We start from the raw sequence: 71,914 nt of genomic DNA on the forward strand, positions 1-71,914 counted from the left end.
TCTTGAAAAGATGGTCTTAATGGAACCACCACTAGGAAAAACCACCACCACCTTATGCACATTTGATTTTTTTTTAACCTCATGTTAAGAAACAATGAGTCCAGGTGAATAACAATAGTCAATTGCAAACAAAGAACAATGAACTGTGAAGAGTTACAAAGGGATCTCGCAAAACTGGGTAACAAAATGGCAGATGAAATTCAGTGTTGATAAATGCAGAGTAATGCACATTGGAAAGCATAATCCCAGGTACACATGCAAAATGATGGGGTCTAAATTAGCTGTTACCACTGGAAAGAGATTGTGGAGCCATTGTGGATAGTTCTCTGAAAACATCCACTCAGTGAGCAGCCGCAGTCAAAAAATCTAACAAGGTTAGGAACGAATAGGAAAGGGATAGATAATAAGACAATAAATATCATAATGCCATTATATAAATCCATACTATGCCCACACCTTGAATACCGCATGCAGTTCTGGTTACTCCATCTCAAAAAAGGTATATTAGAAATGGAAAAGGTACAGAGAAGGGTGGCAAAAATGATTAGGGGTATGGAACAGCTTCCATATGAGGAGAGATTAAAAAGACTCGGACTGTTCAGCTTGGAAAAGAGACAACTAAGGGGGGCTATGATAGAGGTCTATAAAATAATGAATGATGTGAAGAAAGTGAGTAAGGAAGTCTCATTTACCCCTTCACATAACTCAAGAGCCAGAAGTCACCTAATGAAATGAACAGGCAGCAGGTTTAAGACAAACAAAGAAGTACTTCTTCACACCATACACAGTCACCCGTGCAACTCATTTCCAGGGTATGTGTGAGAGCCAAAAGTAGAACTGGGTTCAAAAAAGAATTAGCTAAGTTCATGGAGGACAGGTCCATCAGTGGCTATTAGCCAAGGTGGTCAGGGATGCAACCCCATGCTCTGGGTGTTCCTAAACCTCTAACTGTCAGAAGCTGGGATTGTATTACAGGGATGGATCACTCAATAATTGCCCTGTTCTGTTTATTCTTTGAAGCATGTGGCATTGGCCACTGTCAGAAGACAGGATAATCGGCTAGATGGTTCACTGGTCTGACCCAGTATGGCATTCTGGATATTCTTATCCTGGCCTTATTTAATGTTTGCTTTGATTACATCAGAAAAAAACCACCCATGAATGGATTTATTGAAGACACTGAACTCTCTTTAAAATTTTGCCTTGACTTGCATTTCACGATAACGTTACAGCCATTAATCTTACAACATCAAAGCGGTGAGATAATAGATGTGCTGGATTTTGTCTAATCTGTCTTCAAAGGAATAAAGTATAATGGCATTGACAGGGAAATTCTCTGGAAAACTTGCACAGCAGTCTCATCTATGAACTGGTCAAAACACTGATACTCAAGACTGCATTAGTTACTGATTACAAACTGCCTTGTGCACAGTGGGCCCAATTCTGCTCTGGTTGAAGTTGATGGGAGTTTTACTATTGACTCCACTGTGAACAGGATTAGGCAAAGAAGTATTGGAGTAATTTCCTGCGTAATCTGCACTGTCAAAACATTGAGGAAATGCAATTAGTCAGAGTCCATCATGAATGAATCTCTCTTTATGATGAGAGTGAACCAGTGTATGGAGCTCAGGAGTTGTTGGACAGGGCAGTCTCTCTGGTGCCCATCACCCTCGTATCTGACCTTTTTCTTTACCAGGAGATTCCACAACACTGAGATCTGACTCATGCTAACAACTTCTACATGTTCTGTTTGTTAAAACCAGATCTTCATGGCTCTGATTTAAGGCAAGTGAGGCTCTAGGGAGACACATTACCTCAGAGGTATTGAGGTTGTGAATAAGATTTAATAGAACTGATCTGGAGGCTCTTGGAGGGTCATTTGGAAGCAACAAGGGAAAGCTTTGATGAATAAAAGACAAAATTGGTAATAGATCTACCCCGGCCTCCACCATGGTAGGCTTTTAAATCGCTCGGGTGGGCTGCAGGTCTCCTAGGTGCCCATGGAGTGGTACCGGGGGCGGCAAAGGCAGCTAGGTGGGCATGTGAAAGCCCTGGCCATGCCGGAAGAGCGCCCATTGACTGTTCTGCCCTGGGGCCCGGAATTGCTGTCGGCAGGCCTGTGTTTGACAGCCAAAGGAGTGCAAAAAGGGAAAGGTCCCTTCAGTGACTGAGTGTATTGGAGGGAGTACGTTATGCCTCTGCAAAACATAATGCCTTCTAAGAAGAGCCAACTGAACAGTGGCACTGTTGGACCTTTGGAAAGGCACAGTCAGTGTTCCCTCAGTGCATCCCTGCAGGAGCTTAGAAGTGTGCAGCAGTGGGGCTGGGTTCTCTGGAGTGCTGCAGTCAGCCCTGGCTAATCTGCCCTTGTGCTTGTGCCCTCATGTGCTATGTAGCCAGACGGTGGCAGCTTTCTGCCTGGGTGCACAGGGGAGATGGGTCTCCGGTCTGGCTACCCAGACCCAGGGGTAGCAGTGGGGAGGGGAGAGCTGCCTTGGTGGGGCTGCTATGTTTCTTAGCCACATGGACATAGAGCAGGGAATGGGTAGAGTCTTGTGTAGTGATAATAGGATTTTAAATATGGGGTCAGGATCTATTCAATGTATGTACCTTGACCTGTAGTAGGTTGTTTTCCAACACTGACGTTTTGAGCAAGGAACCAGTCTAATTGCTTTTATGGTTTTATTAAAAGAATAAGCAATCAAATAAAACTAATTTACTTCCAGTTTCCTTAAACTAACCAAATATAACCTGAGGGGCAGAGATGCCGCCTCTGGATACACTCTGGTGCTTTTTTGATTTCCCTTGGCAGTGGAGTTCTCCCTACAGTCTGGGCATGTAGACTGTTACCTCTCTGTGTTGCTGTTCTGCTCGATTTTGAGTGGTCCTGTTACCAATAAAGCGTTCCCCACACTCTATGTATGCAGGTAGGCTGTCTCCTCTTTGGATTCCCAAAAATTTTTAAATAAATTTTTCCTCACATTCATTGTGAAAATCACCTCTGTGTACAAGGCCCATACAAGCCTATGCATCATGTGAGTCCTACCTAAATTGTGGGACTTAAGTGATTACGGATCCCCTGCCTAGGGGATGGCATCCCTTTGCATGGATTCTTTGTTGTATTGAACTTCATTCATAGTAAAGCTTGCCTCACATTCAGGGCATGTCAATGGTTTGCTCCTGGGTGTGGATTCTTGGCTGTGCTTTGAGATATTCCCTATGCACAAAGCTCTCCCCACATCCCATGCAGGTAAATGGTTTCACCCTGATATAGAGTCTCTGTATTTTGACATATATCTTGGATTAACAGCTTTTCCTACAGTCATGGCATACAAATGGTGGCTTTCCTATACGATCTATATTGCGTTCTTCAGTGGCAGTGAAACTTTCCACCTACTGGGTTTCCTGCTGCATGGGGGTCTCTGGTACATCCAGTGAGTTCCTTTGGCAATAAAGCTCTTCCCACATGGACTGCATCTGAATGGGTTCTTTCCTGGACAGAGTCTCAGGCTGGGTCTACACTACCCGCCTGAATCGGTGGGTAGAAATCGACCTCTCGGGGAATCGACGCTCTTACTCCACCAGCGGAGGTGGGAGTAAGCGCCGTCAACAGGAAGCCGCAGAGGTCAATTTTGCTGCCGTCCCTACAGCGGGGTAAGTCGGCTGCGATACATCGAATTCAGCTACGCTATTCACGTAGCTGAATTTGCGTATCTTAAATCGACCCCCCCCCCCCCATAGTGTAGATGTAGCCTCAGATGTGTTTGGAAATTTCCCTTCTGAATGAAACTTTTCTCATACTTGTTCTTTGGGCCAGATCCTGAGCTGGTAGGAAATGGCCTAACACTACTGCAGTCAGTGGAGCCACGCTGATTTACAGCTGCTGAGGATATCTGGCCGTATTTCTCTTGTGAATTCTGGGTTAATGCATGGAGTCCAGGGGAGACATTGCTGAGAGTGCTGTCTATCATTTTCCATTGGGAAAGAGATTGCATCCTTTTCTTTCAGACTCAGACCTCACCATGATTATCGGTGTGTGCTGCCTCAATGATGAATTATTTCAATATGCTATAAATAGGGCTACACCTTAAAACCATTTGCAAATTACAGGTAGTGCAGCAGGTGGCTTGCCAGCTTATTCAATAGTGGTTCCCTCTGGGGCTGCACATGATGTTCAAGGCCCTGTGTTCGTCAAAGGAAGAAGGAGCTAAATTCTCCATAGGTGTTGTCCTTTCATTATATTTTCAGTTTCACTTGGATTCCAAGCTCCTACGAGCAGGGATCTTGGGTGCCATTGTGTTCTTAGTTACACTAGTCTTACTCCCATTGACAACACCTGAGTTACACTGATGTGGATGTGGAGTAACTAAGATCAGAATCTGACCCCTGGTGTGTTCAATAATGGTAGTGAATCTCCTCAGAATGATTGTATTAGACATTCTGTGTCAGGATCCCTCCCCCGAATATTCAATCTCCTGTTATCTGTATCGGGCCAGGCATTTCTTGTCTATTAATATATCTAGATTGAGACATCCATACAAATCAGTTATAATCCTTCTAGTATGATGGGGATTTTGTCTTTGGCTTCTTCATTTCTCTGCCTGAGCACAAGTCTAGGTTAATACCTTGTAAAGGTTGGCCCATTTTCTGTGAGTGCAGTCATGTGCACTGCATACCACGATAGATGCTAGCCGTATAGCCTTACGGCAACAAAAAGATTGAAAAGATTCCAAGTAATTTCAACTTTTAAGTGAGAGTGAAATATAGTTTGAGTACAGGATGTGGAGACGGAAAAGTCTACTTTGCCCTAGTCACTAGTACCAAGAGTTTTGATCTTGGGTGCTTAAAATTAAGCACATACGTCCATATTTAGGACACTTTTGTGTAGGTGCCTGGATTTTAGAAGCTTAGAGCACCTGGATCAGGACTATAACCCCTTTACACAGGGACTGTCTCTCACAATGTGCTGGTACAGCATCTAGCATATACAACAGGCACTGATCTCAGTCAGGACCTCTGGACACAAATGTAATAATAAAGATAAGTAATAACATATGTTCTAATAAGTAATATTAAACACAATGATTCAATCTCACTGATAAAGGCAAAGTCATTTTTCCCTGGAGCAACTTCACAAACTTGGTTTGCATAAGGTAGGGATTTGGCCCAGCTGTTTAATATTGTTTGCTGCAACTTAATAGAAATAACCATTATAGTATCTCCTTCACTAAGGGTACATCTTCGCTACCTGCCATATCGGCGGGTAGCAATCGATTTATCCGGGATCGATATATCGCGTCTCATTAAGACGCGATATATCGATCCCCAAACGCGCTCACCGTCGACTCCGGAACTCCACCAGAGCGAGCGGGGGTAGCGCAGTCGACAGGGGAGCCGCGGCCGTCGATCCTGCGCCGTCTGGACCCAGGTAATTCGCGTAGCTGAAGTTGCGTATCTTGGATCGATCTCCCCCCCCAGTGTAGACCAGCCCTCAGAAATGTGGACCTCTTTATTTAATGTCCTTTTCGTTAGTACACACCACATTATCTGAATGCTTGGCAGTTATAAGAGCTGAATTGGCCTATGTTTTTCTCAAAGGTCTGTTCGCTCATGCTAAGCTACATGCTACAATACCTGGCAATAGTACAACTTGGCATTTGGCATGAGCAGATAGGAAACGTGTCAAAATCAAGATACATTTGTTCTATGTCACGGTACAAGCTGGGGAGATATCTTCACAGACCAGTACCTGGAATGCTAGTAGATAAGGAAAGGTACAGAACAATAAATTAAGGTACTGGGATGAACTGATGGTTTGGATTTTAGCGGTGCGTAAAAAGTTTTATAATGTGTACAATCATCCTATAAGTACTCTTAGCTGCAATGTGTAACTCTGAGAGCACATCTTCTGTGTAAGGTGAATTTTTAACAATGCTGCATGAGATAGTTTCCCACAATACCAGTTTGTGGGAAACTATTGACCCTTTCTTCCTCTACTCTACTAGTGTTGACTTTTAGCAATAAACCTGACTGATATTGGCTATTTTGGACTCTTAAATATATTTCATACTGAGCCAAAGTGTGGTCAAGCAATTGACTGTACAACTTAACAATTTCAAGGAGGGAAAAAATCATGACAAAGAGAAAGATGCAGCATCTCACTGTCTGTTCTATATGCCTTTGGTTAAAAGATGCAGGGCTTTTTCTGTACATTGAAGAGTAAGTCCTGTCAAAAACCACTGCCCATGCTGTACAAGCTCCATCCTGGCACCTCTCACCAGCACTAAATTCACTCAAAAAGTGGTGAGGGATCTCAACTGGACCTAGTATTTTCCCTGCATTGCCCATTTACATGCAACGTCTTTTCTAAAAAGTGCAGGGGGTGATTAACTTAAAGGAGAAGATACGCTTCCCAGACATTACAGAGGAAAAATGCAAGATGAACAAGAGGTTTCTGGCACTGGAGGGTCTCCTGTGATTTTTTTCACAGGAAACCTGTTTGAGGGATTGTGAATTGGAAAGAGAATCTCTGGAAATCGCGATAAAACTGACCCGTGGGAGTGTACAGTATGTTTGAGATGTTTCACAGCTATTTTTTTCTAAAAGACCTAGTAATGAAATAGGTCTTGCAGGATCAGAGAATTTTTTCCCCTTTGCCACACCAAATGGTCTTGTCTGGGAGTAGTAGCATGAAGAAGGAGATAAGCAGAGATTGTGCTAAGACTAGTAGAGAGGTGCTGTCAAATGCAGTCATTTAGGTAGAACAATATTGTTTTTCTTCTTCTGGCACAGCGGGCTGGGGAGCGTTGCTTTCTCTAGTGCATTACTTTGCTGACTGTGTTGTTGGAAACAATGCTACCCCACCTGTTCTATGTTGGGCTTAACTGGCACCAGGAGCAGCAACATCTCCCATCAGTGCCTGACATGATGGATGTACTGCATCCAGAGGAACTGACAATGAAAAGTGTGAGATTAGCACAACTGGGGGAGGTGTGACAATGGGAGAGGATTCAAATGTCTGAGGTGACAAATCTGTGGCCATGTAGCTTTTTTCTATGCGAGGGCTTTTAAACTTTACTTTAAATATGCTCCAAGTTTGGATACGTTGAGGAGATTTCTAGACCCAGGAGTTTGGGTGAAGTCAAGTATATTTTGGAAAAGCTTTTGAACCTTCAAAAAATATTTTTTAAGTTTTTAGTTGCTTTGAGAAGAAGTTGGTGCTTTGGTTTTTGACGCTAAAGAAATGTATACCAGAAATTTGTTTTTTATTGTTCCTAATTCGATGTGAAACAGTTCCACAGTTATTGCATCACACATGAACTTAATCTTGATTTCTAATCCAAATTCACCTAAATCCCAGAATCATTCGTAAATTTTCTGTTTTGCCTCCTTACTGATTCATTGTTACACTTTTCAAGTGTGAGTTCTCAGATCCACTGCAGTTCACCTACACTCTGCCTTGCTGCTTTGTTGTTAACTTCAGTTTCATGCCTGGCCCATGGGCAGCCTCGTAGTGAAAGGAGAAATGTCTGTTGAATTGACTGATAGAACACCTGCTGCAAATCCTTCTAAACTCAAATTTAAATTAATCCATTTTAGTATCAGTGGATGAAGTCTTCTACTGGAAAAGTTAAAATTATAAGTTATCACTTTACATTTTTAGGGTATTCCTGGTCCTGCTTTCAGGCTAGGGCAGGGGTGGGCAAACTTTTTGGCCTGAGGGCCACATCTGGGTGGGGAAATTGTATGCAGGGCCATGAATCTAGGGCTGGGGCAGGAGCTTGGGGTGCAGGTGGGAGTGCGGGGTGTGGAAGGGGGTGCAGTGTGCAGGAAGGGATCAGGGCAAGGGGTTAGGGTGCAGGAGGGGGCTTAGGTCTGGGGGTTGGGATGCAGGAGGAGTGTGGGGTGAGGCAGGGGTTGGGGTGCAGGAGGGGGTGTGGAGTGCAGGAGGGGGGCTCAGGGCAGGGGACTGAGGTGCAGGCTCCAGCCCAGCGCCACTTACTGCAAGCGGCTCCAGGGTAGCAGCGGTGTGCAGCGGGGCTAAGGCAGGCTCCCTGCCTGCCCTGGCCCCGCGCTTCTCCTGGAAGTAGCCGGCATATCTAGCAGTGGTTCCTGGGGTGGGGCAGGTGGCTCCACTGCATGCTGCCCTCGCCTGTGGGTACCACCCTGAAGCTCCCATTGGTCACGATTCCCCGTTCCCAGCCAATAGGAGCTGCAGGGGGCAGGGCCTGCAGGCGAGGGCAGCTCACAGAGCCCTCTGCCCCTCCCCCCAGGGCTGCAGGGACATGGTGCTAGCCGCTTCACTTCCAGGAGCGGTGCAGGCAGGGACCCTGCCTTAGCCCCGCTGCGCCACACGGGGGAGGGGCAGAGGGCTCTGTGAGCTGCGCCACAGGGCTGGCAATCCCATGGGATAGATTGAAAGCCCTGACAGGCCAGATCTGGCCCGTGGGCCATAGTTTGCCCTCCCCTGGGCTAGGGGCTCTGTAAGAAAGCATGCAATGTCCGTAAAGAGCCAACCTAGAGTAAGGTAGGGTGAGTTATGCCTCTTTGCATTAGGGAGTTGACAGCTTTCTCTCTGTTTGTGTTTTTGGGTTCTTGTGTGTTTAATGTTCTGGACTTCAAAAAATAAAGAAAGTAGTGTTATGTTGCAACCTTTCAGAGAGATGAAATTTTCTCACTTCTCTGTTTGCATGCTGTGAACATAAAACAAGGAAAGGAAAAATGGTAGAAGCAGGACAAAGCAGGGACACAGGCCTCCTGTGTTTAAATGCATCCTAATCCTCTCCCAATAAGCTTCAAGGCCTGCAGTCTCCAAAATAAATCTTGGTGTCTCTTGAACCCATTTATCTTGATTTACTGCAGTCACCTTCTTAAATAGCCCAAGGTCATAGAACAGAGAGTGTGTTATTTTGAAAACCTTCTCCAGGTGCCAATACGGTGCCTAACTGAAGTGGCCTTTTACTTAAAAAAAAAAAAAAATTAGCTCCTAATTGTGGTGATGTTGAGCATTTTTGAAAATCTGGTCATATACATTTATCACCCTTCTCATGAAGCAGTTCTGTGTGAGTTCTCTATTTACTCTTACTGAGGTATGATTTCCCCCTAATTTTTTGAAAACCTCCTCAGAGTAAAAAGAGTGGGCCTGATCCTCTACTGCAGTCATTTACATGCATGCAACCTGGGTGTAAAACATTACTCTTGCATGCTCAATTTGCACAGGAGTAATGATACACATAATATATTCCACTGTCTCCCAGGGGCCCCCGATCAGGATCAGGGCCCCATTGTGCTAGGCACTTTACAAACATATAGGCAGACAGCTCTAAAATACAACCGCACTAGTAACAAGGCTAAGGGGAATCTGGTGCTATATCTATATCGACTTCACCAATCCCATTCATATTTTTGAAAATGCAAGGTAGGTCAGCTTGAAGTCTGTGCTGTCTTATTTTATTCCTCTCAGCTTCAGAATACAGCAGGTTCACAGTTTCACCCTAGATAAGTCTTAGGCAAACTTAACCAAATCTCTGCTTTTGGACTCAGACTGGATATTTTGTCAGAATAGAGCTGTCCAAATAAGATTTCCATTAGGCTGCAGTTTCACCCGGAAAAGAGACAAGACAGCTTAATTTATTGGTATTTTGCTAGTTTTGCTTCTGGAACTGGACATAAACAAGAGGAACAGATGTCCAATGATGAAATAAACAACCAAGAAAAAGGGTTTTTTTGGTTTTGAGAAAAAGAAAATCTAAGATGGGTTTGGTTCTTAGTTTATTTCAGCTGGTGTGTCTTATCCTGCCAGTTAAAGAAGTCAGAGGTTACAAAAGACTGCTCTCCAGGCCTTCTGTTTTGTTTGATCAGTAGGGTAGGAGGAGATCCATATTTTTCACAGCTGTGCTTCCTTATCCTGCAACATCCATTGCTTTACCATGACCACTTAGGGGAGCAAGAGAGCAAGCTCTGTCTAGTGCTGGAATCATTAGTAAGGCATCAAAATGCAATGCAGACAAAGTCAGAGATTTCTATATATTACCTAGTGTTTACCATACCATCTCTCCACTTAACTCCATTTCTTACAGGGCTAACCAGTCTACCCCGGCAAACCAGCAATGTATATTTTTAAAGAGTCTGAAACGAGGCCGATTTCAGACGTGCTGCAATTTTACACAGGTACATTTCTACTTTCCTGCCAATAGACCATGCAGAATGTTAAAGCTGGCTGGGCTCACTTTGGAAGTGTGTGTGGATTAAATGCTTCCTTCTGTAAGAAAGCCCAATAACTTGGGATTCTGGGAATGGGATTCAACCTCTCCCTCAACCCCATTTTACAACATAGCAGTGCCAGCTACTCCAGTCCATAGGCTGGTATTGCAATCTGTCATTCCACACCCCCTACAAATGTTAAGTATGAAGATCCACTGGCCCTGTTTTCCCAGCTCTCACCTACCCCTAACCCTCTCTCCAGTTTGGGCCCAGCACAACATCCCTTTCTGCAGTGCCTTGGAGAATGCCTGAAAAGCCCTATGCATAGCCCAGCCTCATGGCTTAATAGGGCAGGGAGAGAAGAGAGCTTTGAGATGAAGTTAGCTATTGCAACTCAAACAATCCCCTGCTATATGCTTTTGTAACCTTTGGGTGGGCTAGAGTTTTTCATTTCCTGTCTCCAGTGCCTTAAGAAAAACCCCAACTCCCCTAGAAACTAGCTGGAGACCCAGAGTTCAGTCTCTAAGTATTTTCAGCAAGGATTACAAGCTTCCCCCCATTCAAGTCCCAAAAGGAACTAAAGAAAAGATTTTATAAAGTTATTTAAATTCATATGATAAACAAATTTAATTTTTATAGCATGACATAGCTATTTTATAATCCACAGACATTACCTTCACATTGATTTGGGCATAAGCTTTTTGTGGGCTAAAACCCACTTCATCAGATGCATGGAGTGAAAAATACAGTCAGCAGTGTGTGATATATCTATCAGCACATGAAAAAGATGTGAGTTGTCTTACTAAGTAGAGGGTCAGTGCTAATGAGGCCAATGCAATCAAGGTGGACATTGCCCATTCTCAATAGTTGACAAGAAGGGGTGAGTATCAGCACAGGGAAAATTACTTTTTGTAGCAACCCTCCACTCCCAGTCTTTATTCAGGCCTAATTTGATGGTGTCTAGTTTGCAAGTCAATTCCAGTTCTGTAATTTCTTGTTGATGTTTGTTTTTGAAGTTTTTTGGTTGAAGAATTGCCACTTTTAAGTCTGTTATTGAGTGTCCAGGGAAACTAAAGTGTTCTGCTGGTTTTTGAAGGTTACAATTCTTGAGGTCTGATTTGTGTCCATTTATTCTTTTGCATAGAGACGATCCGGTTTGGCCAATGTACCTGGCAGAGGTGCATTTGCTGGCACATATCACATTGGTAGATGTGCAGGTGAACGAACCCCTGATGGTGTGGCTAGGTCCTATGATGGTGACCCTTGAATAGATATGCAGATAGAGTTGGCAACAGGGTTTGTTGCAGGGATTGGTTCCTGGGTTGGTGTTTTTGTTGTGTGTAGGTGCTGTCGAGTATGTGCTTCAGGTTGGGGGCTGTCTGTAAGAAGGTAAGCATCAAGGTTAAGAATAAAACTAGAGGGAAATAAGGGTCAAACTTACACAAGAGTAATAGGTGTATCACATCACAGGGCAGCTAACTGCTGTGCAAGTAATGGAGTTTTGGTTTGTGGCAATTATGAAAAAAATAAAGTTGTTTGGGGTTAAATTGACAGCTTAAAAAAAAACTACTCCCACATGAAATATTTCATTCTCATTATTTAAATTTAATAGATGGGAAGGAAATGTCAAAAATGAAAAGCCATTTCACAATGTCTTAAAGTATCAAAATGAAATGTTTTGACTTTCAGAATTACATGCACAATTCATCAAAACAGAAAATTTTAGTGCTGTGGAATTTCCATTTTTTGGAAGAAAAAAGTTGAATTGCATCCAGCTCTACTTGCTCCCTCCAGATCAGCTCTCCTTTCTTTAGGTAGCTAGATGTGAAAACTTTGTCCAAGGGGCATTAGGTGACAGGGTAGGGCAAAGGGAAGTAGATTTAGCTTAAGAGCTAACTTGGACAATTTGACTATTAATTAGGGCACAGGTGCTAAGCTACAAGAATTGTTCTCCCCATCAGTTAAACATTACCCTCCTAAAACAGCAGCATTAATACATCTGTGCTGTAACAAGACACCTTCTTTGAATCACTAACTGATAGTGGAACATAATATAGTCCAGTATGGATGGATGTTGGGGAGAAGAGATGCTCTTGGCACAGATATACTAAGTTGGTATACAAACTTATGAAGTAGTTATACAAAGGCAAATGGACATTATATATGTACAACTCCCCGCCACCCCAAGCCTTATGGCTTTGCAGAGATGCCAGAAGCATTCAAACTAATGCATCACACCACTACCTAACCTGTTTTGCAAGCCATTTCATAAGCTAAGGTGAAAGGGTGCTGTGCAGTGATCATGTATGGAGATTCATCTGCAGGAGGAAGGCAATATAGCGTGAAAGAAGGGAAAATATTCTTGGTACCCAAGCTATAATGTCACTGAAAAATGAGTTCAAGGGAAACTGACAGTAGCAGCCTTTACATTCTGTGGATGTTCTGAGTGGTCAGACTGCCACATCTGAAATGACATGCATTTCCTATTAAACAGGAAACAGCTGATACCATTCTAGGTACAGAATATAAGTAACTAACTAGTGTTTAGTTACTAAAGCATTTGTAAGTTAGCATAGTAGTAGTGGCAACTGCTGTATGTTGAGGATACAGGGATAGATTCAGGAAGTCAATCTGTAAAGTACATGCTGAAGTGATCTTTCTTAACTGGCCTCCAACTAAAAGGATGTTAAGAGGATAGAGACTTAAGTAATGATTGAACTTGAAAGAATTGCACCTGTATAGAAAAATTCAATGGCAATAGTAATATATTTGCTAACCTTTCCACTGAAGAGAATCCTTATGCATGAGGTGTTCTGACAATTGTAGATTTTTTTTAACATTACATCTAACTTTTTGGAGCACAGTTTTACAAAGCCACCAAAAAAAAAAAAAAAAAAAAAAAAAAAAAGAGTGAGGAATTCAAGTGTAACCTCTCTGCCAGGTGCAGGCAGCAGCAACCAGGGCTAGGTTCAATATCTAGGCGCTCCTCTCCAGCAATACAACGCAGAACTGACTCAAGGCCCCACCCAGTAACCTGGGAAAATTACATACCACTCCTGGGTGCCTCTAGAGGCAATGCTTCCCCACTTGCAAGCACAGTGTCTGAGTATAGAAAACAAACATTTTAATAAAAAGGAGGGAAGTAACTGTTAATTTGAAAACACTGCAAACAGGGTTCATAAACAAACCATGACCAAAAGTCCCTTTCCCTCTTCTCCCCCCCCCCCCCGGGAAGTTGGGCAGTGTCCTTTTCCCCTCAGGTTCTTAAGTCCAGCAACCAAAAGTCCCTTTCACATGCCTGACCCCTTACTGCACCCCACTCAGTTGTTGTCCTTGGTCAGTGCAGGCCCAGAGGTGGGTGGGGGTGAGAGAGATAAGGAGGCTCCTTACATGCTCTGCTACTTGAGTGCTTGGTTGCTGCCCCTGTGTACGGTTCTGCTCTGGTCCTCTACCAGCTGCCCCCCTAGCTGCTCATCACACATCTCTGCAAGCCACCCTGCTGGCCACTTGCTCACCAGCCAGCTATCAGTCACCTGACTCTCTCTGCTGTGACCTCTGCACATCAGTTTTAGTAATTTCCAGTTAGTTAAGAGGCTGGGAAGTAACACAGCCCCACCTCAAGTGATTTCACCTCTGATTTTTAGTTCTAAGCAGGCAAGGCAAAAAACAGTCCTACCACAACTGGTTTCAGTTGCCGATTAAGCAATTAGAGCAGATATTCCTAATGAAGCCTATTTAGCTCTATTCTTTGAATAGTTATGAGGAACAGGGTAAACCAGTCTGAACCTTCACCAAGAGTCTTCCATAAGCTCCTAGCTGGGCTCTGTCCCCACCCCTCTTACTTTCACCAGGCTTGGTCATTCAGGCCCCTCTTAATGAGGTTCTTTCAACTGAGGGTGACCCTTTATTTGGGACAGGTTAAGCAGTCATGCTTTCCTGTATTTCTACAACAATTAGAACTTTAACTATTGCACTATCCTGCATTTAGTATCAAGGCGATTTGTAACTCAACACCAGCTAGAGTTGATCACTGACAACAGTCTGTTTGCTCCTGCTCTGCTATTTACAAACACACCCAAAGTCTCTCCTCCCAGCTAGCTATAAGTATTCATTCAGACCCTGGTTTCCTTATACCAGATATAGATTAGACTTTAAATATGCCAACACTACCTTTTGCTTGATGTGAACTCGTTTTGAAATGCACTAAAACCTGCGGAAAGTCTTATTCAGAAGGAGGACCTGCTCCCAGAGGTAACATAAGCTCACTGTTTTTCACATCAATAGTTTTATGCCTGGTCTCTCCTCCTTGCTGTAGTTTCAATGTATAATTGTGCCACATTAGAAAGTAGCTTTTTCACATCCTTTCCACAGGAAGACCTGCTCTACAACAGTAGCTAGGAAGGTTACATAGTTATCCTCAGTTTGGAGGAGGTAGTAGTGAGAAAGGGAACATTGATCAGAAAGGTTCTAGTAAGGGAAACTGAATGGGACATTTTCAGCTGAGAACATCTGCTCATATCCAGCTCTGAAGTGCTCAGTGAGTGGTCTTCAAAGAGGTTGTTCAGTGCCTAGTAAAGCTTGCCAACTACATCTTGTTTATGTGAGGTTTCACCTCTTGCCAACATTTAGGAATAGCACTAAGCAATGAAGCCCTCGCTAGGCCTTCTGGACCAGGATTATGCTATGTTTGAAGGGATCAAGGAATGAAATTGTACATTGCTATCCAAACCAAATTCTCTAAAAGAAGTTTCATAACACTAGAGAGTGATCATTAAATCAAGAGACTCATTTGAGAATGCAGGTAGTATTTATTTTATACAATATTGTTTGACTCATAGCAGTGGCATGTTAAGCAGAATTTATCACTTCCCTTTAAGAAAGTAAGGCAGCAAGACAGTTGTTACAGAGAGAGATCAAGTCTAAATACAAAATAGGATTAGAGTCTAGTAGATTGACAGCCATTGTTAACTTGTTTTGTAAGGGCAGGCAGAGTGCAAGCAAGGTCTTTTGCACTAAGTCTCTACATGTAGAGGGTTTCTTTCCAATATAAGATGGCAACTTGAATTGGCTCTTTTACCAGAGATATTACTGCAGTTTCTGGGAGAAATCAGCTTCTGACCAACAGACTGACTTTTGGGCATTAGGGTTACAAGTTGGAGTTTGCTTTGAGCCTCATAGGCAGCCAAACGATCATACACTAGACCTGATCGTAGACTGTTTGCACATGCAGGAGTATAAGCGCCAACAATTGATTTGAGATTGCAAACATGGAAAAAAGTCTCAGATTTCAGAACAAAGGGGTTCCAGGCCCATTGAATTGGTCAAGAGAAAGTGTATGGATGTCAGTTTCCTGCAAGGTAAAGGCAACAGGTTTATATTATTCTCTGAAGGATGTCAAATGTAGGCTGAAGACTAAGACCTATAGGTCTGTCATGTCCTTTACAAGGAGAGTTCAGAGCTTCTGTGGTCTTCCTTTGTCTAGAGGCAGTGAGGACGGTCTAGTCCTTCTCCACTTTGTCATCCACTGCAGAGTCTCCAGATGAAGCAAAGGGTCCCACAATCCATGTGAGGGGAATGTTGTGCACCACATACTCCAGAAGCTCATTCAGAGACTCCTGTGCTTTGGTCACCTTCTCTCTGCTCTGGGAGAGGACACTGCTGGAGAGATCCTGGAAGGAAGCAGCAGTAGAGAAGGAAGCATGGAGGTCTTCTAGGCCGCTTAGGATCTGTTGGACCCGGTCCTGCATATTGGCTGGGAGGCCCTGGATGCTGGATACTAGGGTGAGACAGATGGCCTGCAAGTGATGGATGATGCTACGTGAAACAGCCAGTGTCTGAGACTCAATCAGCTGTGAAGAAGCAAGTTAGCAATTAATGGGAAATAACCATGTATAAAAACATTCATACATTATAATTAGAGTGCAGGGTTGAATGCATGACATCTGAATACTACCTCTAAATTTAACTACGAATAGTCCTGTGATTTAAACACTAGAGTTAACCTAAAGTAATGCTAGACTGTTTTTCCAGTAAGGGTGATACCTCTGGCTTTGCAGAGTCTTTGTCCTCATTTGCTCCTATCTCCCTCCTGCTCCACTCCTGCCACATTTGATTCAGCTTCTCTTGGCCATCATGAAGCTTCAGACCCACGGCCTCTTTAGCATAGTCAATCTGGAGAGATTAAAAGAAAAACAAAAACGACGAGATGCTTGAAGTCTGACTTCAGTGAGAAACAGCAATGTCTCTAGAGCGCTGTGGATTCCTGTCAAAATTCTGTCACTGAATACAAAAAGGTTGGGATGCTTCTGCTGCCTTGGGGCGATGGCTCCTCTGGTTATTGGTAGATCACCCAGCCGGGGGCAGGGGGGGGTGACTAAGGAAAAAAAAAAGTCCTCTCTGGAATATGCCAAGTGGTGGATATTTTAAAATAAAAAGACTGACAGGAGACATCTGAGCTCTCCCCATCCCATGTCATAAGTTGTCCTGTATACTATCAGCATACTAAATGTTTTCATGGAAACATTCATGAGAATCACAGCTCATTAGAGGTCTGTTGGTCTTGTCTTAGGATAGGGTCATCTTGCAGAGTACATGGGGGAGAAATCAAGTTCTTCAGTGTGCTGTGAGCCATGCTAAAATTCTGCTACAGCTTCATTTTGACTAGAAGTTGAAGTGAACCAGCTACAGAATGGAATGTGTGTCAGTACAATGGCTGTGTCTTCTATATCTTACCTGGGAGACATGAGAGGCAACATCTTGTGTAAGAACATTTGTTTAGTCTACTGAAGTGTTTAGCAATTGGATGTGTTGGCATATCATGTTTTAGTGTACTCAGATCTCAAGGTGCAGTTTGTGTTTTAGGTGGTGTGATTTAGGTGGTCTGCAAGAGATGCTTTTAGATCAATTTCTTGTCCCCAGGATTTGATGGCAACACCGGTAGTGTCAAAATCAGTTTAAAGTGAATCAGACTCCGGAGCAGAGGCTGGATTTCACAAGACGTGGCTGTGAAAGTGAGTACACGGGGCCCTGCTTATGGTTGAGAAAGCTTTTTGCTCGCCTCTATTTCCTTAGTAGATAGATGCACCACATGGCAGGTGAATCTGAAAGTATTTGCAAGATTAAAAAAATTGGCAGCAAATCCTGAGGAAGTAGTATTTCTCCACCTCTCCAATCCCCCTTGCTTTTATAGGCTGATCTGTGAAGAAACAGGCTGTACCACCACAATGACAATGTTTTAAGCCTTGCTATTGTAGGCAAATATAGGCATCCCACAGAAAGCTATTCATATATAGGGTTCAATCACTATACAACTCCATGACAATGCTTTTAGGGGGAACCCCCCCTCCCCCAAACCTATGATTTGCATTCCCTACCAGATCAATGGTTTGCTGAAGCTGGAAGAGGGCCTCCTTTGTACTTTGTCCAACTTGTTTCACCTTGCCCAGGGAGTGCTGGTAGGCTCGTTGGCGGAGTTTGGTTGAAAGGGAACCCAAACGTACATAGTAACTCTTTGGCTGTCTCTGCTGCTCTACCGAGGCCACTTCAAACCCCTCCAGAGATGTTGCAAGCTTAACTGAAAGGAAGGAGAAGAACAAGGGTTAATCCTAGTCAAGGCTGAGAGTCAGATGAAGTACCATGGTGATGGGGGAGGCAGGAGGCCATAATTTTGATCTGTTGTAATCACTCCCTGGTGCTAGGAATCCTTTCCCCAATTCGTGCTTGTGCAGCACAAACACATTCTTAGTTAACTCAGTACCCAGAGGATTTCATTTGATACAAAGGGCCAACAAGGCCACATAATTGAACTAAAATAGGATCAGTAATTTACAGTCAAGGACAGTGTTTGTGTTAATCTAATCACTAGAGGATTAGTATTTGTGCACTAGTGTAGTAAGAAGCAGCCCCTATTATAGGCTGTCATTGGGAGTCTATTCCAGTTACAGCCTGCAGCCTGTCTCAAGTCAGCCTCTTTAAATAGCTTTAGTACAAGATGATTTGGGTAGGGGGAAGTCATTATCTAGTGGAATAGCAGGCTAAAAGTTCATCATTGGAAAGGTCTGACAGGTTATCCAGATTAAGCAACTGCCTTTGAGAGCTGATCAACTAGTAAAGAGTTCATGCTGCTAAGATACCCTGTATCACTGGTCTATAATTTGAGAAGTCATCTGCTTCAGAGAGAAAATGTGCTATTATGTATTTTGATGTGCTGATTTCAAATATGACAATTAAAACAACTGATTTGCTACTGTTTAAGATAAGTTTTTACATTTTATGTCTATGTACATTGTGTAGATAGAGTTTTAATCCTAAATTGTAAACCTAGGTCTCTTTGTGTTTATGGTTGCTTTACATGATAATATTTCACCTGTCCTGTTTATGTAACACTTTAAAAATCAGCAAAAGGGTTATATAAATAAAAATTATGAAACAAGGCAAAAAACTATGTACATAGTTTAGTCCTATTCAGTGTCTACTCGGCGCTTCTTGGCTTGTCTCTTGTATTCATTAAATGGAGCATCTCTTGTCACTGTCCAGCAATAGTCTGCAAGCATTGATGGGCTCCATTTGCCCTGATAGCGTTTCTCCATTGTTGCAATGTCCTGGTGAAATCACTCGCCGTGCTAGTCGCTCACTGCTCTGCAGTTCGGTGGAAAAAAAAAAAAAACTAATGAGAGTGCAAAAAATGTTTAGTGACATGTTGCAACCAAGGCTTTTGTATGCCTTGAGGAGGTTTTCCACCAACAACCTGTAGTTGTCTGCCTTGTTGTTTCCGAGAAAATTTATTGCCACAAACTGGAAGGCTTTCCATGCCGTCTTTTCCTTGCCACGCAGTGCATGGTCAAATGCATCATCTCGAAGAAGTTCACGAATCTGAGGCCCAACAAAGACACCTTCCTTTATCTTAGCTTCACTTAACCGTGGAAAATTTCCATGGAGGTACTTGAAAGCTGCTTGTGTTTTGTCAATGGCCTTGACAAAGTTCTTCATCAGACCCAGCTTGATGTGTAAGGGTGGTAACAAAATCTTCCTTGATTCAACAAGTGGTGGATGCTGAACACTTTTCCTCCCAGGCTCCAATGACTGTCGGAGTGGCCAATCTTTCTTGATTTAGTGGGAATCTCTTGCAGGACTATCCCATTCGCAGAGAAAACAGCAGTACTTTGTGTATCCAGTCTGCAGACCAAGCAAGAGAGCAACAACCTTCAAATTGCCACAAAGCTGCCACTGATGTTGGTCATAGTTTATGCACTTCAAAAGTTGTTTCATGTTGTCCTAGGTTTCCTTCATGTGGACTGCATGACCAACTGGAATTGATGGCAAAACATTGCCATTATGCAGTAAAACAGCTTTAAGACTAGTCTTTGATGAATTAATGAACAGTCTGCACTCATCTGGATCATGATGAATGTTGAGGGCTGCCATCACACCATGGATGTTGTTGCAGGCTACAAGATCACCTTCCATGAAGAAGAATGGGACAAGATCCTTTTGACTGTCATGGAACATGGAAACCCTACCACCACCTGCCAGGAGAGGCCACTGCTGTAGTCTGGAGCCCAACAGCTCTGCCTTACTCTTGGGTAGTTCTAAATCCCTGACAAGGTCATTCAGTTCACCTTGTGTTATGAGGTGTGGTTTGGAGGAGGATGGGAGAAAATGTGGGTCCTGTGACATTGATGGTTCAGGACCAGAAGTTTCATCCTCTTCCCCGTCTGACTCAAGTGAGAATTATTCTGGTGCATCAGGAACCGGCAGTCCTTCTCCGTGGGGTACTGGGCATACAGCTGATGGAATGTTTGGATAATGCACAGTCCACTTTTTCTTCTTTGACACCTTTCCCAACTGGAGGCACCATGCAGAAGTAACAATTGCTGGTATGATCTGTTGGCTCTCTCCAGACCATTGGCACTGCAAAAGGCATAGATTTCCTTTTCCTGTTCAACCACTGGTGAAGATTTGTTGCACAAGTGTTGCAGCATATGTGTGGGGCCCACCTCTTGTCCTGATAGCCTATCACCTTTATTTTGGCTGCAAAATTGGAGTTCTTAACCATAGTGGTTATACTACACTTTTATGATGCAAAAGTCACTTCACCACAAACATAGCAGAAGTTATCTGCTGTTGACACAAGTACGAGGCATCTCTGCTCACTTTGGCCAAACAGAAATGTGTCCCTTTGCAAAAAATCAAACACTGACAAATGAGAGAGCATGACACTGTATGATTTCTAGAGCTGATATAGGGCAATTTGTTCAGTAGAGTGATGTAAGCTTCATTATGATTGCATCATCCATGATTTCTAGGAACAACATATTGCATCATACATGATATGAATTGCATCACCAGCTTCAGATTGCATCATTCATTGTTTTGCCTAAAAAGCAAGTACTGTCCAAACCCAGTCAGATTTATTTATAGATCCAGTCAAAGATGTATTTTAGTCATTTCTGGTTTAAATTGAGATCCTTCCCTTTATAACTCACTTATCCTCTGCCATTCCCAAGTCAAGGGTCGTATATACTGACCCAATAGCATAGCTTGAAAACTAGAGCCAATCAACAATTTCAAGCATTTTTTTTCTCAGTGACCCAGAATTAGTAAAGTTTGACTACATTTATTTCAGAAGCATTTTGGCTGTAGAGTAGTGTATTCAGAGTTCAGACCAACTGGGAAATCTATGCACTTAAGAGATTTTATACAAAGCATTACATAAGATGGGCTACAGTGGATCAACACCTGCATAGTACTCACCTGTTTAGAAAATGAAGGGGAACAGGAGCAGTAAATAAAGCTTTTTAGCATCTATTGTATAGAGTAAGCTTTGGGATGGTAGAGACCTAGATGTGTGAACAGCAGGGCTGGCTCTAGGATTTTTGCTGCCCAAAGCAAACACAATTTTGGCCACCCCCTCCCCAGTTCTTTAATTACCCCACCCCTGGCCCCGCCTCAACTCCGCCCCTTGCTCCTCCCCCCAGGCTCTCAAGCCTAGGAGGGAGGGAAGGGGAGAAGCGGTGCCCGCGCCGCAGCCACTCGGAGTCCCCCCCCCCCGGTTTGAGAGCCTGGGAGGAAGGGGGAGACCCTGAGCCGCTGCGGCATGCGAAACAGCTAATTTGCGCGCCGCTGCTCCCCCCCTCCCTCCCAGACTTGAGAGCCTGGGAGGGAGGGGGAGCAGCAGCAGCACACGAATCAGCTGTTTCATGCGCCGTGGCAGCAGCAGCGGAGGTGAGCTAGGGCGGCCGGGGCACATTTTTAGGGGTGGCATTCTGGCACCAGCCATGCCACCCCTAAAAATGTGCCACCCCCAAGCACCAGCTTGTTTTGCTGGTGCCTAGAGCTGGCCCTGGTGAACAGTCACCATCAGCTCTGTAGTACCTGCAGGTATACCCATACCCATGAAATCCTAAATTAACTCAAGTTTGCTGCAGACAATGCAGTACTAGGAAGCCATGCCAATCAGCCCCATGTTATGGGTGAGAAGCTCAAAGGCTGCACCAGGTAGCCTCAGTGAAGAGCTGCTAATTAGCATCTTGAGATTAGAGATGTATGTTCATTTCAGTAGAATCAGAGTTGTAGTTCTGATCCTGCATGCCAACACCCTCCCCCACTCCTGGTTGAATGCATGCTTTATGGGAGGGACGTTTGTGAAGATAATAGTATAATTATCTGCCACTTAAAGTAAGGTATGAGTAGACATTTAACATTAGAAAAATTGAGATTGTCCAGGAAGTCAGAGTTATATCTCCTCGATTTAGCGTACTGGGAAGAGTGCACTGACCTAATTCTTCATCTGTTATAGGGAGGTAGAAGTCCACCAGTTCCTCTGATTTCCCCAGCAATGTGTCAATGCTGCTCACAACCTTCTGCCCCACACTTGATTCCATGACAGCACTCATGCTGCTAGTCATTACAGATTTGGTGGCATCCATACTACCCTGCACAGTCTCTCTTGTCTTTCCCATCATTCCAGTTACTACATCCTTTGCTTCTGTGACAGCACTGACAACTGCATCCTTGGTGCTTGTTACTGTGGAAGATACTAGCTCCTTGGTGTTTGAGATCACCTAGGAAAAAAAAAGTGGTGTTAACAGATTATGAATGAGTACAAGAGTGGTTTTAATGGGGGATGTGTCATGCTCTGTCCATACAGTTTTTTAGTCTTAGGCTTCAGCACCAAATTCACTTCCTTATTTTCCACTAGTAGTTTCTTCCATCAGAACAGCCTTCATTTGGGGCAGCTCCTTACTGCCAGCCTTTGTTTCAAGGCAGCCATGTGGTTTGGCCAAGGCCTTATGACCAGGGACTGCTCCCATGACTATGACATCAGAATCCACTCATTTAGATTATTCTAATCAAAGTAAGACTGCTGCATCCTTCTGTCCAATAGTTCTCTTGACAAAAAAAAGTTACCTTATCAGCTGGCTGTTGAAGAATTGGCAGTTTCTCCTCCAGCTTGTTCAGTCCTTTGCAGGCATATTCGTTTACTGCTGAAACTGTAAAAAGCCAACTTTAGTCCCTCAAAGTTCTTTTCAGTTTTAGCAGAGTTCCCTGGAGTATCAGAGAAAGCTTGGAACTGGGACAACTGATTTCAAGAGACTAAGTCAGAGGTGGTCTTGTTACAATGTTTACAGTGCCTAGACAAATGGGATCTGGACTGTATCATTTAGGACACTGAGGTGCTCCCATACTACAAATAAGCTGATTGTGGGTGAGAAGTCTATGGCTTGCTATACCTCCAGGAAGAGCCTGTCAGTAAGTTAATGTTTAATTATGCAGGCAGTTTGGAAAGAATGTTTTAGAGTCCTAGGACTGGAAGGGACATTGAGAGGTTATCTAGTCCAGTCCCCTACACTCATGGCAGAAGTATTATCTATACCATCCCTGACAGGTGTTAGTCTAACCTGCTCTTAAAATCCCCAATGATGGAGATTCCACAACCTCCCTAGGCAATTTATTCCAGTGCTTAACCACCCTGACAGTTAGGAAGTTTTTCCTAATGTCCCACCTAAACCACCCTTACTGCAATTTAAGCCCATTTCTTGTCCTATCTGCAAAGGTTAATGAGAACAATTCTTCTCCCTCTTCCTTGTAACAACCTTTTATGTACTTGAAAAGTTATGTCCCCTCTCAGTCTCCTCTTTTCCAGAAGAAACAAACCCAGTTTTCCTCAATCTTCCCTCATAGGTCATGTTTTCTAGACCTTTGATCATTTGTTGCTCTTCTCTGGACTCTCCAGTTTGTCCACATCTTTTCTGAAGTGTGGCACCCAGAACTGGACACAATACTCCAGTTGAAGTCTAATCGGTGTAGAGTAGAGCAGAAGTATTACTTCATGTCTTGCTTACAACACTCCTGCTAATACATCCCAGAATGATGTTTGCTTTTTTTGCAACAGCGTTACACTGTTGACTCATTTGGCTTGTGGTCCACTCTGATCCCCAGATCCCTTTCCTGCAGTACTCCTTCCTAGGCAGTTATTTCCTATTTTGTATGTGTGCAACTGATTATTCTTTCTTAAGTGGAATACTTTGCATTTGTCCTTTTTGAATTTCATCCTGTTTATTTTCAGGCCATTTCAAATTTAATCTTATCCTCCAAAGCACTTGCACCCCCTCCCAGCTTGGTATCATCTGCAAACTTTATAAGGGTACTCTGTGCCATTATATAAATCACTGAATATATTGAACAGAACCAGACCTAGAACAGATCCCTGCAGGACCCAACTTGTTATGCCCTTCCAGCAGGACTATGAACCACTAATAACTACTCTCTGGGAATGGTTTTCCAATCAGTTTTGCACCCACCTTATAGTACCTCCATCTAGGTTGTATTTCCCTAGTTTATGAGAAGGTCATGCGAGACTGTATCTAAAGCTTTACTAAAGTCAAGATATGCCATGTCTATGGCTTCTCCCTTGCCCCCAAGGCTTGTTACCCTGTCAAAGAAACCCATCAGGTTGTTTGGGCATGATTTGTTCTTGACAAATCCATGCTGACTATTACTTATCACCTTATCTGCTATTGTAAATTATAAGTTAGTAAAGCCCTACTTAATTTGGGATATTGAGGTTTCCACACTATGAGGCTTCTGCAACATTAGGCTTTCACTGCAATTTTGCCTGTAGGAGCTCTGTGCTACTGCTGACAGCAAACCCCCTCCCCCTACTCTCAGCTGTGTGTTCCCAACAGTGAAAAGTTGCAGAACAGTAATGACTTAATTACTGCAAATAAGGACCATTACTACTTTTCTGCAATTTTCCCATACCTTGTCCACAACTGAGCCACAATTTTGACAATCATCCCACAATTCAAGTAGGGCCTACAAATTAGTGTGTTTGGCTACAGTAACTCAAACTAGGTTTTTAATGTTGCTATATTGCCTTTAGAATCTAAAAAAAAAATTGATCCTGCTCTCCATTAAGTCACGTGACAATAGCAAGACTTGTGTCTTCAAATTAAGGAATCTGAACAGTGAATCAGATTAGGGCTGAAGAGACCTCAGGTGGTCAGCTAGTCCAACCCCCTGCTCAAAGCAGGACCAACCTGCAACTAAATCATCCCAGCCAGGGCTTTGTCAAGCCAGGCCTTAAAAACCTCTAAGGATGTAGATTCCACCACCTTCCTAGGTAACCCAATCCAGTGCTTCATCACCCTCCTAGTGAAATAGTGTTTCCTAATATCCAACCTAGACCTCCCCTACTCCAATTTGAAACCATTGCTTTTTGTTCTATCAATAGAATAGCTCCATCCTCTTTGGAACCCCCCCTTCAGATAATTGAAGGCTGCTATCAAATCCCCCCCTCACTCTTCTCTTCTGCAGAAGAAACAAGCCCAGTTCCCTCAGCCTCTCCTCATAAGTCATGTGCCCCAGCCCCCTAATCATTTTTGTTGCCCTCCATTGGACTCTCTCCAATTTGTCCACATCCTTTCTGTATTGGGGCCCAAAACTGGATGCAGTGCTCCAGATGTGGCCTCACCAGTGCTGAATAGAGGGGAATAATCACTTCCCTCGATCTGTTGGCAATGCTCCTACTAATGCAGCCCAATATGCCATTAGCTTTCTTGGCAACAAGGACACAGTTGATTCATATCCAGCTTCTCATCCACTCTAATCTCCAGGTCTTTTTCTGCAGAACTGCTTAGCCAGTTGTCTCCAGCCTGTAGCAGTGCATGGGATTCTTCTGTCCTAAGTGCAGGACTCTGCACTTGTCCTTGTTGAACCTCAGATTTCTTTTGGCCCAATCCTCCAATTTGTCTCGACAGTGGTTTTATTTATGGACATTTGTCAGATTTATCTGTCCTGGCAAAACCATATTGCAATCAAAACTGCTTAAGGTTTACCTTCTATCCTGCTGGCTGCATTTCATCTGATGTATGTAATTGGTTTTTGTAGGCCAGTTATGCTTTAGCTGGTTAAGTTACCCAGCAGTTTATTGGCTGGTAAGTAAGCTGTCGACTTGGACAGGAGTAGATAAGCTTGCTGTAGGTTTTACAGATTTGACTGTAAAGCTGAGCAATATTTGTTTGGCATATTTACTAATAAGACAGAATTTGTCAGTTTTGATGAGCAAAGTTGCCAAAGGTCAAGACAAAACCCAACTGCCAAGAGTAAAAACCTATAAGGAAAGACCTGTTAATAGTTTTCTGCCATCCCTCCTGTTTGTCTGCATGTTTATTTACATTGTGGGTTTTTCAGAGCAGGATTGGTCTTAAATGTCTATGTTGCCTAGTAGTTTTGGGTGCTATATAAAATATATTTTATTTATTATCCTCTTCTTTGGAGGTGATGTCAGCACATACAGAGCGAACCTGCACTATTTCACATGGAAACGATGCTTCACCTTCTTCAGCTCCCTCCCAATATGCCTTTTTGCAGAAATGCCCATCACCCAGATACAGCATTACTCACTCTGAGGTTCAAGCGTGGTCAGAATTGGTTGTACACCGTCAACTGCAGCAGTAGCAATGGTCTTCGCTCCCATCTCTGCAACACCACAGACTGACTTGATGAGTGAATGGTCTTCTTTAGTGGCAGTGTAAGTAGTAGAAACCTTGTCATAGGTAGAGCTGACCAGTGGCGGATTGGCCACCCTACTCACTACACTCTAAGAAAGGGAAGAAAGTTAGAGTCCAGCTGGTTAAACAGATTCTCAGTAACACTTGCACAGATATCCTTTCCCACCTGAGAATCTTAGGGCTGTTGAATCAGTACCGCCTAACTTTTTCAGAGACTCCAGCAAAGGTTTAGTTTCTCCTCCAGATACCTCCTTGTGCTTAGTTATAGTGCCCAGAAGTATTTTGCTGAGAGGCCATGCAATTTAGCAAGAACTAATCTATCACTTGCTATTAGTTTTGCAAGTCCATTCCTGGGATAGAACTAGAAGGTTTGCAGACTGAAGAGAGACTTATGTCAGGATATCCCACCTAAGATGCTCTATTAGCCTCTAAAGTCCAGGAAAGCAATCTTATTTAGATTCATTTAAGGTGCTACTATCCACACCTGTAGGCAGTGTTGAAGCTTGCCAATAGTGTACAGTAGTTTGATCAGTAGATACAATTAGCACCAATCAGACACAAAAGGTAGGACTCTTCCTTCACCAATCCCAAGAAAGAGTCAGATAATAGATAAGATTGTGACATGCGCTGAAGCTTTGGCGACCCCCTATCAGCTACCAATTATGCTCAACTCCCAGTGAAGTCAGGCTCTGACAGACCCAAAGGGAATATGTTCCAGAGTTGAAGACTACATGTTAGAGAGATCTGATGTGATTTCATTCCAGCAGTGGTTGTGTTGTCATTTCTAGTTTAACACTCATGAATTATGAATTGGTTTAAGGCAAGAAGGGACCATTGTGACCTAGTCTTGTCCTGCAAGAGACAGGCTGTAGAATTTCATCCAGTAGTTTGTTCCCATGTCTTCTGGAAGAATTAAAGTATTTCTTTTAGGAAAAAAAACCACCCAATCTGATTGTGGTTATATAGGCTAGTTTACAAGCCTGCTTTAATTCTACCTACTTAGCAACCAATAATGTACCTACCTGATGCTCCTGATCAACAGTCTCTAGGAAAGCAGCATTTGTTTTGTTTTCATCTATAGACATGATGAAGTTAGAGATCACTGAAAAGAATGAAAAGGTGAGGCATTTTATCCTGAGCCATACCATTCTCTGCAAGATAGAGCTCTAAGTCCAACAGGCTAAAGATTGCCATCTACGCCCTCCTGCTTTCAAAGCTTATTGTAAAAAAAAAAAAAAAATAAAAAAAAAAAAAGGGGGGGGGGCATTAGATAGTAGCAAGTGCTGTTCCAAATACACAGAGGGGAAGGGGGAAAAAGGAGAGAGTTCTCATCTACCAGGAATGAGATCATCAGGAGAATTTTGGAGAGGATAGCGTATTGTATATAGCATTGCATATTGCACCTGACATGATATAATCTATTTGGAGAAAAGACATGCCCAGCAATTCTTCGGTTTCCTAGGAGTGTAAGAATCACTTAGGAGGTACTGGTTTCTTTAGTTCTGGTCACAAGGTCAATCCCACCTTCCTAATTGGAAGATTAGTGTAGAACTTTGGGCCAGGTGTTGTTACTCACTCAGATAGGGCCAGCTCTGGGAGTAGGCAAATACTGACCACCAGAGGGTCAGCCTTTGGTATGTCCAGTTACAGTGCTCCTTCTGACAGGTGGTTAGGGCTAGGTCAGGAGTACACAGTGGTCAGTTTTTTTTTTTATAAAAACTTGGAGGTAGTGGGCAAACCCCCTAACAGTAACTTGATTTAGCCAAAGGAGTTGAGACTTAGTCCATCTTATCTGTTCAGATGCCTTCCCACATTCAGATGGGCATTTCTTCTCATTTTGTTGGAGAGTCAAATAAGTCAAGACACCACCACATTAGTGTTAGTTTGGCCTCTAAAAGAACTAGTACACTGTATAAATCTAAATAGGACTTTCCATAGCCATCTAGTCCAATATACTGTCTCCAGCAGTGGGTAGAGCCAGATGTACTGTTATGTTAATTCAGATGGGAAGATGAGGTTCTTAACCCAATTACTGATTGCTGGGCATTGGGTGCTGAAGCACAAGTCTAGTTATCCTTAGTTACCACCACGCTAGCATGCAAGTCTAAATGTTTAGCATTCCTAAGCTCTTTCCCAGTATGTCATTACAAATTGGAGAGAGTCCAGCGGAGGGCAACAAAAAACTAGGGGGCTGGGGCACATGACTTATGAGTAGAGGCTGAGGGAACTGGGCTTATTTAGTCTGCAGAAGAGAAGAGAGGAGGAAGGCTGCTATCAAATCCAACTACCTAAAGGGGGCGGGGGTTCTAAAGAGGATGGAGCTTGGCTGTTCAGTGGTGGCAGATGACAGAACAAGGAGCAATGGTCTCAAGTTGCAGTGGGGGAGGTCTAGGTTGGATAATAGGAAACACTATTTCACCAAGAGGGTGGTGAAGCACTGGAATGGGTTACCTAGGGAGGTGGTGCCACCCTTAGAGATTTTTAAGGTCAGGCTTGACAAAAACCTGGCTGGGATTGGTCCTGCTTTGAGCAAGGGTTGGAATAAATGACCTCCTGAGGTCTCTTTGAACCCGAATCTTCTATGATGGCTATAACCAAAAGGGACAAGAGAAAATACTTGCTCTAGCCCCATGGCAATTTTCACTGCGGTGCAGAAGGGATGGGAAGGGGGAAAAAAAAAAAAAAAAAAAAAAAAAAAAAACACTTTCAAAAATAAGGTAGGTTAGTAAAAGCATAACTTGGCTGAGGGACTCATTTCAGCCTTTTGCATTCGTTTCAGTGTTATATTCTTTTTTATTGAAGTTCTACTTTTTTTAATCAGTACTGCACTTTGTTGGTCTCTTCCCCATATACTGAAGTATATTTAGAACACCGTTGGATATGTTGATGTTGATAAGGAAATCAAATGTGAAATTGCAGGACTACTAAGTATAGTCTGTAACCAATCATTTAAATCAGCTTCTATACCAAGTGACTGGAGGATAGCTAATGTGATGCCAATTTTTAAAAAGGGCTCCAGAGGGGATTCCAGCAGTTACAGGCTGGTAAGCCTGACTTCAGTACCATGCCAATGGGTTGAAGCTATAGTAAAGAACAAAATTGTCAGACACAAAGATGAACATAATTTATTGGGGAAGAGTCAACATGGTTTTTGTAAAGGGAAATCATGCCTCACCAATCTACTAGAATTCTTTGAGGGAGGTCAACAAGCATGTGAACAAGGGGATCCAGTGGATATAGTGTGTTTAGATTTTCAGAAAGCCTTTGACAAGGTCCCTCACCAAAGGCTATTAAGGAAAGTAAGCTACCATGGGATAAGAGGGAAGGTTCTCTCATGGACTGGTAACTGGTTAAAATGTAGGAAACAAAGGGTAGGAACAAATTGCCAGTTTTCAGAATGGAGCGAGGTAAATAGTGGTGTCCCCCAGGGATCTGTACTGGGACAGTCCTAGTCATAAATGATCTGGAAAAAGGGGTAAACAAACAGTGAGGTGGCAAAATTTGCTGAGGATACAAAATCGCTCGAGATTGTAGTTCAGTCCCAGGAAGACTAAGAGCTACAAAAGGATCTCTCAAAACTGGGTACGCAAAAAAAAAAAAAAAAAAATCCAATGTTGATAAATGCAAAGTAATGCACTGGAAAACAATACCAACTATACATATAAAATGGTGTCTAAATTAGCTGTTACTACTCAAGAAACATCTTGAAGTCATTGTGGATAGTTCTCTGAAAATATCCACTCAACGTGCAGCAGCAGTCAAAAAAACAAAATGTTGGGAATCATTAAAGGGATAGATAGTAAAACAGAAAAATACCACATTGCCTCTGTATAAAGGCATAGTATGCCTGCATCTTGAATACTGTGTGCAGATGTGGTCACCCCATTACTATATATATATATATAGATATAAATAAAAAACCATAGAAAAGTTCAGAAAAGGGCAACAAAAATGATTGGGGTATGGAACAACTGCTGTATGAGGAAAGATAAGACTGGTACTTTTCAGCTTGGAAAAGAGACAACTAAGGGGGGATAGGATAAAGGTCTGTAAAATCATAAGTGGTGTGGAGAAAGTAAATAAGGAAGTGTTATTTACTCCTTCTCATGACAAGATCTAGGAGCCACCAAATGAAATTAATAGGTAATCAGTTTAAAACAAAACAAAAGGAAGTATTTTTTCCACACAACACAGTCAACCTGTGGAACTCCTTGCTAGAGGATGTTGTGAAGGTCAAGACTGTAACAGGGTAAAAAAAAAAACTAGATAAATTCATACAGCATAGGTCCATCAATGACTATTAGCTAAGATGGGCAGGGATAGTGTCCCTAGTCTGTTTGCCAGAAGCTGGGAATGGATCACTTAATGATTACCTGTTCTGGTCATTCCTTCTGGGGTACATAGCATTGGCCACTATCAGAAGACAGGATACTGGGCTAGACAGACTTTTGGTCTGACCTAGTATGGCCACTCTTATGTTACTTTTTAATGAATCCTGATTAGTCCCCAGTTTTTTACCTTAAGGCCTAAGGCATTGGGATGAGTAGATTTAGATTTTTATAGCCAGAGCTTAGTTTAAGTACTGCTGTTGTTAATATGTTTTACTCCTCATCTACGGCTAGCTTTCTAGAGAGCAAATAAGCCAGGTTTCATAACATGCACACCAAACAGAAATAACTTATTTGCTACTTATTCTGCTACCAACATAAGAAAACATTCCTTAATACTAGAATTAAAAAGCATTCAACTAGTTTTAAATAATTACATTTTACTGTTCAACCCAACTAACACCATATCCCCCATAATAAATTAAAGTCATTCTCACCAGACTTTTCCTGCTTGACTCATACCCTGCCCTAGGTGAGTAACCCTTGTTCAGCTTTTATATGAGACTAGTGATGTCATCACAGGGTGTGGCAAACTGGCAATGTGGGAAAGCAATCAGAAAATGACAGTCTCCACCCTGACTAATGAGGGCTGGAACCTGTGGTGTGCTCAACAATTGTCCTTCCTCCCTCCAGAGTAGGAGCTTCTGCTCCACTCCAGCCACACCTGGTCCAGCTTCTCCTGACTATTGTGAAATTTCTGATCATTTCCCGTAGTTCATTTTTAGCCTAGAGAGGGACAAGAGATTCAAGAGCTTGAAGGGAGATAGAGCAAAAAAGGACCAAGGAAAGAAGCCAGAGCTATATGATTTTCCACCCACTACACACACTGACCCTTTCTGGACAGGGTCTTTTCAGAACCCAGGTTAAGGTGACATTACTGCAGTAAGGTTGCTAGAGTGAAGGAAAACAAAATGGTCTGAACATGAATGGAAATCTTGCAAAAGGGTAATACTAGCATATATTTATGGTTAGGGCAATCTCATAGTTAATCTCAAAATAGCTCCAGGAAGAGTATTTTAAAGAAAGGGGGAAAGGATTCTTTTCCCTACCAAGTCAGTTGTTCGAAGAAGGTGAGAAAGGTCCTCTGGGTGCTTTCCCTGGCATGTCTCACCTTGTCCAGGGGTGGTTAATAGGCAGTGGAGTTTGGTTAAAAGGGAACTCAAATGCAACATGTGTCAAGGAGTCACAGTATACTGCCCAATTGCATGGGGACTCTTGGGTTTCTGTGTCGCCACATAATCAGAGTCAGGGATGTAGATAGCTAGCTGAAGGTGTCTTTACAGTTAGGATGAGAAATCAGTTGAGAATTTGAATTTTATTACTGCTAACTTCAGGATCATAACCTACACATAAATGTGCCAAGCAGCTATGGTGGCAGTTTTCCAGTCTATGTACCTGTAATGGGGTATCCTATCAGTCTGGTATCAAGGAGACTCTACATATGGGGTCACTCAAGAAGAGGTAAGTTACAAAACTCCTTTTTCAGTGGAGTTGCTTTGCAGTCATCCAAGACCAGGCAGGAAAGAGTTAAAAGGCCAGGCAGTTCAGCTAATCAGCACTCATCAGCCAAGCTGGATGGACCTGTCCTTTAAGCTAGACTGGGAGCATAATAAAGGCAGATATGGATAGTGACTTTAGGTCAGGAGGAGAATGTGCTGGTTCAGACTAAGAATGGGTTTGCTCAGGCTGACTGGCTTTTGCAGTGTGGAGAGGGGAAACGTTTTCAGTTTTGACCAGCTTTACCATTACAAATATAAGGTAAAGTACAATTTTATTATGAGCTCCTGTGATATTTTTTTTCATCATATCTGGTGCTCTTTTAATATTGTTTTTTTATTGCCTTAGCTTTTGCAGCAAAGTGATCATATGATAATTGTTTTTTTGCTTGCTTTTTTAAAATAAAATAAAGCTTCAAGCCCTCATGGTTAAGGAGAAAAGTTTGAAAAATGTGAATCTTCAAAGCTCAGAAATCTGAAGACAAAAATTAAAAAAAAATCTATTTGACTTAAACATAATTTTAAGGGGGCTTCCCCATAACTTTTCAATGAGTGTTGTTAGAAATAGTGAGTCTTAATACATTTTAATTTGAATAAAGATACTGTCAGTAATTAAACATGCTAGAATCTATGATGTTAACATTTCAGGATATGGCCTCAGAGGAATTAATAATAGGTTAGAAGGAGTAGTAAAGCTGTAGGAAGGTATTTTCCATCTCAGATCCTGAACTCTTCACATTCAGAGCCCTTATATTAACTATCTGGAAATGGCTTTTAGACACACATTTTTTGTTAATGTATAGATGTCAACTACTTAGACTCGTTCTAGTGGTCTTAGTTTAGCTCACGGCAGCAGCAGAGAAGAGGTTAGGTTTTTTTGGCCTGAGTCTCTTCTTTCTTGAATTAATTGGAGCTACTCATGATGTATATCAATGTAAGCAACAGAAGAACTGGACTGTGCTTTATATCTGAGCTAGCTAGCTAGTACTCAATCCTTGGGTACACTAATGGGTTAAGTGGCTACACCTCCGACTGTGATGTTGTATGGTCATACAGTGTTTTTGTGCTGGCTTTTAGGCCAGTATAAAAGCAGGAAAACAAGCTGTTTTACAGCAGTGGGCCTATGTACTGTATGTGTAGGTAACTCATGTACCTAATAGGGAGATGTCTCTTTAAGAGACCCATTGGGGGAGGTAGGAGTGAGTTGTGTCTGGGTCATTTTTTTCCCTTCCATTTCCGATTTTCTTATTGTGGACAAAAGCATCGGGTCATTTGAGATTCAGATCAGATGTGCCCCCTACTCCCCATCACCTCATTATGTGGAAGGGCCCAAACCGTTAGGCTAGCCTACAGCAGCTCCTTCCCCAACACCCCATGTAATGTAGTGTTTGTGAATCAAAGGACTTTTCCTTCCAGGATAGTGGCACAGGATTTGGCACCCGTATTGGTTACTACCGGGCGCAACCTGCTGCAATGGTTATTTGTCAGTCCCACACTGCAAGGGGATCAAGGGAGGGGCTCCGTCTCAGCAGCTCGAAAAGGACAAGGCACGCTGGCATTCAGTGGTCTGTGAAGTTTGCCTTTCTCTTCTCCACAAAAGCTGCCATCCCTTCCTTCTGGTCATCCATAGCAAAGGTGGCGAGGGAGAGCCTCTTCTCCATTTTATCCCCTTCATCAGCGTCATCTCGAAGGTTGCATTGACCGCTTCCTTGGCCATTGCTGTTACAAGCTTAGAATTCCCTACAATCTTCTCCCCACAGCTGATGGCTTCTTCTAGCAGTTTCTTCATGGGGTAGATTTTGCTGACCAGGCCTGCTTTTTTGGCTTCCTGAGCAGAGATCCTGTCTCCTGTGAGGACCATTTCCATCGCCAGGGACTTGCCCACTGCTCTCATGAGTCTCTGAGTCCTGCCATCTCCTAGAATGGTTCCCAACAAGATTTCAGGTTGCCCAAACTGCGCTTTCTCGCCAGCATAGATATCACATCACACATCATGGCCAGCTCACAGCCACCGCCCAGAGCATATCCATTCATAGCTGCTATGACCGGCTTCCTGACCAGAGAAACTGTGTTCCAGTGTGCAAGAAAATTGCCACCGTAACATTCCTGGAAGGTTCTGGTCTGCATCTCCTTTATATCTGCTCCAGCTGCGAAGGCTTTCTCGCTGCCGGTGATGACGATGGCTCCCACGTGTGGGTCCTTCTTGAAGGAGTCCAGGGCCTGGTTCATCTCGTTCATCAGGCCATTGCAGAGGGTATTCAAGGCCTTGGGGTGGTTCAGCTGGATCACGCTTCGCCCCCTGCTTCTCCACCAAGAGGTACTGGAACTGAGTGCCTGCCGAGCAGAGCTAAGCCGGGGCTCGCAGCAGCAGGCGGGCTGGGGCCCGGGCTGGGCGAAGCAGTGCGCGGAGTGGGACAGCCATGGTGGAGCTGAGCCAGGGGCTCTGGGTCACTGTTGCTAGGCAGATTAAGCACTCCACATCCAGAAGCTTCTGGAATTGGATGTGGTAGTTTTTGGTCTGCTCCAATAGGTTCCCTGTTGTTGGAGTCCGACTCTGGGAGGGGGAGCAGTGAGGGCAGCTGCTTTGCAGGGGGCCATGTGCCCTGGGTGAGTTGGGAGAAGCTGAGCCAGGAGCGGGAAGCAGGCTGTTGGCCCTAACTCGGAAGCACTTTGCAGCCGGTTAGGGATATTGTTACCCTCCAACAGGGAAGCCTGGGCAATGCTAATTATAGCCAGGGGAAATTGGGAGGGAAAAAGAACTTCTATTTTAATTGTACGCTTTGAATGTTGTTTTGATTTTAGTCAAACTGTTCTAGTTAAATTGTCTCAACTAGTCTGATTTACCAACTTTTCTTTAAATGTAGTAACTGCGTGGATTCCAGCTGAAGGTTCCTACAAGCCAGGGGAGGGAAGATGTTGTTTTAGACTCAGCAGACTGTAGAGATTTGGTGATCAAAGACTCTAACTAAGACTTAGGTGAACAAAACCTAACTTCCAGTTTCTTCTCGCTCTGTTTCTGTGAAGACTGAACTGTTCCAATTTTAATTTGTTTTTTTTATTTATGTTTATGTATAACTGAAGGTAATGTCTGTGGATTATAAAATAGCCATGTCATGCTGTAAAAATTAGATTATTTCTTTATCATAAGATTTGATAAAGTTATTTGATTAAATTAATTTCTTTAGTTCCTTTTGCGACTTGAATGTGGGGAGGCTGACCCTGTTCAATCCTTGCTGAAAATCCTTAGAGACTGAATTCTGGGTCTCCAGCTACTTTCTATGGGAGCTGGGTTGGTGGTGGTTTTTAAGGCACTGGAGCGGGGGAAATGAAGTGAACTCTAGCCCACCCAAAGGTTACATATGTGTCACAAACAAGCTAGGATTTTAGCAAAAAGGAAATGGTGTTTAAAATATTAATTTGAATCCAGTACCTAAAGTGTATAGTTTATACCAGGGTGGATAAAAATCAATTTTTTTTAAATATTAAAAAAATCTGATTTTTTTTTTTTTAATTTAAATAGGCTTTCTCCTCAAAAAGCATTTTATCCAAAAAATCTGATCTAAAGATTGAGTTTAATTAAATGTGTCTTAATTAAACTCAAAGATGTTTCATACTATAGAACTAGAATTTATAATCCCTATTCCATGATGAGATAATATATTCATGTAATGTTTAAGAAAAAATTTGTAAATGAGTTCCAATAGTTCATGGATTAGGGACCCAATTTTATGAGGTTCTAGGGACTTCTGTATAGATTATTTAGGTTAATCTTTCTATCTACCCAATGGGACTCAGTGCTCAGTCTAGACGATACCATCAGAGATGCTTAGTTTTGCAGTTCTCAAACTGTGGATTTGTGTCTCCAGAGATAACCTGCTTGTTAACAGCAAAAATGTTTTAAAATAAATGATATATAGAGGTGAGAAATAACAGACCTCAATCCCTCTGCAAATTTGTGTACACAGAGTCAATCCCTTACCTCTCTCTAAAAGTGCAAAGTTTCAAAAAGTTCAATGAAGAGAAGATTTTTGGGGGCAGAATAGAATGGACAAGGAGAAGAAGTCTGGAGATAAATGTGAGAAGGGAGGGACAGGCAGCAGAAACAAAAGTGAAACTATTTGAACAGCATATGCAAGAAGTCTTGAGGTCTTTCTGAGCGTAGCCTTCATTGATTTGAGATCTACCATACCATTCTCTCACTAGAAGAGAGAACCTAAAATGGAAGTTCCTCTAAATGTGGGCAAGACAGGCATGCGTGCAAAATGCAAACAGTGCAACAAAGAAATACAAGGCCTGGTTGCCGAATGAAACAACATCATGAGAAGTGTTCCTTCTCAGGAGGAAGCTGCATTGAAGATGATGAAAGGAACATGTCTGAACATGCAGGATCTTCAGGTTGGTAAACTTTTTTATTTCATACTTCTTTCTTAAGGACTGCCTGTCTTCCTTCTGGACTATTCTTGAATTCTCATGTTTGAGCAAAAAATATAGTTGTTACTTTATGGTACTAGCATTTTAGATGCAGTTGTGATTAAAAAATAAATAGCTGAAATAGGCAGATCTTCCTTTTACAATTTCACCTTTAAAGTAGTACTGAGTGTCAGTGAATGGAACGAGTAATACTACATGAGCAGTATGGTGGTAATAATTACATAACTGCATTGACTTATTTTGTTTAGGAGACTCCATCCTCAACATACAGGATTCTGAAGACTATCCACCTTCAAGATCACCATATTTTCTATAGTTTCAGGGTTATCTGCCAATGATAGTGTTTCAGTCACATCATGTATGTCATATAGCTACAGTATATCACCTATAGCAAAAAGAGAGAAAAAAATCTCCACCCAGAAACAACCATAGATATATTTGTGATAAGAACCAGCAGATTACAAAAAGAGGTAATTGATGAAAAAATTTCCCAGTTTGTTTATGCAACAAACTCTCCTTTCCATGTGATTAAGAACCCACACTTCATTAACATGGTTCAGTCATTAAGACCAGGGTACAGTCCACCCGACAGAGCAGATGTCGCAGACAAATTGCTGGATAAAGTATATGAAAGAGAAAGTGAGCAGTGTGTAAAAGGTCTAGAGGGTGAAATTGTTAAGTTGAGTCATGATGGGTGGAGCAATGTCCACAATGATCTTGTTGTATGTGTTTGTGTGACAACAGAAGAAGGGAATGTCTTCCTTACAGAAACAATTGTTACATCAGGAAATGCACACACAGCAGAATACTTACAAGAAGTAGCAGTAAAAGCTATAACAAACTAAAAAAAATAAAATTAAAATGTCTAGTACACAGCTTGGTCACAGACAATGCTGCAAATGTATCCAAGATGAGAAGAAATTTAGAAGAGAGTCCCAAGCTAATAACATATGGTTGCAGTGCTCATTTGATGCATTTCCTCGCCAAAGACCACGGTGTTCCAGAAATAAAGGCTAATGTTGAAACTGCAAAATACTTCCATAACAACCACTTTGCAGCAGCTGCTCTGCTCTGCAAGCTAACTCTCCTACAAGACATGCGATGGAATTCAGTAGTGGACTGTTTTGAGCACTACATCAACAACTGGCCTAATCTGATGACAGTTTGTGAACAAAATTGTGAAAAAATAGATGGCACTGTCACAGCCAAAGTTCTCAACATTGGGCTTAAGAGAAATGTTGAACACATGCGGAGTACAGTGAAGCTTATTTCTGTAGCCTTGAACAAAATGCAGGGAAATAGCTGTTTTATTGCTGATGCTGTTGAAATTTGGAAGGAACTGAGTGAGAACGTAAAGGGAAATATGCAATGACAGAGTTAAATTACAAGCATTAAAAAAAGAATGGGACAAGCACTCTCTTCAGCTCATTTTCTTGCAAATATTCTCAATACTCTGTACCAGGGTCAAACCTTAACTGCTGAAGAAGAGGAGTTGGCTATGACATGGACATCCAGCAATCATCCCTCCATAATGCCAACTATAATAGACTTCAGAGCTAAGGGTGAACCATTCAAGAAATGTTTGCTGATGATGATTTAAAGAAGGTCACACCAGTGAACTGATGGAAGTCACTTAAGCATTTGGATTCAGAGACTGTTGAAGTGATAATTTCATTTTTAACAGCAGTAGCTTCTTCTGCCAGTGTAGAAAGAATATTTTCTTCCTTTGGACTAATTCATTCCAAATTGAGAAATGTTTGGGACCTGAAAAAGCAGGAAAGCTTATTTTTTCTTTTCCAGATTATGAACAAACAGGAAAATGAAGGTGAAGACGACTGAGTTAGTTGCAGAAGCAATATTTTAAGTTTCTCATGTTGACCTGGCTGACAGTCAATTTAATTTTTTTTAATATTTAATTAACTATTTTAGTTAAAAACAATTTTAACAAAAACAATCCTGAGTTTAAAAAACTTGAATGTTTAACTAAATTCAAAAATTGATAGGCTTGTTTTGTTAAAATATGATGTTTGCTGTTGAAGAAAAAAATCCAGACTACATAATGTTGTTTTAGTTAAATAAAACTATTTAAATGTCGGTCTGGTGATGTTCTCCTCCTAATACAGCAGGGCAAGAAAATCCTCCAAATATTAATGACAGTTCACCTCCCATTGACTTCATAAATATCTGCTTCAATTACCTTTCTTAAATGAACTAACCAAACAATTATTCATTTTCTGATATAGCTGTAAAACTAATCTGAAAAGTGTTAGTGATTTATTTTGAAAAATGTATAGTGTGTACCTTCTAAAAATGAAATCTACATCTATCTCTGAATTGTGACGAATATGTATTAAGCTTATAACAACGAACAAGAATGCAGTTTTATGTAGAAATCCGTTATTAAATCGAGTCTTCCTGACTAGTGATTTAAATCAAATGGACCCTGGTTTATACCCACTGAAAAGTACTTCTCACTGGTGTGGGATTCTCTTGCCTAGGTCTGTGGATTGGATTCTCAGCTGGAGTAACTTGGCATAGCTCTACTGACTTCAGTGGAGCTGTACCCGTTTAAATCACCTGAGGATCTGGCCCTGTCCACCGCCGTACCTCGGGCATGATTTTGTGCACTCTTTATAAGAGAGACTGTGGCTCTTCAAGCTATAAGCCATATACTCCCCTCAACACATGCAGGCCACTGTCATTGATGTGATGGAGTTTTACCATTAATCAAGCTCTGGAGAAAATCCAAAATTTACAAGAAAACCCCGTCTTTGCTGCATACTCATACTGCATACTCTCATACTTAGGATCCTTATACCTGCTTCCTCCCTTCTACACGAGTTCAAGGTCTAGGCAAATCCAGCATTCTGGGTGTAATACACCAGTCAGGTGAGCAGCTTGTCTGAAAAGTGCCAAATGTGGTTATTATTAACGTAGTGGGAAATGGCTGTTTCCAGCCCTGTTGAGGGTGAGGGGAAGGGGGAGGAGATGTTCCAGCCAGGAGCTGGCAAGGAGGAGGCGAAGGTGCCAGGAAGTTTTGTGTCAATTGATGATCAATGTGTGTGAGGCAGAGGTGGGGACAGGCCCTGGGACAGAAGCCAAGTACCAGGGAAAATGAGTAGCTCCCAGCACAAGGAATAGAGAGAATCTCTGACTGGGTGATGATACTTCCCTCTACCCCAGTGTTTCTCAAACTGGGGTTGCCGCTTGTGTAGGGAAAGCCCCCTGGCGGTCTGGGCCAGTTTGTTTTCCTGCCCCGTCCGCAAGTCCGGCTGATAGTGGCTCCCACTGGCCGCAGTTCGCCGCTGCAGGTCAATGGGAGCCGCTGGAAGCAGCGGCCAGTAAGTCCCTCGGCCCACGCCGCTTCCAGCAGCTCCCATTGGCCTGGAGCAGTGAACTGCAGCCAGTGGGAGCCGCGATAGGCTGGACCTGTGGATGGGGCAGGTAAACAAACCGGCCCGCCAGGGGCTTTCCCTACACAACCGGCAACCCCAGTTTGAGAAACACTGCTCTACCCTGCTGTGACACTGGCGCTAGCTAATAGATGGTGTTTTGTGGAAGGAGCAGGAGAGGGGTCTCCCTTCAGTTTGGTAGCTGGGCACAGAGAAGCATTTGGCCAATGAGAGGCAGCTAGAAGTTGTCTTTCCATTGGAGGCTGCCTCCTTCCCCGGCAGAGTTCAGCAGCTCTGTGGGAATAATGAGGCTCCCTAGATAGGCTACCACCTCCTCCTCCCCCCACCAGGCTCAGGGAGGCCCTTTCCTGCAGCTGGTGAGGGATGGGGAGGAGATGGGGGATGTCATTCAAATGAAACAGAGGCTTCCCCTGCCTAGTCCTCCGATTGTAGCGGGAGTCTTCCATTTGTCCCTCCTCTCTCTGCGCCACCGCCAGCTTTCTGGCAGAATCTTATTTTTAATCTTCTGGCTGGCAGCTGCAATCCAGCAGCCACAACAGCATCTCCTAGCTCCCTGGAGAGCAGTGCTCTCCACAGCAAAACAGGGCAGGTGGCTGCAAAGGAAAGTGAATCCTGTTGTGGTGAAGAGCAGCCTAACGTACTGGAGGGGGAAATTGTTCTTGTGTGCTGGGGAGGTGGAGCATGACCTCTGGAAGAGGGAGAACATTGTTTTTAGGGGGCGTTATTTTGTGAGGGAGGGGCTTGCTATTTGGTCAAGAGGATTGATTCCATAGGCAGGAATCTGACTACTGTGAGAGGGGTGTTGAATTTAGGGAGGCAGACTGTTTTTGTCTCAAAAAAAAAAAAAGGGGACTAACTAACTTAAGGTACATGAATTGTAGGCATGGCATGTGAGGGGAGTTGTGGCTTGGCTTGGGGGAGCTGTTAAATAATTCAAAACAAGTCCCTTCCCCGAAGGGCTGCATATCTAAAAGTTTGTTTCAGCATGCAGAAGAAGAGACCTCTAAGGTCTGGTCTATACTACCCGCCTGAATCGGCGGGTAGAAATCTACCTCTCAGGGATCGATTTATCGCGTCCCGTTGGGACGCGACAATCGATCCCCGAATCGGCGCTCTAACTCCACCAGCGGAGGTGGTAGTAAGCGCCGCCGACAAAAAGCGGCAGAAGTCGATTTTGCCGCCGTCCTCACAACGGGGTAAGTCGGCTGCAATACGTCGAATTCAGCTACGCTATTCACGTAGCTGAATTTGCGTATCTTAAATCGACTCCCCGCTGTAGTGTAGCTGTACCCTTAGTAGGCAGGCACGTGACAGTGGGGAAAATACCAAAGACAGACATAGGGAAGATAGCAACAAACTTGCAAATATTAAGGGTTAAGCTTTAAGATGGGCCAATGTAAGTAGGTGGGCTTCCTCATGCCAAACTACTGATGTCCAGAGGGGGAAGCGGGCACCTACAACGCCCACCTTGGAGGATGAGGAACTTGCTGGGAGGCTGCTCTGCCCATCCTGCTGAGAGCAACTTTATTCTGCAGGATGTGACAGTCTGGCCTCTCGCCTTGTGGCGCTCCTCAGTTCTGAGGGTAGATGGTGTCACGGAGTCCCCGGGAACTGCTCCCCACAAAGCCAGTCAGGACTTTGGGGAGCCTCCTCTCCCTTGGAGCAGACTGTCTTCAGGGCAAGAAGCTCACACAGCTTCACCTCCCTGGGTCTGACCTTGGAGCATTTAGCATATGCCCCTCCGTGCACTTCCCACAGCGAGTCTGCCCAGGCGGGGTCCTGGGGAAGCCACAGGGTCCTGCATCCCAATTCCGCAGTCAGATGTGACTCTTAGCCAGCCAGTAAAACAGAGGTTTATTAGATGACAGGAACACGGTCTAAAACAGATCTTGTAAGTACAGAGAATGGGACCCCTCAGCCGGGTCCATTCTGGGGTCCAGCGAGCCAGACCACCCCGTCTGCCCTCACTTCCCATCCCCGGCCAGCTCCAAACTGAAACCCCCCCAGCCCCTCCTTCTCTGCTGAGTTCCTTTCCCGGGCCAGGAGGTCACCTGATTCCTTTGTTCTCCCACACCTTTAGCATTGCCTTGCAGGGGGAAAGGCCCAGGCCATTAGTTGCCAGGAGACGGAGTGTCAACTAGAAACTGAGGTACCCACATAGTATTCAGAGGAAACACTATGTCACAGATGAGGATTCCTGCCATCAGCTACAGAAAGCAGAAAAGCTTCTCTTGTTGTGTAGAGATCCATGGCAACAGGTACATCAGCCTGGTCCCAGCTAGGAGGCAGAACCAGACCTGTTAGACACTGGCAGCAGGGGAATGCCCTACCTCCCTGAAGTGCCTGCCAGTTCCATTCTGCCAACACAGCAGCAGGCTGGCTCAACCAGACTGTCCTGCTGTTTGGGCTCTCTTTGAGGAAAATCCCGAAGTATTATTCCAAATTTCTGTCTAACAACTCAGCTAATATTTTGGGTTTCCAATTCCTAGCCATTTCTCAGGGCTGTGTTCTGCTTTTTTGGGGGATAGGGTTGGCACCCTTGGAGATTTTTTAGCACAGTTCTGCATCCCTTTTTCAAATGCTGCGTGGCTGTTGTCCCTGAAAACTTGAGGGAGAAAGGTAGGCTCAGGGAGTGTCTCTTTGGACAGCTGGGCCTTTGCTATTGGAAGAATGTGGCTTGCCCCTCAGTAGTCTGGAATAGGCAAGGATTGCTATGGCATACACCCCAGGCCAGAAAAAGAGGCAGGCAGGATTGAAAAAGCCAGTACAGTACCCAGTTGCACCCACTTTCCTTTCTCCATATGGAGAGTGATAACAGAAGGGCAGCGTGCCAAATGGAAGATCGTGTCTAAGGGCTTGTCTACACAGTGAGGTAATGTGCTCTATAGGCGTATGATTTCTAAAGAGCACTAACATGTTGAGCATTAATTGGTCTGTAGACCCTGCTGGTGAGCACTAAAGGTTCCATAATTCGCTTTAATATACTGCTGTTTCAACCAGCATTACATTAAAGTGCACCAGCACTGTCTACACAGACAAATAATGCACAACATGTGCCTTCGAAATCATACCCCCAATGAGTGCATTACCCCACCATGCACACAAGCCCACATCAGCAGCCACCACGCCAAAAAAATTTAATTTTGGAAAAAAGTGTCAATAGCTTGTTAATTTTTAAAAATACTTTCTACTCGGTTCTACCAGTGACAGACTGGTCTGGTTCTCCTCCAAAACTCCAGTCACACTGAAATACTCATCATACTGAATTTGTGACATTACTGTTTGAAAGAAGGAAAGCAACAAATCAGTGGAAGAATTTGAATACAGTTTAGTGACATTTCCATTAGGGATACTGTAAGAGTCAGTGTAGCCCACACCTCCACCAATAGGTAGTGCTGTATCTTTACATTGTGTTGAAATTGTGTGGCTGTATCTGAATGGGGTGCAGGAAGTTTTAGACCTGCTGGAGGTGTTACTTTACAGTGTTCCAATAAATCCTTTGATTTCTATCAGAAAGCATTACAATATTAATGAACGGACACTTTCTTCAGCAACTGGTGAGGGAAGGAGGGGACTAGAAAGGTGCATATTTCTCACTGGGTATTGCAGTATTTTTGTTTTTCAACTGGTTCCAGTTGATTACTATGGTTTTAACCAAAAGAAGAGCCCATGTTTCTGCTCTTTCCTGATGACCTGGGTTTCCATGTTGAGAGGTTCTCAACAGCAAGAGAGACCAGTGGAACTTTAATGGAAGTCTACTGGAATGTCCACCAGGGATATTAAAAGGATGAGAAGTGATTTTCCCCCCCACCATCCCTTTCTGACTGCATGGCACAGCTACTCCTCTGGAGGAAAAAGGCATTTCCCACTGCCTGCTGATGGCACTCTTTCCTGGTTGTGTCGCTCAGCAGCTGGCTTCCCCTCTTGCTGCTGAGTTCTCCAGATGGTCTGGAAGAGATAATTACCCTCCAGCACGGCAAAGCTGATTCTTTTGGCAGAGCTAAAGAGGACCATCCTACCATCTTCCAGAGCTCTGCATTTTGGCAAGAGAAGTGAGCCTTTATCACAAAAGGTGCCCAAATCAGAAGCAGTTTGAGGCGATGAAGGCAGGCTCTTTATTAACTCCTAAATCCCCCTTCCTGTGCTTTACCTTTGAGAAACCTATTTTTCTTCTTTCTTTAATTTTCTATTTCTTTCCTGCCTGATTCACACTTTTGTGCCTCTTCTCCCAAAATCTCATTCTCCTGTTCTAGTGTATTCCACCTCAGATCCCTGTGCCTCTTAAACTACATTGACCCATCCTCCTTCATATATATTGGAATTCATGTTTATATCCAAGAATCATGTTTACAAGCACTTTCAAATTGAAAGTTAAAATGGGAGATATAGATTCAGATTAGATCTTTGGGGGATGGTACATAAGAATGGCCATACTGGGTCAGATCAAAGGTCCATCTAGCCCAGTATCCTTGCTTCTGACGGTGGCCAATGCCAGGTGCCCCAGAAGGAATGAACAGAACTGTTAATCATCAATTGGTCCATCCCCTGTTGACCATTCTCAGCTTCTGGCCAACAGAGGCTAGGGACACCATTCCTGCCCATCCTGGCTAATAACCATTGATGGACTTATCCTGCATGAACTTATCTAGTTCTTTTTTTAACCCTGTTATGGTCTTGGTCTTCACAACATCCTCTAGCAAGGAGTTCCACAGGTTGACTGTGAGTTGTGTGGAAAAAAATGCTTCCTTTGTTTGTTTTAAATCTGTTGCCTATTAATGTGTTGATTTTGGGTTCTATCTGGGGGGATCGGAAATGGGACTGTAAGCAGTATGAGAATTTTTTATTTTAAGTGGCTGATTCATCTTCTAAAGTCTCTGTATTTGCATACCTGATTGTTCAAAGGTCCATATTTATTTAAGCACTGAACATTCCAAAAGTACTAAGAGTCATTTACTGTCAAAGAGGAAAACTGAATACAAGTAAGTTGGAATTTTTGTTAATTTTTGTGTTTGTAATATACTTTTTCCAAAAACTTGTCAGAAGACTTTAAAAATGAGAGAATAAAAAGAATCACAAGTTTTGTTAAATGCCACATTCAAATCATCTTGTATTTGGCCAAAATATTCTTATGCTGCAGAGGATAATGCATGAAAAATTTAATTTAGATTGGTCTATGTAGAATGATCAAAATGGGCTTGTAAAGTGAAAACTGGTAACAGACCCTGACTTTTAAAGTCTGTGTTTTCCTTAATCTCTGGAAGAATTCTGAAACCAAAGAATTTTTTTTTCTTCAAATCTGGCAAGTCTGACATCTTTTATAAACCTTGTTTGATATGCTAGAGTTAGTGGTGGACCTGGGATGTCCATAACATGCCAACTGTACATTGTTACTTTAAAAATTAATGTTTTAAAATATGATGAACAGGAGTACTTGTGGCACCTTAGAGACTAACAAATTTGTTAGTCTCTAAGGTGCCACAAGTACTCCTGTTCTTCTTTTTGCGGATACAGACTAACACGGCTGCTACTCTGAAACTTAAAATATGATGATCGGCGTCTTCAAAGTGCCAAAAAGCACTAGTGCCTGCCAAAATCTAATGAACAAACCCAATCTGAATTTTTTATATTTCACCTTTGCAGAGCGAGATGTGACAATCATGGCATTATAAGAATTTCCCATACAGGAAAAACACTGAAAATATTCTATTTTTATATATTTCAAATAGCTTGGCCAAACTTGACACCACCTTGCATGTAAGTTTATAATTTGAAAGGAACTTTTTCAGAGGATTTGAAAGGAGTAACATTTCTCCTCACAGTGGAAATGGTGTTACAATTTTAACTGCAGCATTTGCTGCCCCTCTGGATAAATGTGAGATGATATTGCAGATATAAACACTTTCATGAAATCACTTAAATGGGTCTTTCAAATGAGGCATATAAATCAGTTACAGATACCAATATATTTATTTTTATATACAGAAAGTGTTTGCTGCCCTAACGCTATTTTTACATGCTGTATAAAAATCAGAGAAAAATCTTGGTGAGAAAAATCATATTTACATGATTATTCCCTAATACTTCTCAGGATAGGTATTGACGCATTTGAAGAAAAGTGTCCATTCAATTTTTTAAAAATTTGGTTAGGTATTTTTTCATTTACATGGTATTACTACAGTATAAGGACCGTCGGTCACTAGGAGCCCAAGTTAAGCAAAGTCTTGAACTTTTGAAAAACAGTATCAAAAGACTAATTTTTTTTCTTCAGGAAAAAGCCCGAATTTACTAGCATTTTGTATAGCCCAAGACAAAGGACTCAGGACTGTACCCATACAGTAAAGTAAATTCTGCTATATAACCTACTTTTTTTTTCTTTACATAGGTAATATTACAACACAATATAGTTTTGGAGCTTCTATATTTTACTACCTACCTATCAAAAAGATGATGCATTTCATTCAGTTAGCTGCATCTATGGTCGTTTCAGAAACAACAGGCAAAGCTTTCTAATTACATTATTCTAAAAAGATGTTAAAATGATACATTTACTTAACCATTTTCTTTTCCTCTGCAAGCTTCCAGATTACAGCTTTGTAAGTGTGTGTCATAAAGGACTCTTAGCTAGACATTAAGGTAGAAAGCCTTATTTGTTACTCCAGTTATGATTTTTATATTTAATCTCTGCCCAGGTGTAGTTCCTGGGTTGGGGTGAAACAACTGGCTGGAATCGCAGGAAGGACTTTCCCACTCCTTAAGTCTGCCTTAATTTGGTGGTTCTCCCTCAAACTGATCTCAGGTACCAGGTTTATGGCTTTCCCCTCTGAATTTGGTCCTGGACTCTGCAGGATCTAGTGGATATCTTTTAAAAAAGGGAAGAAGGAGAATGCGGGGAACTACAGATCGGACAGCCTCCCCTCAGTCCCTGGAAAAATCATGGAGGAGGTCCTTAAGGAATCCATTTTGAAGCACTTGGAGGAGAGGAAGATGATCAGGAACAGTCAACATGGATTCACCAAGGGCAAGTCATGCTTGACCAACCTGATTACCTTCTATGATGAGATAACTGGCTTTGTGGATATGGGGAAAGCGGTGGACGTGATATACCTTGACTTTAGCAAAGCTTTTGATACAGTCTTCCACAGTATTCTTTCCAGCAAGATAAAGAAGTATGAATTGGAGGAATGGACTATAAGGTGGATAGAAACCTGGCTAGATCATTGGTCTCTATGGGTAGTGATCAACGGCTCGATGTCTAGTTGGCAGCCAGTATCAAGTGGAGTGCCCCAGGGGCCTGTCCTGAGGCCAGTTTTGTTCAACATCTTCATTAATGATCTGGATGATGGAATGGATTGCGCCATCAGCAAGTTTGCAGATGACACTAAGCTGTGGGGAGAGGTAGATACACTGGAGGGTAGTGATAGGGTCCTGAGTGACCTAGACAAATTGGCGGATTGGGCCAAAAGAAATCTGATAAGGTTCAACAAGGAGAAATGCAGAGTCCTGCACTTAAGACGGAAGAATCCCATGCACTGCTACAGGCTGGGGACTGAGAAAAGGACCTGTGGATTACAGTGGCCGAGAAGCTGGATATGAGTTAACAGTGTGCCCTTGTTGCCAAGAAGGCTAATGGCATATTGGGCTGCATGAGTAGGAACATTGCCAGCAGATTGAGGGAAGTGATTATTCCCCTCTATTCGGCACTGGTGAGGCTACATCTGGAGTACAGTGTCCAGTTTTGGGCCCCCACTACAGAAAGGATGTGGACAAATTGGAGAGAGTCCAGTGGAGGGCAACGAAAATGATCAGGGGGCTGGGGCACATGACTTATGAGGAGAGGTTGAGGGAACTGGGCTTATTTAGTCTGCAGAAGAGAAGAGTGAGGGTGGATTTGATAGCAGACTCTCAACTACCAGAAGGGGGGATTCCAAAGAGGATGGACCTCGGCTGTTCTCAGTGGTGGCAGATGACAGAACAAGGAGCAATGGTCTCAAGTTGCAGTGGGGGAGGTGTAGGTTAGATATTAAGAAACACTATTTCACTAGGAGGGTGGTGAAGCACTGGAATGGGTTACCTAGGGAGGTGGTGGAATCTCCATCCTTAGAGGTTTTTAAGGCCCGGCTTGACAAAGCCCTGGCTGGGATGATTCAGTTGGGATTGGTCCTGCTTTGAGCAGTGGGTTGGACTAGGTGACCTCCTGAGGTCTCTTCCAATCCTAATCTTCTATGATTCTATGACACCCACAGATGTCCTATACACTCCTTTGAAGGTAGAGAGATGCTTTTGTCTGACCAATGAGTAATTCTACCTCTCACTGAAGTATTGAGTTTTCAGTCATCAGTTTCTGCTGAACTAGGTCTGAGAACCTTTAACTGCCAGCGTAGGCTTTCACCCAAAATATTCTTTAGTAGTTACATACTATCTTGTCCAGCTGCTGGACTTTCATTTATTCCTTTCAACCTCCTTCTCAGTCTGTCTCCTTTTTCTTAAAGTACTTCTCTCTCTTTCCAGAAACAAGTTCTTTTCTTTATCCCCTCTCCCACAAAACATTATAGTACTCAAAACAGATAAGGGTCTTCTAACAAGACTTACTCCTCTGGGAAATCTTCTTTTATTTAAGAACCTTCTGCACAGGACACTATTTTAAAGGACAAAAATACACACCAAACTTATCTTTAACTCTAGTGAAATAAGTTTTAAAACATTTTTGCCAGTGTTTGGTATATGTGCCTGTGTTAGTATAACGATCCTGACTTGTTATATGAGAAAATTCAGATTGAATGGGTTATGACAGTGGGGATGTAGAAGATTTAACTTGTAGGTCAGATTAGTAGACCTAACCCAGGCCAGTACAAAAGTTATTATCTTCAGCACCATAACCTACTATTCCTATGCGTTGGTTGTATTAGGAATACAGAAAAAGAAAAAGATGAAAAATAAAATAGTGATCTAAATCCAGGTCTTTGTGTCCATATCACAATGACCACAGGCATCTTTGGGGTCAGTTTCAGATTAGTCAAAGACATTGAGCATGACAGCTCAGCTGCCTTCTCACTCTTAAAAATGGTTCCTTCAGATCAGGGTGGGGGCACATTGCCCTGACCATGTGTTAAGCTGTTCTCTGGGTCTCTATGCTTTATCTGTTCTTTGAATAATTGGGAAGTTCAGTATGCTGGGTTGTCCCTCAACACCTTTGAACAGTGCTAAAAAACAGAGAAAGAGACCGAGAGAAAAGCAAGCAGCGAATATAGTAAAACTTTTTTTCAACAAAAAGAAGCAATTGCTCTTTCATTATATCAAAAAGATGAGTTTAGTCACTAAAAATATAGCAACTCCATTATCAGCCTCTTGTATGTGATCCCCACCACAGTACAATGGTGCAGCTCTAATGGTACCATTCCATTCAGAAAAATATTCTCTGATTTATGTTGCAAACCTATATAATGGTAAAGCCTATTCCAGTTCTAAATAAAAGGACCCAAGTATGTGAGTAGCATAAGTAATATTCCTGTTAAATGAGAACAGTTGAGACAAGAACATGTTGCTTTGCTGACAGTCTGCTCTTTCAGCTTTCAAGGTTTTACAGAAAATGACTATATTTTGTAGGTTGGAATGTTGATGTCCTGGCTTCAATATAAACCGTTCCTTTATGTCATCCCTTTCTAAATAGATGTGCTTATTGGGTATGCGTGTATAACCGTTTAAAGTTCATGATTCAATTAATTGCTTGCTAATGGGACATTGCTGCTAGTTGTGCTTGACCTAAAATTGCACCTTAAAATCAGGCACTTGTAAATTGGAGGAAACTCCAGCTAATAGTTTTAACCTAGAAAATGTGTTACAACTTAAAAGAGCAGGATGAGTCTGAGAGTTTGTTGGGGTGACATTTCTGTTTCCATTGCTGTACACTTCCTGAGCTAGAGTTCATCAGTCAATAACTAATTCATAATGCTGGTCAAAAGTTACTCAGAACAAAATAACCTTCTGTCTTTTCAAATGAGAAAAACAATTTAATAATTCCTTCCCAGTCCTACTCTTAGAGTAGCAGAGGCACTTAGTCTTTAGAAATACAATATAAGAACCACCTTCTCAAGATTAAAATATGAATAGACAGAAAACTTCCAGCTTATTCAAAAGCAGGAAACTTATAAGTATTGGAAAAAGTCACTTATACACTGAATTTTTATTATGTTTAGGGACAATATACATTAACTAACTACCAGATTTGTAGAATGTTTCATGTATAAAAAGCTGAGAAAAGACATTGGTTTATTGAAAGACTAAACTCTTGATGAAGTAAACACATACAGCAAAATACTTGCCCCCACCCCACACAGAGCCAGGAAATGCCAAAGTTAAGCAGATTTACTCTGTCCTCCTTGGTATATCTATTACATGCACAATTTTTGTTCTGTCTTCTTTTGTTGTATCTTTAAACTGGGCATTACAGTCATGCAACTGTAATATTCTCTCAGTTTAGTTTTTTGTATGGTATTTCCGAGGTTTATTATTATTTTTAATTGAAACAGATAGGAAAAAAAGGAGTTTCACTCTTCAGGACTTGAAAGCTTTTCTGACTTTCAAAAATAGTAATGATTGGTGGAACTATTTGGTTAGACATCACTGGAATGCCCTCTTCCATGAACTGTAGAAGATCCATGGGGGTGAGCTGCTGTCTTGCAAAATGCAGGTGTTATGAAGCTCAGAAGGTGCATCAGAGCAGGGAATCCCCTCAGACGCATCTTCCAAAGCTGGTAAGAGCCCTCATTCTATCTGCCAACTTGAAGCATTATACTTTTTGCTATGTGGCTCAGTTAGATATGCAATGGATTATTTCTCTGATACCATCCACTGTTATCACTCCTGCCTTTTAGCTTCCTAGCAGGATAGCTGCACATGCATGCCCAAAAATCTTAGTTGCATACTTCAGAAAAAAAAAAAAATCTACAGTGCAACCTCAGTATGAGCCTTTTCAAAGGCTCATAATTGAGTCAATTCAAAACCAGCTTTCTCTGGTATAAGCAAAGGCACTTCTCCAAAGTGAAAGCAATTCCATGCCAAAATTAACCTTTCAGTCCCCTGCTAATTTGGCTATAGAGCAGTTGATAAAATCAATCCATCATCGTCATCATGGGAAGGCTGTATTTCTCTTTGCTCGTCTCCCACGTGTAAAATGGTTAAAATACTTTCTTCCAAATATATATGAATTTCACAAGCATATACATATACGTGATTGAAAATGGGGGTTAGAATGGAAACCATTATACAACCTGATCTCAAAACTCACTGTTGCTCTAATTTTTTTTTTTAAATTTCAAATACAGTTAAATCTTAATCATCCCAGTATGTATTATTCTGGAGTTATTGCCTCAGGATCTATCAAGGACAATGAAACAAGCTGAGATTGGGGGAGTTGTCATGAAAATGTAGCCGCTCCGGCATAAAATGTACTCATCCATTCTAAACTAGATAGTGATAATGAAAAACCTAGTCATAGTTTACCGGTTGTTTAAAAAAAATTACTTGCCCCAGGCAAGTAGAACTTTGCAAGGCAATTGAATCTTATTTATTTAATTGTTCTTTCAGGCTGCACAAATTAATTGCAGCACAAAGGTTTTTAGCTAAAAAACAGAATGAGTAATAGAACAACTTATTTATTTTGTAGCAAAGTGTCCACTTTTTCTTGTTTTTTACTCAGAAGCTTTATTTTTCATTCCATGAAAGCAGTATCTCTCTCTCTCTCTCTCTCTCTCTCTCTTTCCTTTTTTTTTAATTGATCGAAAGAGAGGTTTTATCGCTTGGGCAGATACATACCTCCTGAGCTCATTATTAAGACAATTTTTAACAAAGTAATTAGAAGGTCAAGTAGCAATGATACTGCAGTGTCCACTAAACTGCAGTGTAGAAGATAAAATAAAGCCATGAAAATGGTGAAGTGTATTATGATATTTTTTTAAATTCAGGACTACTGCAGTTGTGACTGCATATCCATAGCCCAGCAAAGCATCCTATCCTTTTTGACCATGTAACTCCCAAGGCCCAAGATGAAGGATGTGAGAGACAGAAATAAATCTTCCTAATTGTTAGATACGTTCTCCAAATTCACTGCATTTGTAGCAAATCAGGTTCACTGAACTCTTTTAGTTCAGTGCAATAATGTCTGTCATAAAACAACAAATGAATTCATACCTCTGCTCCCCTGCTATATATGCTAGAAAAGAACGGAAGAGTTACTCTTAGCTTGGAAACATCTCCTTGCTAGGATCAGCTGAGCCAAATCTTGGGTAATGCATTTGGAATTGGGAGAAATATGGCAACTTAAGAGCATTTTTTCACATCCAATTTTTATACAGTCACTTGTCATGGCATCTGCGGCATGGTCGTTTGTTACCATGTTCACTACAGACATGCAGTTTGGATGTGCCCAAAATTTTGAGTATACCTGAAATTCAGGCAGCTTAAATTCAGGGAGGAGAATCAAAGACGAACACTGTGAAGTGTTATTTGAAAGGACATACACGTTGATGGTGAGAAAGGAAGATGGAGTCTCTCTCTTCAGCTCCTTGGAGACTATTTGGACCAAGTGGCTTCTACATTTGCATGGCTAACTTTATGCACTAAGTGCTTTGGGCACCCCTAAAACTCATGTGTTTATAAGCAGCTGTTATAAGCGGAAGGCACAATCATGCAGCCTTTATTTGTCTAGGTGAGCACTCTTTCACTGGAGTAATGTCAGTAAGATTATTTACATGAGTAAGTGGTGACCAGCATGAGCATGGGTTTCAAAACTGGGTACAAAAAAGACCAAATTCTGCCTTGATCCACCATCCAAATTGGTAGAAGTACATTTTACTCCTCCCTCTCCTATTTCTTGTGATCCTTTGAACCCTGCTTATCAGTGGCTTCCTCTTCAGAGGTTGTTTTGGGGGAAAAGATAGGCAAAGACTGAGGAAATGGCCAGAAAGTTCACAATTTTTTTTGCTTCACAGGCCAAAAAGCCTCACAGGGAAGCATTGCAGAAGCCAGTGATGTCATTGCACTGTCCCAGGCACAGAAGTGGCTGTGAAGAAGTTCCGGAGCTCTGTATTTAGGAAAGGAATGGAAAATTCTGTACTGAGGAACCCTAGGAGAAAGCCTGGTTACTCTAGCTTGGTGTGTGGGTTGATGCTTTAGGCCAAATTGGCTAGCTATACATTATCTAATTCCCAGATTTTGTTGCACAAATGCAGTCTGTCTGAGTGAATCCAATTTCTGGGTCTTCATTTTGTGACACTTTTGATGAACGTAGTCTGAGATTCTGTTTTTGTCAGGTTTCACTTTGAATCTTTAGTGAGCATTGCAAGAGTGGCTTCTGGATGCAGTCTCATAACAGTAATCGTGTCAAGTTTTTACAGAGTGAAATCGAGCTGTATTTGAATTATTGACTTTATATAAATCTATAGATTTTATATCGATTTAACTTTCTATAAAATAGTAGACTGATTATTTTTTCTCCAGTGTCAGTTCTCCTTCTGATAGGGAAATAGAAAAGATTGGCCAACTAATTTTTTGTACTGATTGTTTTGGTGGTTGTTTTTATTGTATTTATTTTAAAATAGAAAATGAGTCATGTCTCAGGAATGGCTGGATAGATACGGGAAGATAGGTTATCTTTTTAACCAGGATAGGAAATGGAAACCTTAGGGCAAGATTTTTTTTTGATTGCACAAGGGCATATGAGGGGAGAACGCCCCTATGTGAGCTATTTGGAGATTGTATCAAATCACAGATGTGTAAAGGGTGCTGCACATCTGCTCATGCAGATTGCCTCTGGAATAGCTGGGTGGGGTGTGAACAGAGCCTCAAATCTGTCTGCCATTGAGTGGAACTCTGGTGCACAGGAAAGGCAGTACTTTGTTTATGATATGGACCAGTAGCAAATTATTTGTCCACAGGAATAAGGAGGGGACTTGTTCCCCAAGCCACAATTCCTTCCTGGGAATCTTATGGAACAGGGCAGTCATGTACTGCACCTCATTATGGGCTGTGTAAATCTAGCCCTTAATTTCCCTTCCATGCAGAGGACCCCTGTGCCACTTGGTCAATATGTGAGTGAATTTGTCAGTTCTTATTTATTTGCTTTTTCCAATTCATGAGCACCTGAGTGCTACTAAATAACATCCATCTTCTCTGTTCTCAAATGCGATGCTCATTCATGGCGCTCAGGTGAGTTTGAAATATGATCTATAAAATGACTGGATAACTATATGAATGGTAATATTTTCAGCCATGTCAGCTGAAGATGGGGACAGAAGGAAAACACATCTCAAGCTTTGGAACGTAAGCTAATTGTCTAAGTGGGTCAGGAAAGAATCACCCTCCTCTGTACATTGCACAAATAGGTCAATCATAGAGAGGTTTGTATGTGTTGAGTTGCCTTCCTCTGAAGCATCAGGTTTTGGTCCCTGTCTGTAGCCAGGATACCAGATTAGATGATCAGATAAAGCGTGGCAATTGTTATCTTAGTTGGTTTCCAATACTCATACAGTAAGGGTACGTCCAAACTACCCGCCGTATCGGCGGGTAGCGATTGATTTATTGGGGATCGATATATGGCATCTCGTTAAGACGTGATATATCGATCCCCGAACGCGCTCCCTGTCGACTCCGGAACTCCACCGTATCGAGCGGCGGTAGCGGAGTCGACGGGGGAGCCGCAGCCGTCAATCCCGCGCCGTGAGGACGGGAGGTAAGTTGGAATAAGATATGTCGACTTGTTGCATATCTTACTTCGACACCCCCCACCCCCACCCCCAGTGTAGACGAGGTCTTAGTGACTGAAGAAAGCAGAGTAGTTACTTCTGTTTGTTTGATTTGCCATGGAAAAAAAATAGGACTCTGAACTTCAAAGTAATGCATTTCATATAATAGTTTCCTGCATGTGTCTGTGTACTTGTTAAGCCTGACCTGCAATAAATTGAAACACAACTAGTTTTATGCTAAAATGTCTTTGAACCAATGCCTGAAATATAGCATTAGTTATGCCCAATATTTTCACGAACTTCCCACACTATTCCTGCTTAAATAATGAAAAAAAGGGTGGTGGGGGGAAGCTAACTTGTCCTGTTGTATCTCCATGTAAGCCACTGAATGACATTAGAGAGTTACTGGGTCCATTAATGTTAACAAAGTCTTTTGCAAAGTTATTCTTTGAAAAGACAAACCTCAGCTTTAAATAATTGATCACAAGAGTTTGTGCTGAACATGACAATCTCACAAAACTCTTTTTCTTACATCTTACTCAACATGGAAATCATTTTGCCACCCAGCAGAACGTGTATTCATGTACTCCAAAGTAGTGTCTATTTTTCATCGCCTTTTGAACATGTTTCTGACAGCAAGTCCTCAAAAGGAATTAGTAGGGTTAGACGGGCTATGAAGTTGGACCAAGCTGCAAAAAGCATTGGACTCTTACACTTTCCTATCACCCCTCCCTCCTTCCTATTAGTCATTCTTGGTAGTGTAGCAATTTCACGTACTAAAGAACTACCTCTAAAGAGCATTCCAATCAAACCACATACATTACTTATACAAAATTGACCTATTTAAAATTGGTACAATCCAAATGCGCAGCAACAGAATCTAAATCAAACTTTACATGGTCAAGGAGTGTTGTCATATTGCCATAAGTATTGGGGAACAGAGATTACAAGACAGATGGGGTCCCCCTTATTCCATCTGAACAGTGCAATGGAAGTGGAAGCCACTTCTGTCTCTTCAGCTATACTCCGGCTGTACCAGCTGCTAGCCAGCCCACTAAGATCTGTTGCCAGTTTACGCAGGCTAGAGCAGCTTCCAACCTATCTAACCTACATCAGGGATCCGGCTACGGTGGAGGTGAACAGCAAATTAAGGGGCTGTAATCGGCTCTCTCCATCACCCTTTCTATGACCGGTGCATCTCGGCAGCAGTATAGAATCTGGGTAGTTACTACAGTCCCATTGTCTCAAAGGTCTTCCTAGCCTGCAGAAAATAAGTTATTTCGCAATAGAAACGCAATAGGATTTGCTCTGCACAACAAACTGAATGTAATGCTTCAAAAGGATAGTAGTCTTCTGTAGGTAGCTGTTTAAATACATACAGTGATCATATGTAGTCTGTGAAAGATGATTTCAGAGTACACATAGGCAAAATAACAGTATAGTGAAAGAATACACATGGACACTGGATGAGTTTCACCAGTTATAGGACTAAACAGAATAGGGGGATTGGGGGAGATCTGATAGAGCTACAGCTAATTGGCCTGATTCTCAATCAACCATAATCCCACATATGGCAAGTGCTTTGTGGTATCAATAGGAGCTTGTCCTCCAATTTGAATTATGGGATTCACTTCAGTGAATTCTGGTGCAAGGCAGTGTCTGGGTAAGTTTATCCTATTATTTATCTTAAACAATTAAAAAATAAAAGGACTGGAGGGGAAAGGTGGCCAATTGGGGTAGTGTATGCATCTTCTGTCTTCCTCCAGATTGGAAAGTGATGGGAGAGAAATGGGAGTAAGAATATGCTAGACAGAGCTGCAAGAGACCTGGAAACAATTCTGACATATAGAAATCCAGGATTCTGGAGTCAAGGAGGCGAAAGTGATTGAGTATGGGGCGGTGCACAGAAAAAGATGCAGACCCTTTGACAGAGTATGGATTAACTCCAAAGCAAGAGATCGTTCACCCTCCTACTATGGTGAAATGGAATGAAATTATTTTCCTATTGCTTTGGTGTTTCTAAGTCTCTTCAGTCTATTTCTACTGAATATCTTTCAGCAGGTTTTGTCAGAGCAAGTAATAGCTGAAGGTTAATGTCACTGATTGTATATGTAATCACAGATTTTTTTTTTTGCTTCCAATAAGAAATGTCCTTCTCAGAGAACCCAAAATGCCATAGTTGCCAATGGCTGCTGTGAATAACATTTGGGATATAGTCCTTTTGCCTGTGAATAAACAACTCTCCCTGAACAGTTCAGTTTCTTCAGTGCCACATAAAAATATCAATTTATTGTGGGTAAGTGCCATAAAACTCCTCTTAGCTGGTAAAATTCAGAGTTTCTAAGTCCAGGAACTAATTTATTGCAGTTTTTGAATTTCATATTTATTGGGGCACCCATAGTTGCTGAGAGATTCAATTTGGAAGCATCTTTATACCCCAGAATATAGCATCCCTCTCTGCTATTCAATTTTTAGTTTCTCCTTCCACTCCTTTCCATTTTTTATGTTCTTCTCCTACCCCATTTTCCTGCTGTATATCAAGGAACCTTGGCCTCTCCTTTGTTTTTTCTGGGTGCCTATCGATAGAATTGCATTTATGAGTGGTGATACTATTTCTTAGTAAACACCATCTGGTGTTATCTTCTCTCTTCCCCTGTTTTTTCCTGTTCCTCTCTCTATCTTCAGTTGCTGCCCTCCTTCCTTTCTCCTCCCACTCCGCTCCCACCCTCCCAGCTGTCAAAGTTCTTGTCACTGGTACAGTTGAACAGGAAGCCATATCACTCATTAACCAAGAGCCTCCAATCACTATAGCAACAGATAACATGCCCCTTACAGCAGCAAGATTTAGAAAGTTAGTTACCTTTCTAAGGAAGGAAAATGAGAGCTGACCTCCAGGGAGGGAGAAAGAGGTTTCTCCCTCCCTGGAGATTTAGAGGCTTGTCAGGGATGGAAAAAATGGGTCACATTGCAACCTGCAATGATTTAGTGGTCACAGTAATGCAGCAGGAGAAAGAAAATTAAAAGCCAGTGTTTAATTATTAATAATAATATTCACAACAAATGTAACTCCTGTTTTGGTAAGCAAATTGTTTGCAACCCAATCCTGATTTTTTCCCCCCCTCTCAAATGTATTCATTACTTGAATAGTGTAGGCAGATAGCATTCAGACTATATGCTGCTCATAATTTCCCACCACCCTCCACTATTTGCCTTTCCTGCAGTGTGATTGATTGCTTAAGTCATGATACTGTTTATGAACGCTGATCCGATGACTGGAAAGTTTCAAGCAGGACATTAATGACAAGTGAAAAATGCAGCTCCCAGTTGGAGCTTCGAATGAATAATTGGTTGTGATGAAAAATGTGAACTTACAGGATTTGTGAATATTTTCAGAATATCCAGCAACTGTCTGTATCTTTGTGAATAATGAGTGACTTGTTCTCCTTATTTAAAGCAAACCAAGCTTGGCAAAAATAGAAAATATCCAAGTCTTGGGTGTAATTGTATATAAAGTTCTTTAACCGGGTCTAATTAAAAACTTAGGCCTGGGCTACTTTAGGGTATTAGGTCAATATAACTATGTTGCTCAGGGGTGTGAAAAATCCACACTCTTGTTCGATACAGTTAAAATAATCTAAACCCTGGTATGGTCATATCTAGGGTGACTGGAGAATTCGCCTGTTGACCCAGCTACTTTCTCTTAGGGAGGTAGATTATCTATGATGATAGGAGAACCCCTCCCTTCGGTATAGGTAGCATCTTCACTGAAGCTGCAGTGGTGCTGCTGTAGAAATGTATGTGTAGACAAGCCCTTAGGCTTGCATTTCCCATCACAGTCTAAATGCGTTAGATAAGCAAGGGGATTTGGATATCTAATTCCCTTGGGTTCCTTTGGAAATCTCAGCCTTAAACATTAGTTCTTTGTGAGTGACATTCAGAGGACTCTACTAGGGCTAGACATCACTTACATTCCCCATAAGTGTCAATTGTCCTGTTGTGCGGGCAAAAGTTGTGTGTCGTCTTTGTGCATGCCCTCAGCACAGGGGTGAATTTCATTCTTGAAGACATATGTTTCAGTGCATGGATGGACCTTATTTCTATGAGCATTTATGTAGATTGCCGGTTAGCGTGTGAATACTGCACAATTCATAGGGGAAAATATTTTAGTTTTCACATTCAGGCCTAGAGTTTAGATTTAGATTAATTCAGTTTGACAGGTAGAAAACAAACATGATGGTGTCTAAATATGTAAACCACATCAATTTCAGGAGACAGGATGGTGATTTTTTTTAACTAATCTGAATATCATAAGAGTAAATGCCTCTTAAAAAGCAAAATGTGAATCGTATAAAATCAAAATTAACAGCTGGCACTGAAAGGAGGTGTTTGGCTTCCTGTTGACATTGACATCATTGCCAGAGACTTCTGTTGGTACAGTCACGAAAGTCTGCGATGATGGTCTCTGAGAGTGGTATTTTTGTCTGATTTTTTTTGTAAGCAAGAAGTTTTTAAGTGGGATGAAACTTGGGGGTATGCAAGACAAATCAGACTCTGGAAAAGGTACAGTAATCTGGAAATGTTGAGAGCTACTGCTCTAATACATGTATGTGCACACGCATAGCCCTCCCGACAGCACACACGCATCCTAAATTCAAGCTGTTACATCTGTGAATCTATTTGTAAATCTATGTTGGCGATATACATGCTCGTGTGTGTATGCATGCACATACATATAGACCTCCAATATAATAAACACAATGTTTTCATTTTAGTATAAAATTGGAGCCAAGATGATTTGTGGTTATTTTTCAAAAGAGCCTAAAGGAGTTAGTCACCCAAATTTCATGAGTTAGGTACCCAACTTTCCTTTATACTCCTCTGAAAATCCCAATGACCTATATCTTCTTGGCTCCACCTTTGTGCCACCTTCTACCCTTACACCATTTCAATACCACTGGCTTCATTGAGATGCATGGATGTAATTTGTCTATTTAGTTTCAATCTGATAAGAGCGGAACTAACAGACTGTAAATTCGACCAACTGAGACTTGCAGTACCAATGCCAATCATGGCAGTACTAGTGGTAGAGTAAACTTTGAGTGAAACATCATTAGGCAATTGGATTCTATATCAGTCTATACATTCAGTCTGTATGTTTCCAGGAAGTGATGCTAGATAATTAATTAAAGACACATTTTTGATGCCATTAAACCTAAATATTATACCAGGCAGTTTTGTCACCATTCATACACTTTGCAATAACAGAAGACAACCTTATTCAAGTGATTGATTTTACCATTATGAATTGATTTAGTTTGGAAAATGGTTGGCTTGAGTCAGCCAGGGATACACAAGGGTGTGTGACTAAAAGCTCATAATTTGAGTCAGCATCGACTTTCATGTTTTTGACTGTGTGTGTGTCTGTGTATGACACGGTTTATTTTTTTTATAGCTCCATCATATGCCAGTACAATGAGAAAAATGAAAACCAGAGCTTGAATTTTACTTAGCTGCGTCAGAGCCTACATGGAGAAGTGAACACTTTTCAATTTAGCTAGCTGAGAGTTTGCATTCCTCTGTTATTGGCATAATCATGAGACAAATGGAACACAACCATTCTCCATCCTAAAGAGTGGCACAAAAGCCTTGGTGCCTCTGTCCTCCTTGAAAAGAAAAGTGTGGGTGAGGAGATGTCCATTTTTTTTTCTGAAAGAAAGAAGCAAACCTATTGGATGCAAAGTAGTTGTAAGTATCTCAAGTGCTCTTATTTATGGACATTAATGACTTTAACCAAAAGCTGCTGTGATATAATTACTGCACACTGGGGGGAGGATTGCAAGTTTAACTCCTCATAAGTGCGCTTGTAAAGAGAGTCATTTGTATTTAACTATGCACCAATTTGTCATTTAAAACCAGTTGAAGTCAGGCTATTGAGAATCTGCTTCTTAACAGGTTCATTTTGTGTATGGTGCCTGGACCTGAGTAATGTTAAAGGCACCATTAGGTGTCGCAAAAATTAAGTACCTCCTCTATCCGCGCACCTTTGAATGCTATTTTTATTTGTAGACCTTTGTATTCAGCAAATAACGGGTTAGAAATTGCACTGCAGTCGCACATTATTTTATGGCAGGAGCTACTGGATTGGTGTTACATTATCATATTGCAGAATCTGGGGAAAAGGAGGATGTTTATGTATATATCATGTGTGCGCACACACACAGCAGAACATTTCATCGTGCCTTTTTCATACTGGCAGATTTGTGCTTGGTCAGCTTCAGTGATAAAGAAAATGGGCAATCTTCCTTGCTCTACTGAATACATTGTAATGTGCAGCTCAAATTTAGTTCAGGCACTATACATGGACTTGGAGGCACCTCCCAAGGCACAGAGCTCTATTCCACTGTTGCAAGAGCACGGGAATAGATTTCAATTAATATTTGGCCGCAAATAGTTGGATGCGACAAAACTCTGTCACCATTAATGGCTGAATCCTATGAAGATTTTTTATTTTTCTCCTTGAATTCACAAGAGAAGGGGGGGAAACACATGCTGTCCCTGGGCATGATCCTGCAGCTACTGCACAGGCAAAAAACGCCTATTTGTATTAGCTGTCTCTAGGATTGTAAATTACACAGTGCCAGCTTCTGCGACCCTCATTGAGTAGTGCCTTAACTCCAGTAGGACTACTTGAGGAGTATGACCAAACCATGAAATTCCTTCTGTGGCATTACTCCTGTTACTGGACAGGAATGACGTGGTCAGCCACATACCAGCATTCTCCTTGGTACAGAATTCCCATGCACTCCCTGTGTTGCTCATCATACGTGCCAGGTTCCACAGCTGCTCTGTGCAGGACCAAGCCCTAAAGGTAAGAGCTATCCGAGAGCAGCCAAATGAGGCGCATGAAACTGAACTCAAATCCAGTATACTGGAAGAAAAAACATGCTAATTCATGATGGATTATTTCTGAAATGGTATCTAGTTAAATATAAGTACCTGCAAATGACTTAGGGCCATATTTCTGTCACCCTTACTCACATTGAGTAGTATCTTACTTCTCAAGTAGTCCCATTGATCTCCACCATGGCAGTATTATTGGTCTATGTCTACTTACACGTGCCTATTCATTCACACCCCTGTACCTTTTTAGCTCTTACTCTTAAAAAAATAAGGAGGTGAGCAAGGAAGGGTCTAAAATACTCAGTGCAGAGAACTGCCCAGTGCTTAACCTATCTTATGCCCATGCAAATCTTCTGCTCATACTTGTTCTCCAGTACATGTTCTCTCATGTTTAAAAAACTATTGACGACTATTTTTGAAAGGTGTTTTCTGTTTAAATCCTTCTTCTCGCTCCTCCCCCCCCATGTCAGGCCACCTCTTCTTTTTAATGTTGCCGCTTTGACTTCTGAACGTATTATTTTGCTTTTGCTTTATTTTAATACTATAATGTTAATTGAACACTTTGTGCATCAAACTGAGCACCTTAGTTCATGAAAATGTGCTATGAAAATACTGCAGTAATGCTCTATCTAATGAGAACGATTGCTTTTAGATGGTCTTATTTAACTTCACATTATGGGCTAGATCCTCAGTTTGTGTAAACTGTCATCGCTCCATCAACTTAATATATTTTATAGCCAGAAAGTACCATTATTATAATCGAGTCTGGCCCAGACCATAGAATTTCACCAAGCGATTCTTGTTTTAATCTCAATAACGTGTAGTGGAATTAGAGCATATTTTATAGAAGGACAACCTGTCTTGATTTTTTTTTTTTTTTAAATCTTAAGGGATGGAGAATTCCAGCCTCTTTGTAAGATATTCCAGTGGAGTAAATCTTTATATTTACAGTCTGAACTTTCTTGATGCCAACTTCCAGCCGCTGGGTCTTGCTGTGCCTTTGACGTCTAGGTTAAAGAGCAGAAATCTTTTCTGCATGTAGGTTCTTATCGATCATGACCAAGTCACTGCTTAACCTTCATTGGAACTAGGCTTATTTACATTAGCTGAGGATCTGGTCCAATTCTGTCCTTCATACCTACTCAGGGCAAGCGGTTAGAAGAAGGATGGTGCTGAAGGAGACAGGGCTAATAGTAAAAGGATTGTTGTCCCTATGTATTATTAGAAGGGGCAGGATTATTGGCTGGAGGAAAAAGGCACCCAGGGACAGAACTGCAAGATAAAAGCTGGAGGAAACTCACATCAACAAAGAAGCTTGAGGGATTCCCAAGGCAGCAGGCTTGTGGCAGAGGTAGCATTTTTTGTAGGATGCTGGAGGGGACCAAAAGCCAGATTGCTTGGAGGATCTCAGTATAGGAGACAAACTATAAAGAGTCTGAGGATCAAGGAGTCACATTAGTCCCCCTGCCACAAGCTTTTAAAGAATCTTCTTTATATTGGCCATGGGCGTGCATATTGTAGTTACATTATTGAAGCGATCTTTAACTTCAGGCTAGATATTCCGGTTACATTAACCAGGTCCTCTTGATTGTGAGCTACTCTTTAAACTTTCGTTATAATCCTTTTTTTTGTGTTTCAATTTTTCGTCAAATCTAAAATATGTAGGGACACATTCTGCTCTCAGCTGCCTAAGTGTAAATCTAGGGTAATGCCACTCATTTAAATGGAGTCAGTCCATAGTTACCAGATTGTAGATAGAGTAGAACACCTGTCCAGATAAATTAACACAAAGAGAATGGAGGAGAAATGACAAAGGACTAGACCTTTCCCTGGGGGAAGCTCATTGAAGTCCAAGGGAGAAAACCAGGAATGAATTTTGTCTAAGGTCCGTAAATCCAAAACAAATGGAAGCTGTATAAAGCCCAAGCCAAAGCCTCTTGAAGTCAATGGAAAGACTCATTAACTTTGTAGGGCTTTGTATCAGGCCCATAGTGAATTCAGGACATACAATTAAGGAGTCAGTTAAAAATGACAGTAACAATGAAGTTGTAAATCTATCCTCTACCCAAATAAATTAGGGCCTCAATCTTGCTCTTACCCTCTTAATCCACATTGCAAAGTGCTGGTATAGTGCTAGTCGAGTGGTGGTTCCCAGACGCCCAGGGAGCCTCATGCAGACAGAAGAAATTGTAAGGGGCCCAGACAACTGGTCCTTCGAAAAGAGGAGCATTATCTGCTTCCAGATAATGGGTTAGTTCTTTGGGAGCTTGAGAGGCACCCCAGGTATGTGGTTGCTTTCCACACTTGCAAGCTAGGTAGATATCCTCTTCTGCTACTGTGTGAGTGTACTGGGGGTAGGAAGAAGAGGATTCTTCTATCTTTCCCCACCAAATGACCTGAGCATCCTTTTTTTTGGTACAAGATCTACCATTTAGGTAAGGGGCGTGGGCGTGTGTGTGTGTGTGTTGATGGCCAAACTCCATTATGTTCTGCGAAGAACCAGAGCTGGCCAATGCACATGCTCTCATTTTGAGCTGCAGCATACAACAGGTAATGCCACAATCCAAGACTCAGAATTCGCCTCCCTGGCCAATCTGATGGTGTCACAGTGAAACAGTTATGCACCTATACTCTGAACATAAAGATCTTCAAATCCTGCGTGTATAAAATACTAGAACACCGCAAGATATATTAAAAGTGGGCTGGTGCTACTGTCTATCATTAAGGTTGCTCAACACCTCTCATTATAAGAACCTGTTTTCAGTTGCTTATAACTTTGCCAAACTACCATTTGGGTAGAAATTTTCCATGCTGGGTGACTTTCTCAAGCTGGATGTTTTGGGAGGATTTCAACCAAAACAGTTCAGCTGTTTTCTGGGAACAAGTTGAGGGGGAAAATACGTTGGTTTGCGTATGTTAAAAAATTCAGAGAACTTTTCCATTGAGAAGCTCTAGTGCTCCCATACTTTGAACCAGGGAGTAGAAATTGGCCAGGAGGGATGTGCCTTTGTATCAGGGATGTGCCTTTTGTTGTCTTCATGAAAATCTACCCACATTTGGTCAAATGAACCTTTGAAAAATGAGTTTGCAGATGTGCTCAGTTGAGACTTAGATTGTAGCCACTAAATGCCCTTAGGATTCTGTCTGCACTGAGCATGCTTTTCCTGCAATTACAGCTCTGGACTGCTGTGCACTATACTGGGTCTAGGCACTTGAATTGAGAGCAGGGACCATTTCTCTCCTGTGCTGTCAGGGACTCTCATAGAGGAGGAAGCTACCCAATGTGTATACAGAGGCAACAAAAGCCACACCTGAGGAAGAGTGGGGGGAGTAGACTGGGACAAAGAGCTTGGGGGAGACTGGGACTTGGAGGCTACCAGGTGGAGCGGGGAGAGAAACTGGGTCTGGAAGTTGTGGGTGAAGGGGAAGATTGGGACTGAGTGAAAAGGGATTGGGGGGAGGGACTTGGGAGTACTTTCTGAGTTCTGACTGTTTGATTTTGTAACCTTAATGTTTTTTTAACATAGTGGTTTGGGTGTAATTCACTAACCCCAAAGCAAGGTCTAACACTCAACATGAGGGCATGTCTCTGTGTGTAACGTGATAACTTTGGAACATTGCATCTGATCAATTCCAAAGTTTCAGGGAATGTTCCAGTCATTAAAGGGCACAACCCTGTTGATTGTGAAAATCAGAACCCCAGAAAAGTCTAAATCACAAGAAAATTTACGGTCCCCAGATTGCCTGGTACTACAAGCAGAGGAATCTCTCAGCCATTTTTGCTGATGGCTACTCATAGCAGAGGCCGCAGTTTAACTTGCCCTTTAGGGAGACTTAGCTGTAGCCTGGACTGTGTCTACACTGCAATTAAAAACCGGCAACTGGCCCATGCCAGATGACTTGGGCTCTCAGGGCTCGGGCTAAAGGGCTGTTTAATTGTGATGGCTTTGGGACCCTCCCACTTTGCAGGGCCCTAGAGCCAAAGCTCTAGCCCAAGCCTGAATGTGGGTGATGGAGAACAGGAGTGCACAAAAAGCCCTTGGCATGGGGGGATGGGAAGAAGGGGATGGTGTGGTGTGATGGAGTATATACACCTCAGACTGGGATAAAAGGCATTAAGGAGCAGTTCTTGGCCCAGGGGCCCCACCCCACCAGCAGAGCTTGCTCCAACTGGAGGAGGAGTTTAAAAGAGCCAGACAGCTCAGAAGGTAGTGGCAGAAGCTACAAAGTTGCAACACTTTAATATATAAACTAAAGACCCTTTCCAAAGCTACCTGGAGGAAACTTGGATGGAATGTTTTTCCAACTGTAAATTCAATATTTATCCGGCAGCCTTCTAGTTCTCTACTAGGAAAAGCCCTTTGGACACTTCTCGGAAACACCAGATTTAACTGTGATTTATCTCAGCTGAGTGGATTCTGTAAACTAAATCTAGGCACGATCTTCGTTGCTCATTAATAGTATTACAGAATTCTCCCATGCAAGTGTTTCAGCCTTTCGTCCTTTCACTCCTCAACTTTGTGATGCAGATTGAAAATGCCATGACTGGGACGAGGGCAGTCAGACTTAGTGGTCAGAGCAGGAGTCTCTTCAGGCTGAGTCAGGTACAGAGTCTAAGATTGGCCAGAGGGTGAACCAAGAGGCAGGCAGGGTCAGGTTACCAGAAGATCAGGGTTGGGTACCACATTATAGACAGCAATCGAATAGCAAAGCTGAGGACAAACCAGGATCAGAGTCTATTAAAAGCAGGGTCTGGAGCAGAGGTGGGCAGGCAGTCTGGGTTGTGGCTCAGACATGGCATCCTGGTTTATATACTGGTATTGGCTGGGTGGTACCTCTTGTGAGGCTGGGCTTGGCAGGGTCCTCCCAGGGGAGCTCAGCCTGAGGCCCCCATGGCAATTCAGCGGTGTTAGCACTCTAGACCCTCATGGTTTCTTTCCTGCAGGTTCTAACGAACTTTTAATGTCTGCTGAAAGTAATGCCAAAGCAGCACAAATCTGTGGGCATTTCTTGACCATAAAAAGGGGTTCTTAAGTCCTAAGGCTGGAATCAAAATGGTCTCTCCTTCTGTGTCTTTGCTAAAAACTAGCAACAGCTCACCAATAGTGGACATTCCTGGTAATGTTCCTTTGAGAGGTACTCCAATAGTAAACTCTCTTTGAAATACTATGCAGCAAAAGAGGATGGGTTTAAGGTTAAATCTTATATATCCTCCATCATTTTGTACTTGTGAAATGTGGGCAAAGTTAACTGATGCATTCCCATTGGTTTTAATGGATTTATGCCACAGATTTGACCCCTTGTCATTTCTTCATGTTTGCATTTTCCCCCCGCCAAGTGTTATTTATTATGGGCTGGATTCTACTCTCATCTACACTAGGATAAATCCAGAGGAATTATATTGCATTCAGTTGAGTTACTTCAGACCAATGCTGGTATAGTTGAGAACTGAGTTTGCCCACATATATTTTAGATTCAATTAAAAGTTTGAACACAGAAAAGATTTCTATATTTCATTATAAGAGTGGTCTATTTTTTTTAAATTGCCTAACAATCTCCATTAAAGTGTTCCTGTGCCTTTTTTCCCTCAAGGAGCTCTTTCATTGTTTTCAGCAGGGAGAAAGCCCTTGGACTAGAGAAGTGCCTTTTCTTCCATGAAATTCCCTTCAGGTTTAGCTGGGTTATAAACTGTTAAGTCACCTTTTCCCTTCTGTTGCTTGCATTCCTCAGGAAGATTTTGGCAGCCTGCCAAAGTAATACCTGAAATACAAACATTTTAAAGAACCAGACCTATACTACCACCAAAGCAGCAACAGCAGTATACGCTGTGCTGGGGCCTGCAAGAGTGGCTGGAGCAACAGGGGTAGAGGGCAGATAGGCCAGGTTCCCTAACAAACACCCACCTCCCTGCCCCCAATTCAGCACATAGCCCCAACATCCCATTCCCATCACCTTCTCCTCCTACCAGCTAACATACTTAATCCTGTTTTTTTTAGTGGTAGGTGTCTGTACTGCATTACTGAAGGCTCAGGGTTCAAACCCTGCTGTGGATTTTGTTACAGTTAAACATAACAGAATTTGTACGGACCTGTTTCTTCAACCTAGGAAATTACATACAAAAATCTATGCTAAAGGAAGGTAGTTAGATTGCAAAGGTAAGCACGTGAAAGTTAGGAAACGGCAGCTTTATGGCTTTTTGTGCAACTCCCTTTGCTTCTCTTAGTACACAGGATGGATGGATGCACAAGGGGACAGAATGAAGGTTACACAGGCAACTGTAAATATGGCACTTGCTAGCTTTTGAGCACTTGACTTTGCAATCTAAACGCCTTGCTTTGAACTTAGGATGTGAGTGCCCAGTAACCGGGAGATGTGGTTCATACGTGCGCTAGTTCTGCTTAAGCTAACATGCTAAAATAGCAATGTGCACACTGTGGCCATGCTGCTAATGTTAAGTTCTAGCTCAAGCAGAGTTATCATCATGTGTATGTCTACCCATGCAGAGTATTATACTTCCCAGCGGTTGTGTAGACATAGTATTCTATGGGCTAGACTATGTGCAGTCAGTGACTTCAGATGGAGCTGAAAATAATCCGATGACTATTCTACATTTCATATACTCTGTGGACCTGATTTTCATTTACAGAAAGACTGCAATACTTCGCTCTGGCAATGTAAAGGGGCCTTAGCATAACAGAATCAGGCTCTGTATATTCCATGGAACGATGCCAGTCAACACCAATTGAGAATCTGGTTCTGTATTTCTTAGTTGTCGGTTTCTACTTTCTACTGTTTTTAGAGAATCCCTTTTAAGCTAACCATAGGAGAGTGTTTGGGGGGGGGGGGGGATAAAGAAAATGCATATGATCAGTTGTTGCAGCCCTACAATTTAGGCTGAACACAAAAGACCAACACGCCACTCCTTGTAGTATAGAATCGTTTATGCTAAATTTAAGCCCACAGTGAATGCCAATGGCCAATTTATAGCATACTTGACAATGGGTTTAGAATGGAAATGATGACACTTCCTAACTGTGCTGAGGCTATTGGTGCCAGTGTAATTATGGGGAATGTTGAAGCTAAACAAAAAGAATGAGCAATAATTGACAAAGGGATGTCCCTTTTAATCAGCTTTGCTCTGGATTAACGAAACACACTACATTTTCACCAGTGGTAAAATGTACCTTTTATTGTTTAAGTCAATTAGGGCTATTGAGATCAATGGCCACATCAGACAAAGAAGTTAATAAGAAATTGATGTACTAATAGATGGCTTTGTGACAGAGCATAATGTCAATAGATAGGTTCAGTGCTGCGTATAAAGAGGAGCTCAGAGTAACAAATGTACTGGGATTTCTGTGCCTGAGTATAGCTGCCGAGAGCTGAGCTCGATAGATAGATAGATTCAATTACTAAGAAGGCTGCTGTGCAGCAGGAGAGCTAAAAAATTCTTTTAAAGTCTTTTAAAAAAAAACCCCACAAACTTTTCAGCAGAGTGGGATAGATAACAAGCATTTTCTGACATGAGTTCTGTGTAAGAGCCATGCATTTTCAATGTGACCAGAATATTCTTGCTTGTGTTACATGTAAAGATTAAATCAATTAATATTTAACTAATTCCTTCAAGCTCATATTTTTTCCTTGTCATTTTAAAAGATGGGGGAAGGAGGCTCTGAGGTTTTTTTTTAAATTGCCTGCACTACTGGTGGAGGCTTATATTAAATTTACTGCAGTACTTAAGGTATTTTTGTGATGTATATTTGTTATGTCAAGTGGGCCTAAAGCAGATGGGTGGGCAGGTGCCCTTCTTAGCACATGCATACATCTAAATAAATAAAAATAAGTAGTGAGAGAAGAGGAGGAAATGACCGATTTTAATCTGGTGTATTCCCACCCCCCGCGCCTGAAAATGTCCATAAAAGTGGAATCTCTCTAAACTATTTCAAAATTGAAAATGTTAACAAAAATTGCAGATGGTCATGATTTTCTTGCCAGTGCCTCCAGTATGTCACATGGCTTCCAGCTTTGCTCACATCCTGACTTGGAAAAAGCTATTTTCACCCGGAGAAACTGCAAACCCACACTGGCAAAATATCAAAGAGCAGACTTATTACAGATACACAGTAGTCTTCCATCTGGAGAGTTACTACTGGTTCCAGTCTGATTTTAAATATAGGGAACATCTCTGAAATTCAGAGTCTTTCAAAATGGAAGACACTTTTAAGATAGCAATTCTATTTTTAAAATATTTGTACATCTGGTTACAGAGCTAGCAGCACCTCTTGCCCCTTTCTGGTCTCTCTGAATGCACCCACCTCAGGTATTCGGCCTCTTGCCCAGGGCTGGTGCTACCATTAAGGCAAACTAGGCGGTTGCCTTGGGCGCCAAGATTTGGGGGCGCCAAAAAGCGGTGCCCCCATTTTTTTTTTTTACCAGCGTTCCTCCCCGAGCGCGCAGTCGCCGCTCCACTTCTCCCGCCAATCAGCTCTTTGGTGCCGCAAGCCTGGGAGGAGAATTAGAGTGGGGGCGGTGTGCTCAGGGAGGAGGCGGAGCAGAGGTGAGCTGGGATGGGGAGGTGCCGCTTGGCTCCCAGGGCCCAGGGGGGTGGGGAGCTGCTGTGGGGGTGCCTCAGGGTGGTGGGGGAGGAGCTGCCCCAGCTCACCTCTGCTACTCCCCCTCCCCGAGCATGCCATCACTGCTCCACTTCTTCTGCCTCCCAGGCTTATGGCGCTAATCAGCTGTTGGCGCCACAAGCCTGGGAGGGGGGGAGAATTAGAGCGGGGACAGCGTGCTCAGGAAGGAGGCGGAGCAGAGGTGAGCTGGGGTGGGGAGCTGCAGCACAGCTCCCTGGGGGGAACTGCTGCGGGGGGGGGCGCCTCAGGGCGGGGGGGGGGGGGAGGCGTGGAGCTGCCGCAGGGCTGGGGTGGGAGCGCAAGGTGGATGTTTTGCCTAGGGCGCGAAACTTCCTTGCGCCGGCCCTGCTCTTGCCTCAGGGTAGAATCATGTGATTCAACTGCTCTTAGACCGCGTCTACACACCAGGCACTGCAACAGGTCAGCTACAGCTCTGCAGCGAGGGTTGCCAACTTTGTAGTATTTAAAAATCGGACACTCCAGGAGGAGTGCCGGAACCTCCTGTTTGCTCCTCTCCCCTCCCTTTCTGCCTGGGTCAGGAGGGTTTTGCCTGTGGAGTCAGGGCAGGGAGCTGCAGCTGCCTGAGGTGGCCCCGACTGAGTAGGGGCTGGCGTGGGTGATGACCCGGTGCCTCCTCCACCTATAGTAACCGGACTTTGGGTGTCTGATCAGTAGATCTGACCGGACACTGTCAGGTCCCCTGTTCAACCAGGCTTTCTGGTGGAAAACCGGACACCTGGCCACCCTGTCTGCAGCTGTACCGCTGTAGTGTAGATGTTTCTTACAGCAATGTTCTGTCACTGTAGTTAATCCACCTCTCCAAGCAGTGGTAGCTAAGTCAACGGAATAAATGGAAGATACTATATAGAGTTGTACTGTAATAACTGCATCTCAATTGATTTTTTTTTTCTGTCCTCCTGGGTCATATGCAGGCATATCCCAACTTCAGTATTGTTCTTGCAGCATTTGTTACAGGCTGGATTCTCAGCTGGAGTAAATCAGTGTAGCTACATTGAAGTCAATGGCGCTACTCCAATTTCTCCCAGTTGTGGAATGGTCCATCATCTTTAATATCAGTATCTGCAGTTCACACAGGAACCCCACTATTCCCAGAGGATTAATTGCTGCTGGATTAGCAGTAGTTTTAGATCAATAGTACACTTTTTTTTTTATGTTAACAAAATTATTCTTTCATAGTGCTTGAATATATATGTATATTAAATCTATTTTTAAAATGAATTAAATTATATCATTAATATATTCATATGTGCAATCTACTTGAAATTATTAAGAAAATGTACTGCATGAGGCGTACATATTCTGTGAGAAAACTTTCCCTTTCAAGGTAAAAGTCAGCTGGCAGTAGTTCATTATTGGCAAACTCCACACTGAACAAGAACATTTGATGATTACTGCATTTATTTAGGGCTCGATTGTTCACCCATTAAATATTACCATTGTTTCCAATGGCTGCAAATTCAAGCCCTTATAATGCACTAACATTCATTTGGCACTTTACAAAGATGTATGAAGTTGAAGGATATACACAGATCCTAGGCAGGTGTAAATTGCGGTCTCTTCACTCAGGTCAATAGAGCTGCACGGATTTATATCTATTGAGTATCTGGCCCAAGATGCTTTCCCTTAGAGATTACGATCTAGAGATGCAACTACAAAGCACATGCTGAACTTTCCTCAC

General features: G+C 42.4%; 1 protein-coding gene, 1 long non-coding RNA gene and 1 pseudogene across 5 annotated transcripts; 1 reads left to right on the top strand and 2 right to left on the bottom strand.

Annotated features, from left to right (window-relative positions):
- Positions 1–14,975: 14,975 nt before the first annotated feature.
- Positions 14,976–31,114, bottom strand: LOC101943935 (perilipin-3-like). Of its 4 annotated transcripts, none has more exons than XM_005292167.4 (8): positions 31,042–31,114; positions 27,239–27,318; positions 26,110–26,305; positions 22,612–22,694; positions 21,980–22,265; positions 17,577–17,776; positions 16,246–16,374; positions 14,976–16,052 (listed from the first exon to the last, which is right to left on the bottom strand). In XM_005292167.4, the coding sequence occupies exons 2-8, from the start codon at positions 27,299–27,301 to the stop codon at positions 15,702–15,704; spliced, it is 1,308 nt and encodes a 435-aa protein (XP_005292224.2). In that variant the 5' UTR covers positions 27,302–27,318; positions 31,042–31,114; the 3' UTR covers positions 14,976–15,701. The 4 variants fall into 4 exon arrangements, with proteins under 4 accessions (XP_005292224.2, XP_065405818.1, XP_065405820.1 ...); XM_065549746.1 differs by having other exon boundaries at positions 27,239–27,432; positions 31,042–31,090; XM_065549748.1 differs by lacking the exon at positions 27,239–27,318 and having other exon boundaries at positions 31,042–31,067.
- A 237-nt stretch (positions 31,115–31,351) lies between these two features.
- On the top strand, positions 31,352–35,257 carry LOC135972507 (uncharacterized). Its single transcript, XR_010588971.1, has 3 exons — positions 31,352–32,362; positions 34,248–34,417; positions 34,965–35,257. It is a non-coding gene; the product is annotated as an uncharacterized LOC135972507 (long non-coding RNA).
- LOC101943659 (enoyl-CoA hydratase, mitochondrial-like) lies at positions 33,645–40,475 on the bottom strand (annotated as a pseudogene).
- Between the last annotated feature and the right edge of the window lie 31,439 nt (positions 40,476–71,914).

This window comes from Chrysemys picta, chromosome 6, assembly GCF_011386835.1.
Source record: "Chrysemys picta bellii isolate R12L10 chromosome 6, ASM1138683v2, whole genome shotgun sequence".
Lineage (NCBI taxonomy): Eukaryota > Metazoa > Chordata > Testudines > Emydidae > Chrysemys > Chrysemys picta.

Excerpts from the sequence above, each read along its gene's own strand:
- LOC101943935 (XM_065549746.1), bottom strand. The coding sequence starts at position 27,364 with ATGGTATGGCTCAGGATAAAATGCCTCACCTTTTCATTCTTTTCAGTG. Across the intron at positions 26,306-27,238 it reads CTGTTGATCAGGAGCATCAG|AGTGTAGTGAGTAGGGTGGC; the intron begins GTAGGTACATTA and ends TCCCTTTCTTAG. Across the intron at positions 22,266-22,611 it reads TTCAACAGCCAGCTGATAAG|GTGATCTCAAACACCAAGGA; the intron begins GTAACTTTTTTT and ends TTTTTTTCCTAG.